This window comes from Polypterus senegalus, chromosome 12, assembly GCF_016835505.1.
Source record: "Polypterus senegalus isolate Bchr_013 chromosome 12, ASM1683550v1, whole genome shotgun sequence".
Lineage (NCBI taxonomy): Eukaryota > Metazoa > Chordata > Cladistia > Polypteriformes > Polypteridae > Polypterus > Polypterus senegalus.
Genome location: NC_053165.1, coordinates 161,509,232 through 161,581,320, shown reverse-complemented (window position 1 = coordinate 161,581,320; position 72,089 = coordinate 161,509,232). Strand labels below are relative to the sequence as shown.

The window sequence follows — 72,089 nt, the reverse complement described above, 5'->3', positions numbered from 1 at the left end:
AGAGAGAAGTCAGCGGCCGCCATCATTAACCAGAGCGCCCACTCCGTTCCCCCGTCTCTCTCGCACCCAGTCGCATGATGGCAGTCATTTAAAGCTGCAGATGGCCTCGTCGGTCAATCGGTGAAGGGCAGAAGACAATAACCGAGCAGGCAGATGCGGCGTCACCGCCTGGCCGTAAGGGGTTAAGCGGGGGCGGCTGCCCGGCAGGACTTGAACCCCGATCTGGTCCTCCGCCGCCTCGCTGCCGCTTGTTAACAAGTGTTTGTCCTGATCTCAGCAGCTGCTCGCCGGCACTGCACATTTGCACATTAAAGGCGAAGTCGCAAGGCAAACTTGCTCTCAATGTAAGCCGGCAGCTGCACATTTCCGAACAGGGGGCTGCCGGGGGATATAATTACACCATTTTGTTGGGCTTGTCAATATTGTCACGCAAACGCGCCCAAGGTGCCATCGACGCCTCGGCACAGGCACTCCTGTCTGGCCTGTTCTGCCACCTTCGTTCTCCATTGAATGGCGCGGGTGAAGCCCCCAGCTGACCCTTTGTCCGCCCCCTCCCCCACGCACCGATGCTTTCTAACGCGTCGACCCCTCGAAAAAAAAATTTGTTAATCTTAGTCTGCCACCTTGTGGCCATCGGAAGAACTGCCGTGTTCTGAATTGCAATTAACGGCATTCCGGTCAGGCGCTGCGCACTTGCGGCTTTTCACAGATCACAGCGCAGATTCCAGATGTGAGACAACGGAGGGATGAAGCAGGAAAATGTGCTGGCGGGAAGAGGACTGGGAGATGCGGCTGGCTGGCTAAAGAAATCCCAATCCTGCTGGCAATCCGTCCGTCGACTTGAATACCGATGGCTGGAGTGCATTATGCGGTCGGGCAGTAAGCGACATGGCGGAGCTGTTGATGCGTTGGGCTGGAAAGCTCAAACCCACCGGTTCAACTGCTACCAGCGACTGGGTATGTGACCCCGGTGTGTCACCGTTTGGGGAGCTGGAAGGCGAGCTGCCATCATTCTACAGTTGTACCAACGGCAGACTTGCTCAGAGTCACACCGATGATAAAGAGTGTGGCTTGAACCAGCAGCATTTTAATTTTATATAGCGCCTTGCTGATGTTCCTGACTGCTTTCTCCAAACACAAATTAAAACAGCTGGGCAGACACGATGTCCTCCTGGCACTGCCCCCAATTGCTGATTACCAGTCTGTTCAGGGTGAAGCTCTTAATTAACAAATGAAAGACGCGATCATCGTTGTTTTGATGTTCGATGGCCTGACGTCCTCTTCTTACCCCAAAGTCACCATAAAAGTCAGAAATGCGAATCTCGATCAGCTCGGCGTGGCGCCACTCGGCAGACTGTAGGGGTCCGACACTCCGCGGCATCGACCAGGGCTAAGCCCCCCAACCCTGCTGCTGACCGATTCCAGCCATTTTTGACTAACACACACTCCTTGTTGATCGTGACTCGTGTCGCTGATTCGTTTAGGGTGTTTGCAGGTTAATCTCAACGTTGATGGAAATGAGAAAATCATCCAAAGTGCCTTTTTTGGTAAAAACGTTACTGAATTTTGCAACTTGCTCTGCTGCTGGACAACTCAACTAATTATCAGGCGAGTGAGAAATGTCTGCCATTTATTGTGAGGGGTAGAACTTGAACTTTGGATAAAGGGTGGCGATGTTGGAATAGCAGAAAACAGACAAAGGAGAGAGGACAGAGGTTAGGAGCCCCTCACTGCACCCACCACATGACAGACCACCTCAGGATCCCTGATTGGGACCCGAGCGAATCCGCGCAGTGGGTGACACCTCAGCACCACACCAGTTTAGAAGGAATGGAACAGTGGGAGGCTGGAGTGCCAATTCTGCCACCGACCCCAAGTTTTCCCTGCAGCTTGGAGGGTCCACTTGCATGGCTGGATAAAGACGCATGCACTTTTATGTAACAATTACATTGAATCGCACAATAACCAAACATAGCGCCTTGCGAAAATTTTCTGTGTTTGCCCTCTTATGAATTATCATGGATTTTCATTTGGATTTCATGTAACGGGCTTAACAACGCCTGGCTTGGCATCTGCTGGCAAAGCGGCTGGCACTTTTACAGTTTCTCAAAACAGAGGACAGTCACCTCGGGGTCGGTGCACACGGGAAATAAAAGGGGTCTCTTCAGAGCATTCTGAGGTCTTTCAGCTTCACCAGAATAATGGACTTCACTCCTGTCCAGCGTGACGATCCCTTCAGAAAGGCGTCACTTGAAACGGTTAAGGCAGGCCACTCACTCTCCGCTCCTGGCTCAGTGGTCCAGGGCTTTGTGTGCAGCAGCAGCAACGCTCGCACCATCATACAATCATGGAGTGAAGGGCACCACGAGGAACAAGCTGGGCAACCTGGGGACTGATCAGGACAGGGCAGCCTGCCAAGCAGATTCCTAAGATGCCCAATCCGTCTAATAAAGAACTAGCCGTGCCACCCATTTAAGACGGGTTGAAATTCAAGTAATTGGCGCAGACCTCAACATTAATGTTTGCAGCGCACCATCTGTTGGAATATACAGTGGTGTGAAAACTATTTGCCCCCTTCCTGATTTCTTATTCTTTTGCATGTTTGTCACACACAATGTTTCTGATCATCAAACACATTTAACCATTAGTCAAATATAACACAAGTAAACACAAAATGCAGTTTTTAAATGATGGTTTTATTATTTAGGGAGAAAAAAATCCAAACCTACATGGCCCTGTGTGAAAAAGTAATTGCCCCCTGAACCTAATAACTGGTTGGGCCACCCTTAGCAGCAATAACTGCAATCAAGCGTTTGCGATAACTTGCAATGAGTCTCTTACAGCGCTCTGGAGGAATTTTGGCCCACTCATCTTTGCAGAATTGTTGTAATTCAGCTTTATTTGAGGGTTTTCTAGCATGAACCGCCTTTTTAAGGTCATGCCATAGCATCTCAATTGGATTCAGGTCAGGACTTTGACTAGGCCACTCCAAAGTCTTCATTTTGTTTTTCTTCAGCCATTCAGAGGTGGATTTGCTGGTGTGTTTTGGGTCATTGTCCTGTTGCAGCACCCAAGATCGCTTCAGCTTGAGTTGACGAACAGATGGCCGGACATTCTCCTTCAGGATTTTTTGGTAGACAGTAGAATTCATGGTTCCATCTATCACAGCAAGCCTTCCAGGTCCTGAAGCAGCAAAACAACCCCAGACCATCACACTACCACCACCATATTTTACTGTTGGTATGATGTTCTTTTTCTGAAATGCTGTGTTCCTTTTACGCCAGATGTAACGGGACATTTGCCTTCCAAAAAGTTCAACTTTTGTCTCATCAGTCCACAAGGTATTTTCCCAAAAGTCTTGGCAATCATTGAGATGTTTCTTAGCAAAATTGAGACGAGCCCTAATGTTCTTTTTGCTTAACAGTGGTTTGCGTCTTGGAAATCTGCCATGCAGGCCGTTTTTGCCCAGTCTCTTTCTTATGGTGGAGTCGTGAACACTGACCTTAATTGAGGCAAGTGAGGCCTGCAGTTCTTTAGACGTTGTCCTGGGGTCTTTTGTGACCTCTCGGATGAGTCGTCTCTGCGCTCTTGGGGTATTTTGGTCGGCCGGCCACTATTGGGAAGGTTCACCACTGTTCCATGTTTTTGCCATTTGTGGATAATGGCTCTCACTGTCGTTCACTGGAGTCCCATAGCTTTAGAAATGGCTTTATAACCTTTACCAGACTGATAGAGCTCAATTTCTTCTGTTCTCATTTGTTCCTGAATTTCTTTGGATCTTGGCATGATGTCTAGCTTTTGAGGTGCTTTTGGTCTACTTCTCTGTGTCAGGCAGCTCCTATTTAAGTGATTTCCTGATTGAAAAGGTGTGGCAGTAATCAGGAAATTGAACTCAGGTGTGATACACCACAGTTAGGTTCTTTTTTAACAAGAGGGCAATTACTTTTTCACACAGGGTCATGTAGGTTTCTCCCTAAATAATAAAAACCATCATTTAAAAACTGCATTTTGTGTTTACTTGTGTTATATTTGACTAATGGTTAAATGTGTTTGATGATCAGAAACATTTTGTGTGACAAACATGCAAATGAATAAGAAATCAGGAAGGGGGCAAATAGTTTTTCACACCACTGTGTATTGTAATGCTTGTAGTAATAAATGAATTTCATTTTTCATTCCAACAGATGGCACATGGCAAATCTTTGTTGTGATAAAATGCACTACTACAAATGTTTGTGATGCGCCACCTGTTGGAATGAGAAATGTGATGCAGATGGCCCTTTGGTAAGGGATTCCTAAAAGTCGTGCTGCTGTTTGTGATGCACCATCTGTTGAAATGACAAATGCAATTTGTATGCCATTTGATATGGGATTCATATAATCAACTTTGATATTTGTGGTGTGCCATCTGTTGGAATGACAAATGCAATGTGTATGCCATTTGATATGGGAAGCATAAAGGTCTCAAAAGCACTTCCAAAAATGTCCACTAGAGGGGGAAATCCCATCGAAACCTCAGGCTTGAAACAAAAAGAGCTGCGTGGAGTCTTTAGAAGATAAATTTCTGATCCTACAAATGCTCTGCGAGTTCATGAAGCTCCGTAGAGCACACAAGGCGAAAAGGAGAATGTCAGCAAATGACAAGACACAACTTGGGGGTCAAAAATATGCAGCGATATGAAGAAGCACAAGCCCAGCTAAACACGGGTAAACTCAGCCGCTCCCTAGAAGTTCATGATGGTGATTAGCAGGGAGCCCCCAGCTCTTGGGTGGCACACAAAACACATGGAATATACGACTGGCAAAAAATACTGCAGGTAATTAATAAAAGTAAAGTTAATATAAATAAAGAGCTCAGCAGAGAACAATAGGACAGAAAACATGGACTTGAACCCCCCTGGCTGAAGTATCACAGACACTCGGACACTTTGTATTGTTAAGGTGGATGTATGAGGGGCTCCGGAGAGACACCACCCAACAGAAGGCAGCACGGGGTCCCAAGTTCATTAAACTTGGCTTGAGTCGGCGCATTAAATGGACGCCAGTAGGTGGCGCTGCCCTTATAAGACGTGCGGTGCAGAAACTTTTGAAAGAGCGCAGCCCACTGGAGCGCCCCCTGGTGTCGCCCTAATGTCTGGACCTGCCTGTTTGTGTCGCACATGCGTAGACGGTGACGCCGTTCTGAGTAATTCCTTAACTTTGATTTGTAAAGGACCAGAATTTTTCATGGCTTTCCTCAAAGTCTTCACGGAAATTGTGCCCCCCGCTTTTTCCCTATCAACATATGAAGGGCTCATTCCGCCCCAATAGAAGTGTGTGCGACTCTCCTTGAAGAGCCCCGTGGTGTCTTCCTGCACGCCGCCGACGCGTCTGACGGCCTCGGAATGTCGGCGGAAATGACAGCCTTCCAAATGGACTCAGAAGACTTGATAAGCGGCCTTATCATCCCAGGCACAGAGACTTGTAAGAAAGTTTCCCCCTCAGAAACGGATCGAGCGGCTGTGCGCCGGGAAGAATGCAATCAAACGGATTGGGATTCAGGCAGATGAGTATCTTTATAGAAAAGAAAATCATCGTCGCTCTAAATTTAGTCCTAAAGAGACATCGCAGGTTTACTCTCCTCGAGCCCGTAGGGGGATGCAGTCATGTAAGAAGGGGGCTTCAGCGGGAGGATCGTTTCAAAGCCGCGATGGCTGACAGCCCGAGACGTCCAAACACAGGCGGCGCGTCTCAAATTCAAATGGGCTGCCGGGGGGCTCGCTGGAGACTTACAGAAACGCGCCACGGGGACCCACGTCTGGGGGCCGCCGGGTTACACACACCGATCAGCAGTCCCAAAAGTGTCCATGTCTTTGATGTGCTGAGGTCACACAGGGTGACGTGGACACAGGGAGAGTCCACACGGATTGGCACTGAGTTGGAGCTAAAGACACGTGGTGCCAGTCTGTGTCCATACTGACATACTGGGGGGGTCAGGAGGTCTTCAGACTTAATCACTTTGTCATATTTTGCGATGTCCCCATCTTCTGCTCAACACTTGATACCCCAAAATGACGGATTTGAGGAATTTTTGCAAATTGATTCAAAATAAATTAGTCGACCCCACACAGAAAAGATAAAGATGGGACCTGAGTCTTACCGAACCCACAGCCAGTGCTCGACTGCCCCAAGATGGTGGCCGAGCCGGTTTTAAAGGGGGTTGCAGGTGACCAAAAACAGAAGTGACATCAGATGTCATCGAGCCTTTGATCCGCAGAACAATGAAGAAGACAGGCTTTAGGTGGCAGTGCCAACCCTCGACTTGAGTGGGGGTGAAACTACCATTTGATGAGCCCTGAAGTTGCCCCTCAAGCTCACGTGGGTGACAGGACCTCACTGCAAACCCCCAAGTGGGCTTCCTTGAGGATTCCTTTCTGGCCCAAACTGGTGGGGTGTTGCATTGGTGGTTGTCCTTCTGGAAGGTTCTCCCATCTCCACACCACATTCTTGGAGCTCAGCCAGAGTTGACCATCAGGTTCTCGGTCACCTCTTACATAGACTTGCCTGGTGGTCACTTCTGGTGGTCACCTCTCTTTTCCAAGGACCTCCTGCACTAGTTACTTAGTTTGGTGTGGTGGGGGGTCAGCTCTAGGAAGGTCGCCGTTGTTCCAAATTTCTTCCATTTAAATATTATGGGGTGGGGGGCCACTGTGCTCTTAGGTGCCCTCAGTGCTTCAGTCTTCCTCTTCCTCAACCCCCTCTTCCTCCTCCACCCAGCTTGTCTGACTGTACATCTGGTGCTACTCTGGCCTACTGGGAAGAGCCCGGGTGGGGGGTCAGTACTGCTCCCACCAAGACTCCTTTCCAAATACTACATTTCCCAGGAGCCTCTGCCAGAACCGTAACTCCTTGTGTGCTGTGATGTTGCTGCCCACTAGTGGCGAGGGGAGTCACTGCACCCAAAGAGCTCCACTCCAGTTAAGGATCTGTTGTTGTAGCCCCCAAGTCGAGTGAGGGGGTCCTGTGCTGTTGTATATACCGCCTTGTAGGCCCCCCTGACGACTCAGGATCTGCAGGTAATCAGTCATTCGCTCCATTAGGCAGCCATTTCCGTGTATAAATAGCAGGCCTGATTGTGTGATTATCTCGGCCTTTATCACTTTGAATGATTTGGTTTAATTTCTCCTGACCTTCTGCTTCTTGGGATTCTTGGCGTCACAACAGCAGCCTGATGATATTAATAATCAGCAGATGTGACAGACGGCGTACTGAAGCACTGATTAAACCCACCTGGTGGACGCTGTTGGGCAAATCAGGTCATTCTGACATATCCAGATATGAGCGGAGAATATAGCGCCTTGCACGATCTTTAAGTGGCCTAAACACTTTAGAATACGACCGTGAAGCCGGCGAAGATTTGACGAGGAGCGCATTAAACGTAAAGACGATCACTGGGCAGCTGTCAGGATTAACGGAAGTCACCCGCATTGGTGGCACATGAATGTCACTTTATTGTGCCTCCTCCTAGCTGAGTGCCAGTCTCTTCCTTCCGTCCACTTTGTGTGTCTGCTTTTCCAACATTTTCAGCTGTAAGGTATGAGCAAAACCCAGCGTGGTGTGCCAGTCCATCGCTGGACCAAACAGCACATCAAGGGGCGGAAACTGAAGCCAGACATTCACCATCTAGTTTGGAATAAACAGAACATCTGGGGAAATGCGACACGGAGACCCGGATAACCTGCCAGTGCCATCCTAGTAGTGACTGGGCTGGAAAATCAGAACCTGAGTTCCTGGAGCCGAGAGGCAGCACAGTGTGCCCGTTGTGCCCAGTAGTAAACCGAGCAGCGCATCACCAAACTCCAGGAATCCCTGCAGGAAGTTTACAAGAACACGGGAGGCTGAATCCAAGTGCCACACATTGTGCCAGGGTGCTGACTCAAACCCTGTGCCAGGAGCTGAGATGTGGCAGCAGTAACTTCTGTCATTCAGCACAACACATTAAACATACCATATGCCTGCTGGTAAAGCTTGTTGTGCAGGATGGGGGTCTGCTTGAGACCTCAGGCACCCAACCCCCACCTTCTTTGGCAGCATCAGCACAATACCCGAGCATGGGGTCGCCAACTGCACCGGGTACAAGACAAGACATGAAGAAAGACCAGTCCATCACACACACACACACATCTTACTGCGCCAGTCTGAATCTCCAGTCAGTCTCAGCAGCTTGACGTGCTGCACGGGCACCGGGAGAACTTGCCAAGTGCTGTGTGGTTTGAACCCGGGGCCGTGAAGGTGTGCAGCAGCCCCAAATGCATGTGAGCTCAGTCTGACAAGCCAGAGGAATAAGAAACGGGGCCGAGACGTGGCGGTCCCGACGTCACCTGTTGATAGACGCAGGCTGGGGTCCTAACAGAGTCATGATGGGCGCAGCTGGCCTGTGACCTCTGAAGTGACCAAAAGGGAGCTGCCATGTCAGCAGTCAGATATAGCGCCTTTCACGCGTTGCTCAGTCGCTGTGTCACACAGGGTCTTTCTTTCTTGTCTGTGGGTCTGTTATAACGTGCCTTCCATGAGTAGCTGCCTGTTATATAGCGCCTTTCACTTTGTCTGTTACTTAATGCACTTCATACTTGACTATGATGCCTGTCAGCCTGCTATATAGCGCCTTTCAAGTCTGTGTCTTTGTTAACAACTGACGTACCTGTCTGTTGAGGGTCATTCAGATCTGTCCATCGGTCATCTAGAGCTCTTGATACACACACATGCAGTGGCCTCTTTATTAGGAACACCTCGATAGTCCCGGGTTGGACCCCCTTTTTCCTTCAGAACTGCCATAAACCTCAACAAGACGCTGGCCACATTGGCCTGATGGCATCACGCAGTTGCTGCTGATTTATCGGCTGCACATTCATGATGCGAGTCTCCCATCCCACCACATCCCAAAGGAGCTCCGCTGGATTGAGATCTGGTGGAAAGAAACTTTTGAGATGAGAATCTCATCGAGCAGATCATGGGAATGACGAGGACTGCGGGGAATTGGCTCTTTTTTTTTTTTGCGCTACAGCACCATCTGCTGGAATGTGGTGGGCATTGCCAGTCATGCCAGAAAAGCCACTGCAAAGTAGGAAGGCAGAAGCCAAGCAGGTTTGTGTGTGCCAGTCTATTGCAGGGCACTGTCACTGTTCTTTCATGTTTTATTTTTATTTTCTTCTTATTTGGTGGACACCTTTTATCCAAGGCGACTTACAACACTTGCTTCCAATTCTTTAATTTCTTTTCTTCAATTGTAGCGCATCAGGTGCCGGTGATTGGTCAGTTTGCTCTCTGATTTGTCAGTGTGGCTTTAATCTGATTGGCCATTTTGGTCTGGTGGGTCAGTGTGGCTTTAGTCTGATTGGTCAGCTTGGTCTGATTGGCTTTGATCTGATTGGTCAGTTTGGCTTTGCTCTGATTGGTCAGTGTGTTTTTTGTGAAGTGCAAGTGTGGGCCACACAAGGAGGAGTAAATGAGAAGGAGGCACGCTGAGAGTTGCCTTCAAAGATGGAGAGTATAGAAGTGGACAGGAGGCGAGTTGGCATGACACCACTAAAACGAAGGAGTCTGAGAGGGAGGCTTTATGGCAACACCCTCAGGACAGCGACCACCGGTCAGGAGAGGATCAGTCACATGTGAAGATACTGAGGAGAGGCGCTGAAGGCCCACAAAGGGTAAGAGATATCAAGTATTTGTGAATGAACTCAATGACCTGTCTGAGGCTGCCGTAGTGTTTAATGGAGGGTCAGTTGCAGGTATGAGTGTCTGAAGTGGGTCACCATGAGCTGACCAAACAATCGACGTCGCTCTGGTGATTGTCCCATGAGGGGGGAGGGGATCTATAAAGCATACTGGATAAATGCAGCTGGTGTGAGCGGGGAGTTGGTGTATACACAAGAGTGCCCTCTGAGGGATGGGCAACAACCAGGATGGGCTCCCATACCAACCAAAGAACAGGCATGGGCTCCCAGGGACTGGATATCTGGGCACACAGTGGATGCATTGGTTTTGTAAAGCCCCCTTTAGATGGCATGAAAGATGCAACACAAAGCCATGTGGCTTAGGCTGATTGGTTGGCATTAAATTGGTACCAGCATGACGAAGTGTTGGTATGCAGGTGAGTGTGTCCTCGTTCAGGTTTGGTTCTCACCATCCATCCAGTGCTGCCCAAGAGAGACCCCTTTGGCTCTAAACTGGGTAACTGGGTGGCAAAATCAATAGACAGAAGGATTTGTGAGTCAAACTGTAAGGCTGGTGGTTTTTACAGAAGGGTCAGTCCATCCATTCACCTTTGAAACCTGCCTGTCCAATGCCGGGGTCCGGCGAGGGTGAAGCCCGTCCATGCAAGATCTGGGTGCAAGGCAGGAACGAACCCAGGAGGGGTGCCAGTCCATTGTAGTTCTAGAAATGTTGCATAGAAAATGTGAAGGTCATCATGTGAAAGGTGCAGGTCAGGCTGATTGGTGGGCATTAAAGTGGGCCAGCGTGAGGGAGTGTTGGCATTCCACATTCAGGGTTGGTCATCACAATGCGTGCAGTGCTGCCCCAGATAGGCGCCGGACCCCTCTGACTCTAAACTGGGGGTTCAGAGGGTCACCTTTAGAGCTCATCAGAGGTGTGTAACACTCTGCCAGGGCAAGAGTGGGCGCTGCCACTAATGGTGTCATCTCATCTCCAATCCACAGTGCCCAGAAGACGCTCAGTGAGGGTAACTGACTCTTGGGGGTCTCAGAATGGAGCTCCAAAGCCAAGCCCCCCTCTGTGGAGCCCCTGATGTGGTGAAGCCATGAAGGCCGTATTCTTGAGTTTCAGTTGTGTGTCCTGTTTAGCGCCCTTTTGGATTAAATGGGGCGACCCGTCAGACACCCCGACGTTCCTTTGGACCCCCCCCCCGTGTCTTTGGGTGGAAAATGGATGTGCAGATTTGCAAAGCATCTTTATGGATGTTGGTTATTCCAGAAGGAGCCAAATCCATCACTGAAATCTGTCAATCCAGTGCAGGGGTCCGGGAGGGTGGCGGTGCCCATCCCGGTAAGATTCAAGCACAAGGCAGGAAGGATCCCGGGATGGCGCGCCGGCCCATTAGAGTCACAGAAAGGCTGACTGGCCACACTAAACTGTGTGTGTCGGTGACGGTGCCCTGCGACAGGCTTGGCATCCCACCTGCCATTGGTTTGCGTCATAGGCCCCGCCCCCTCATTACCCTAACCTGTATATGCAAATGAATACTCAAGTGTGGAGGAGCTGATCACAAAAATCAAAGGATCTTTGGTGGGAAGAAATGAGCTTTGTGTTCAACCAAACACTCCAGAAACTCCAAAGCCACGCTGTAAGAAATAAAACTTTTAATTTACTAAAAATAAAAAAATAGAAAATATTCAGACAGTCATCTTTAAAAGCACATCACACGGACAGGACAATGGCACATCTCTGATCTGAGGTGCGACTTTCAGCACAATTTCTTTTTTTTTTGTTTTATCATTCATTTTTTAGATCAAACAAAAAGGAAAACCTCGGTGGGTCGCAGGGTGGGGTCGGTTTTTGTTTTTTTTGTTGGGTTTAATCCCCCCGTTTGTTTTTGTCTTTACTTCGTAGTGATTGGTGTTGTGATTGGAGGGCCTGCTGATCCAAAGCTCAAGAAACCAAAGCGCTGGGCAAGTGAGAAGGAGGAGTGCCCACCTGACTTAACAAAGGGGCAGGTAGGAGGGGCACACGGGTGGAGGAGAGTGAAGGGCAGATCATGTGATCCAAACTGTGGAGGCGCATCTGTCCTGCCATGCACAGGCGGGTGGTGGCGGGCATCTGATTGTGGCAATCCGTCACACGAGTCGATCATTGCAGCATGCGGCCCACCGTAACCTCGCGTTAATCAAGCCTCCGCATAAAACTCGGGAGCGGCGCACCGGCGCGTAACTCCACTCCCTATTAGTTAGCCGGCAGTGGGTTGTCTTTATTCCACTTCTCTACTTTTGCTTCCACTAATCGATTTTTGCAACGAAAAACGGGTTGGGGGTTGGGTAGCAGCCCACCTTGGTGCCAGTCCTAAGCCCGGATAAACTGAGAAGGGTTAGCGTCAGAAAGGGCATCTGAAACCTTAATGATGGAATCAACCCGATCCAATCCAAGTCAGCCTGCAGGGGGAGCTACTGAAAGGAGTGCAGGAGTCGAAATATCTGAGAGACCCGGAGGTAAGGAGACAACCGACAGACAGAGTGCATTGTGGGTGCTGACAAATGAGCTCGCGCTTTTGTTTTCAGACGGCTAGATTAATAATAATAATTAATTCTTTGCATTTATATAGCGCTTTTCTCACTACTCGAAGCGCTCAGCGATTGCAGGTTAAGGGCCTCGCTCAAGGGCCCAACAGAGCAGAGTCCGTATTGGCATTTATGGGATTCGAACCGGCAACCTTCTGATTACCAGCACAGATCCCTAGCCTCAGAGCCACACTCCTCTCAGGACCACCCAAAAAAGACATCAATCAATTGCAACGAGTGCAGGATGGAGCTGCCAGAATCTTAACTGGGAAAAGAAAATCTGAGCACATCACACCAGTCTGAGCGTCACTACACTGGTTACCAGTGCCATTTAGAATTGACTTTCAAATCCTGCTGATGGTTTACAAAGCCTTCACTAATCTGCTCCTGTATCCTGTATCTCCGAATGTCTCTCACCTTACACTCCAAATCGGACCCTCAGATCTTCACATGAGGGTCTGCTTAGAATTCCAAGAGCGAAACTTAAAAGAAGTGGTGAGGCGGGCGCCCTTCTGCTGTTGTGCCCCTCAAATCTGGAATGTGAGTTTACTTTGTAATGCATTTCAAAATGGCACAAATGCGACGTGGCGTGGCGTGGCGTGTCGATCGATTTCTTAATTAATTATGACACAAACATAGAGTGCAAACATTAAATGCAGGAGACAAACATTCATTGCATTTCAGCGGATTTTACATGTCAGATTGCATTTAACTCTTTGTGGGTAATCCTCCATGCAAAATGGGGTTTTCTGACAACCAATAAAAAAACAAAAAACGAAATGTGATCAACTCGGTGATAAGCCGGTCAAACAAACCCACCGGGCAGGACGCACTTCTAAAAGTCCAGTGCTGCCCCGGCCTTGGTGCTCTTCATTCGAGTCAAAGCAGATGAGCCTTCCATTAGTTTGTTCCTCATCAGACTGCAGTTCCCAAACTCGGACACAAGGGTGCAGTGTTATCAAGAGCTCTGCTAGAAGGACAGCACATCCCGTTCAAGTGACACAAAGTGCTAAGTGACATTAAATGTGATCAGGAAGGGCCCACCAGACGGTGACTCCTTCTTCACCACATCCTGCACAAGGAGAAGCCCGCAGACCTTAGGGGTTTGGGCCAACAGGGAAGGGCACCGTCATGGCACACGGAGCAGTGCGTTCTCCTCTGACTCATCCTGAGTTGCCCCATTTCTTTCTTAAAGGCATAAGGAAAAACTGTCCTTATCCATGTGATTGGTCATCGAATATCTGACAAGTATGTCATCAAAAGCTATTCACCACAGAAGAATGACTTTGTCATCTAAGAATAGAGCCGTGTCCTCGGGTGAGCATGTGGAGTGCTGTAGTAAGTGACCCCCTGTTGGCGTTTCCACATGTTCTGCCCAGATGTCCATTATGGTCTAGTACAGGGGTGACTGCAAGAGGGAGGTATCCCAGCATACACACCGGGCTAATGTGACACCTTAATGGCACTTGTGCAGCACCCTTAAAGAAAGCACAGTCACAGCATCAAAGTACGTCGAGACCCAGTGGAGAAGAAACAGCATGGGGGTCCAGTTAAATCTTTCCCAGGTTAAGCGTGTGCCCACCACAAACATACACACCGCGCCACGTAACGCCTCATTTCATCAAGTCAGTGGCATTGAGAGTTCATCGAAGTCCTGCTGTTGTGATTACGACCGCTTTTCCATTTCCGACTCTGTGGAATCAACCAGACCCTCTTACAAAGACTCAAAGCCATCTGGTTAAGTCATCGGCAGCTCTGGAAATCCTGGGAATTCAATGCAGAAAGCCACAAAGTGGTCACGTCCAAGGATGGACCCCCACTCCTCTCTGATGGGAATCCATCGCACCTTCAGGATTTGTGGGTTCCAATTTTCGATAAGCTGAGTTGCAAAGAGGCACCTTTGGAATTAGCAGCCTGCGGGGTCACCGAAGGAGATCTCCATTAGCCCACTGGCCAAGAAAGTCCTGCTGTGTAATCTGGCGACCCTCCGGGAGGAAGGAACCCTCGGTCAGTCCGAGCCGAGACAACATGAAATGCCGCTGAAAGTTCAGCAATCCGTGCTCAGCATCGATCTTCCACGTTGGGGTTCTTTTCATCGGACCTCATTTTGTTGGAGAGGAAAAAGATGGGCTTGTTGGTGCACTCTTTGATCTGCAGACCCCGCAGACAGCTCCTACAGGACTTCTGGACAGCCGTGGAGGAGAAGTAAAAGATAATGGGGTCGAGGCAGGCGTTGAAGGTGCTGAGGAGCAAAGCGTCGCCTCTCCACGTGGGACTGCTGCCTTGGGCGTAGCCCACAAAATGGGAGACATTGTACGGCGTGAAGCAGATGAGGAAGACGGCGAGCGTGGCCAGGACCAGCCCGACGCACCTCTGCTTCTTCTCCTTGCAAATGTGTGGAGAGGACAGGATGATTCTGGTAAAGCTGCAGTAGCAGAAGGAGGTGATGAGGGACGGGATGCAGAAGAGCATGAGGCCGAGCTCCAGGCGCACAGGCAGGAGGAACGTCAGTTGCTTCTCGCTAAAATTGTCGTAGCAGATGAACTCGTTACTCAGAGTACTCCAGTTCCGATTCAGCTCCGTGACGTAGACCACGCTACAGTGGGCAAAAGCGCAAACCCACAGACAGAAACAGGCGACGAGGGCGTAGGAGCTCTTCCGATACATCTTGTACCACAGTGGGTAGGCCACTCCCAGGTAGCGGTCCACGCTTACCGCCGTCAAGAACAGGGTGCTGCTGTAGATGGTGCTGAAGTAGAAAAGGCCGCTCAGCGGACACAGGGAGCGCGGAAGGATCCAGATCATGTCCCCGGATGCCTCAATGGCCTTGATCGGAAGGAAAGTGAGAAAGGAGATGTCTGAGAGAGTCAGGTTGATCATGAAGATCACGCTGGGAGTGGCCTTGCGCCTCAGCTTCTTGTAGAAGGCGTACAGGGCGAGCAGGTTGGTCGGCCAGCCGGTCATTAAGGTGATGGTGTAGACGGTCAGGTAGAGAGGATTGGTCTTGTATGGAGGTGCCGACATCGTCGCAAAAGGGGCATTTCAGCACCTGAGGAGGAAGGGAATCAGAGAGAGAGAGAGAATTAGGAGGGCATCAGCAGTGTGGTGACTGGAGAGAAGCACACGGGAAAAAAAAAACACACATGGAAAAAAACGCACACGGGAAATAACCGCACACGGGGAAAAACTGCACGTGGGGAAAAACCGCACATGGGGAAAAACTGCACACGGGAAATAACTGCACACGAAAAATAAAACGCACACGGGAAATAACCACACATGGAAAAAACTGCACACGGGAAATAACCGCATGTGGCAAAGGTGTGTATGCAAAGAAGAAAAAAATGTTATACAGTAGAGTCTCGCTTATCCGACATAAACGGGCCGGCAGAACGTTGGATAAGTGAAAATGTTGGATAATGGAAGGTGTTAAGAAAAGCCTATTAAACGTCAAACCATGTTGTAATTTTACACATTATGAACCTAATACAGTGGCTCGGTTCACGAACGTCTCTAAACACGTACAAATCAGGTTATGACCTAAAAGTCTGCCAAACTCTTGCCTCTGTTCAGGACCACACAAACCGTATAGGAACGAGGCAGTTTCCCTTTCGGTTTGTGCGCGCCGATGATTTCCGCACGTGGTCAGTCTCTCCCTGTGCCGACGCACACGCACAAGCGCGCAAGAGAGACACACGCCAGATAGGCAGGCCACATAATCCACTGTAATCATGTTTTACAACAAAACAACTGAAAAATTTTACTGAAAAAATGAATTTAGCAACAAAAAACAGACTAAGCTCACGCTCGCAACTTGCAGTTCGTGTTGCTGATTGATGCGTTTTTGTGGTGGGACGTCGGATAATACAGAAGGTTGGATAAGCGAGACTCTCCTGTATTATACATCGCAATAAACAAAATGGTGTAATTGTTCACTAAACGTATTTATAAGTTTCTATGTTTTAATTTGTGCTAATTGGGGTTGTTGGATGGTCCATAAAATAAAATAGCCATGAATCTTTTATTACTGTCATTGTTGTGCCAAAATGACCATTTCTAGGAAATGATTATTCTTTACAATAGTTTTCAGAATTTATATTATACCTTCTTATTCCACAGGTACACAAATGAGGGTTTTATAGTTTTGATTACGGCCAGTAAGTAAAGGTGACAGAGACAACGAGCAGGCAAATCCTTTTTCTTGCCTTTGCGTCTTTTGTATTAATAAACTCTTCACCAATAAACTCCTCATCAAGTCCTTCCAGCTGAACCCTGCATACCATGAGGACTGACTGTCAGGTCATTTATGTCGGGTAGAATGCCTAGAGGGGGCTAGGGGGCTGGCTGGCTGGGTGGTCTTGTGGCCTCGGGACCCCTGCAGATTTTATTTTTTTTTCTCCAGCAGTCTGGAGTTTTCTTTTTTGTTTTTTCTGTCCTGCCTGGCCATCGGACCACCTTACTTTTATTCCATGTTAATTAGTGTTCCTTAACTTTTAATCTTATTTATTTTGTCTTTTATTTCTCTTTTCTTCATCATGTAAAGCACTTTGAGCTCAGCATTATTTGTATGAAAATGTGTGACAGAAATCAGTGTTGTACTTGTGCTTGTAGTTCACTTCTAAAGATGTACTGTGTTGGGGTCGACTCGACAAGCCAGAGGTTCACAGACCCCTTCTTCTCCCTGTTAAGAAGTTTTGGGAGTTTTATCACATTTTGTACTTTTAAAGGCAGTTGCCTACTTTTGGGACCTGTAGGCCGAAGCCTCTAGTTAGTATTTGGGGCCTGGTTTTGTGGGTCAGGTCATACCAGTAAAGGTCCTGGCCTGCTTTTAGGAACTTTTTACCACCTTCTGTTCTTTTGCCCCACTGACTGGCACAAGTGATGTGCACTTTGGTACAGAATTGCTCAAGTTGGAACCAATCCGTGCAGAATTGGGTACCTGGATGGGGTGTCACTTAGAATCGCCATTTAAGCTGACAAAGGACATCCTTGGACATGTGGGAGAAAACATGTGAGAACCTGAGAAACCTCCCTCAGGTATAAAACCATCAAGCCCAGTCGGTAATGGAGAGCTGATGGGGATTATGAGTGTGTCTTTGTTATAGTGTCCTGTGCAAATTAAAAGTGTCTGTCAGGCGGAGTGGTGGCTCGGAGGTTAGGGATCTGCACTGGCAATCGGAAGGTTGTTGGTTCTGTTGGGCCCTTGAGCAAGGCGGCCTTTAACCTGCAACTGTTGTGCGCTTTGAGTAGTGAAAAAATCGCAATATAAATGCAAAGAATTATTATTATTATTAACATGCAGACTCCACACAGGCATCGAGCAGGCACAGGACTTGAACCTGCAAATCCGACGTGGAGGAAAATTGGAGAATTCGGGGGGGAGGACGTGCAAGGGCGACGTGGGCAATGATTTGTACGCACGCTGCTGGATCCATGAGGCTCCGCCATGCAGCGCCCCGTCTTTAATGTTTGATGCAACTTCAATTTCACATCATTGTGTTCTCCAAGACAAGCCCAGAAATTAAAAATAAATCAAATGAAGTTTTGTTTACACTGCAGAGTAAATCCATAGTGCCTGAAAGTTCATTCACCCGAGATTCCACGAAAAATGTGTTTAACGTCTCCGTTTTCAAGAATGCGCTGTCATCTGCATGTTATGAATAACACATTTTATGTGGTGGTCAGTTTTGAAAACAGAAATGAAGAAAGTAACGAGACAAAGACGTCCCTGTGGCTGACTCCTCGTCTTCCATAGCTTCGATCCGCCTTTCGGTTATTAACTGGGCTATCTGTCATTTGTGCCATCATTGACAGCATGGCCAGTGTTTATTTTAGAAAGGAAAACGGGAGATTTGTATTCCCAGCTAGGCTTCCACTTCCAGTATCACACACCACGGCTGGCACTCTTTGTCCCAGGCTACACTGAGCTGTCCCCATCACAGCTGTCACCTACATTTGAAAGTCACTATGTACTCCGCACGTGGCTGAGGATGCCAGCCCAAGGACAATGGCCACCGTTGTAGTGACGTTTCTTACCCGACTGCCTGATAATAACATACAGAAGCGTCAGAAGTGGGCACTCACAAGCCATCATGTCAGCCTCAAGATGACTACGCTCCTTGTTTTCTGTGGGTGGAGCCGTAGGAGGCGGGGCCACAATGACATCACTGGGTGACCGCCCTCCACCTACATGGCACAGGTTGTCACTGAGTGTTGTTTGGAGTGTCAATAGCATTTGCATTTCTTTTCATATTCTCTTTATTGTGGATGGTTTGCTGCGGTGGGCTGGCACCCTGCCCTGCGGTGGTTTGTTTCCTGCCTTGCGCCCTGTGTTGGCTGGGATTGACTCCAGCAGACCCCCGTGACCCAATAGTTAGGATATAGCGGGTTGGATAATGGATGGATGGATGGTTTGAGTCAGATTCTGGCCTTTGATTTCTGGATTGCGTATTGGGACTTGTCATTTAGGCAAAGCCCCTTTTTCTTTTTGCCTTTTCTTCTTTTATATAAATAAAGTCTGCACTTTTAACAAGCCAGAGGTTCACAGATACCATCTCCCTTTTAAGGCATTTCGTACTTTTATAGCCAGCTGTCCTTTTTTGTGAACTGTAGGCCGAAGTCTGCAGGTCAGGGGTGTCCAGCTCCGGTCCTGGTGGGCCGTGGTGGCTGCAGGTTTTCATTCTCACCATCTTCTTAATCAGTGAACTGTCTTTGCTGCTGATTCACTTGTTTTGCCTTCGTTTTTAATTGACGTGACTCGGACCCCCTTAGTTGAGTCTTTTTCCTTAAACAATAATGAGACCCCAAACAAGCCGGCACATGACCAGCTCACCTGAAAATTAAGAAAGGTGAAGGTCTCGGTCATGTGGGGCTTCTCAGGTCACCCAAACATCTTGACGGTGGTCTTAGAAAAAACAGAAAATCGACAGGCTGCTGTGGCAGAACAAGTCCTGATATTCAATAACAGCGAGAATCGGCTTCTCATTAAGGAACTGGTTGGAGTGAAAACGGCTGGAGTTTGACGTTCATCTGTCGGCTCGTCTCACGTCTAGTGAGACAGTAAAGGTCCTGGCCTGCTTTTAGGAACTTTCAACTGTTTTTGTTTTCTTGTCTTCACTGACTGGCACAATCATTAATCAGTGTGATGGACGGCTGGCAGCTCATCACAGCGGACACATCCTGGCCGCTGGATGGCGTCTTCCCTGCAGCCTAGAGGTGCCCCGGATTCCCACAGGGCACAATGGGAGATGGAGTTGAGCTTCACAGCCCTGCTGGGTGCCATGGGTGCTGCCGTGTGACGCTGCAGGGAGACACGGGGATTTTTATTTGCTCATATAGCCCAGAAGTACTCCCAAGTCACAAGGACGGAAGAACAGAAGTACTTCCGGGCTGAAGAAAAAATATAAGTCTTCATGTGACCCGGAAGTGCTATGGAATCACATGGACAGAAGGACAGGAGCACTTCCGGGTCAAGGACTATATAAAGGACTAAGTGGAGACCCAGCAAGATGAGCCGGAGTTGGGTGGTAGAGTGAGGGAGCTGCTGGGAGAGGAGGATTGTGTTATTAGATTTTGATTACTGATTTATTTGTTTATGGTGGTGTTAGTGGTGTCTACTGTGGCACAATATCAAAAAGAAGAAATTAAAATATTTTTAAGTGCTTTTACTTGGTGTCTTGGACGTTTGTAGGCAGAGTTTGAGGAGCAACAGCGCCCCCTAGTGTCACAGGAATATCACAACCTGACTTTGAAACGTATATCTTCCTTTCCTGAAAACTCTCAGAACCCAGTTCAGGACGCCACCGAGATTACAAAGTGCCGGGGATTAACTCGGGCTGACCGGTCCACTTGCTCACACGTACAACAAACATTTGCTGCCCACCAGTCCCATCAAATATCAACATCAGGCTCGGCCTGATCTGCCTGTAGTGAGATTTTCATCCTGGGTCAGGAATCACATTCCGGTTCTTAGCAGGAATTACGTCTGGGGTTGTAAATGCTGTGGAGTTCCCGGGGGTCCTGTGCTTAGAGCTCCCTCTAGAGGCTCTGTATGCGCCTGCACTTCCCAGTCTCAAGCTCAGAAGCTCGCCTCCCTACGGCCCTCTCAGGATAAGGCGGGTTTGGCAAATGAATGAATGAACAAACGCACAATTAAAAAGGTGCAGTTGATCTGAGACAGCCCGGCCTCCATAAAAGCCTGCAGGAATCCATAAATAATATAAAGAATTCCAATGGTGCCCTCTAAAGGTTTGCCAACTCTCGAACATTTTAGCAGTTTTTCTCCACTACTGTGATGTCTTCATTACAGTACATTGCAAGGTCATGTGGTTGCCCAAGTGCGCCCTCTGCTGTTCAGCTCATATACTGCCAACCTGCTGCCCAATAGAAGATACAGTGCAGACGTGTGTGAAGAAACACGACCGGGGCTCCTTTACACACACAGTATGGCTGTACGCCTGCATGGTGCCTCGCTGCGACTGGGACTGCTCTGTTCAACTTTAGCCGAGTCTGAGGTGTTCTTTCTTTCTCAATATTTTTTGTGTGTATTTGTTTTTTTTTTTACAATATTTTTGTATTTACTAGGGGGCTTTGCTCACCAAACTCCAGGGGTGGGCACCAGGCACCAGCTATCTCGCGGCTAAGCCACTCGAAGGATGTTTGGGGCGCCCCTCTGTTAAGAGAAAGTGACTTTATTTAACTCTTTCGGGGCGGATGTCGACTTTTGTCAAAAGGAGGGGTAATCAACTGTAAATGGTGGCCGTTATGTTTTAGTTGGACTCTCTTTGCTAGAAGGAATGTTAAATTCGTTGGTTTGACCGAGTAGAAAGGAGCGAACAACGGCAAAAATGGCAGCGACATCTGGCGAGAGATCGAAGCAAATGAGGAAAGCAAAATACTCCGTGGACGATGTTTTGCACATTATTGCTGACTTGGACTCTGACTTTTCAGACTCCGATTCTGATTCACGTGATTGAAAATGAATGTGAGGTGCCCACATCAGCTAATCGTGGCGCTGAGCAGGTTTGTGTTGCTGACGTGTCTATGGGGACAGTGACAAGGGGTACAAACCAGATAACCGTGCACTACGACCACCACTGCTGCCCCCGTTCCCCGCCACGTGAAGACAGCCTGGGAGCCAACAGAGGTTTTTACGTTCATTTCTGTGTGAAACCATTGCTTTGTGTGCTTGTCAGAAAAGTACGTTTATAGGACAAACAATTCAAAGAGTTAAAGATGTGGGGTGTGGGAGGAAGTTACTTGAGCGCTTCAATACAACTGTCTACTTTAAATACCAATGAACAATAAAACGCAGGAACAAGTCAGTAAGACATTACATTACGTTACCGCCTCATGTTATGAATTACTTTATCCTCTAACTTACATTCTAGAAACGCTGCTTTTTGCATTTCTGTTCACATTTTGTTTTTCTCTTTCCCGTTTATTGGACGATTCTCTTTGTTCTTCATTTTTATTATATGTTTTGTTCATTTTCTTTTTTTTCAATGTTCATTATCAGCTCTTGCCTCTGTTTTTCTATACACAGATCTAAAATTCGTCATTCTTGCCCTGCCATTATAACCGACTGTGTGGAAGGCACTGAGAGTGGCACGGGGTGGGATGGAGAGAGGATGTGCGCAGCGGGGGTAATGATTGGGCGAGCGGTGTGGAGGGGTGTGGCCAAGGCTGAATAACATGAACATGATGGAAAACTTGGTGGTGGCTCTGAGGCTAGGGATCTGCACTGGTAACCGGAAGGTTGCTGGTTCGAAGTGACTTTACTTAACCTCCCACTGCTCCATCCTGGGCATGACGTTAATCTGCACCCAGCCCTGCATGTAGGCCCTCCAACCTGTAGGGAAAAACCTGGGGGCTGGTGGCAGAATTGGCACTCTGGGCACCATAATAAAACCTCCCGCTGTTCCATTCCGTCTGAACTGGTGTGGTGCTGAGGTGTCACCTGTCACAGGGCTGCACTCGAGTCCTAATCTGGGATCCTGAGTTGGTGCGGCATTGTGCTGTATCAGCGGGGGCTCCTAACCTCCTCCTCCTCCTCCTCCTCTCTTATTGTACAGTCAAAGTAAAAAGTATGTGAACCCCTAGGACTGATCTCTCTTTCTGTCTAATTCCTATATAAAACCTGGTCGGATTTCATGTCAGTCACCATAATGAACAAACACAGTCTCCTACAACTAAAGATACACAGATTTTCAGAGAATTTATCACCATATTGAATAAATCATTCAAGCTGTGAAACTGAAGGTTGGAAAAGTAAATGAACCCTAAGCTAATGACTTTTTACAAAGCTCATTGTGGTCCGAATTTAGCACACGTGGAGTCCATTTCATGAGACGAGTTCAGAGGTGCGGCCCAGTCCGACTTTGATTGGTCAAAAACACGATAAAGTTTGAGTTTGAGCTTCTGACAAGAAGCACATCCAGATGGGAATCACGCCTCGCACTAAAGAGCTGTCTGAAAAGCTACGATGGAGAATTGTTCATCTACATGAGGCTGGAAAGGGTTACAAAGTCACCTCAGAGATCTGAGATCCTCATCAGTCCACTGTTAGGCACATTGTCTACAAATGGAGACAGTTTGGTGTTGTGGCTTCTCTGCCTAGAAGTGGACGCCCTGCCAAGATGACCCCAAGAACACAACACAAAGTCAGCAGTGAGGTAAAGAAGAACCCCAGAGTGACAGCAAAGGACTTGAAGAAGACATCAGAACTGGCTAACATCTCAGTTCACGAGTCAAGTATATGCAAAACATTGAACAAGAAAGGAGTCCATGGCAGGAGACCAAGAAAAAAGCCACTGCTATCAAAAAAGGACATAACTGAACAAGCACATGGACACTCCAAACCGGGGCTGGGAAAATGTTTTGTGGAGTGATGAAACCAAAATTGAACCATTTGGGAGGAACAAGCAGAACTTCACTTGCCGTAAAAAGGGCACCGGAAACATCATCCCTACAGTAAAGTATGGTGAAGGGAACATCCGGATTTGGGCCTGCTTTGCTGCATCAGGGCCTGGACAGCTTGCCATCATTGAGGGGAAAATGAATTCTCAACAGATTCTCCAGGATAATGTGAGGGTGTCTGTCCATCAACTTGAGCTCAGAAGAGGCTGGGTGATGTAACAGGACAACGAGCCCAAACATCGCAGCAGATCTACAGCACAATGGCTTCAGAAGAACAAACTCGCCTTGTGGAGCGGCCCAGTCAGAGCCCAGACCTCAATCCTATTGAATGACTTGAAGAGAGAGAGCCACACACAGAAGACAACCAGAGAATATGGAGGAGTTAAGGCAGTTCTGCAGGGGCTCAAATCGCAGCACGATGTGCAGGTCTGATCTGAAGTTACAGGAAGCGCCTGGTTGAGGTCACTGCTGTCAAAGGAGGGTCAGCCGGTTATTAAATCCCAAGGTTCACTTACTTTTTCCACTACGACTGTGAACGTTGAATGCGTTTGTAAAATGAAGACATGAAAGAGTAGAATTGTTTGTGTGTCATTGGCTTCAGCTCATCGTGTCTATCAGGACCTGCGACTCAGAAGAAGATCACATCACTTTTAATGACCAATTCATGCAGTAAACCAGATCACTCCAAAGGGTTCACATACTTTTACTTTGACTGTATAGTGCCTTTCACATCTATCTATCTATCTATCTATCGATCTGCCTTTTCTATCAATCTCACGGTGCCTTTCACTATCTATCTCTCTGTCTATCCATCTTGCACATAAGGATGGCTCAGCGACTCACTGGTAAGGAGATCCAACCTCTCTGCTCCAGCTGACATATTCTGCACCGTAATCCAGTCACTATTATAAAAACTGCAAGAGTGTCAGTCCTTTAAAAAAGACCCATAAACCACATCAGGGTCTTCCCTAGCCTGCCCAGAAACAGGCTGCACCCCAGGTAGCCTGACCCCCAACTCTACTGGCAGGCTTTCTCCTGTCCAGGCCCCCAAAATGGGGAGAAGTTTTTTTTTTTTTTAAAGTTCAAAAAAGCCTTAAAGACCTCTGGGTTGACGGAAAAGTCCAATTACAAACGAAACGTTTATTTCAAAAGATCTAAAAGAGCAAGATCTACAACACGGAGACAAATAAGGGCTTGGCTAAAAAGGCAAACAAATTTCTCCTATGAAATCCAGAGCCAAGATAAGCAATTAATTCAGAAAAGTAGACAAACAATAGACGCTGTGACAAGCACGCCAGATGACCATCGATGCTCCTCATCCTCACAATACATGGACTGAGGGAGGCCCTTCAGCCATGAGAACAACTCACTACAGGCAGAGACTAAACAATCATTACACAGGGAAATGGTTAAAACAAACACATGAAAAATCAAACTTGAAACCAAACAAAGAAAAATAAACGTTAAGTCAGGGGAGAGTGAAACATGAGCGCCACTCCCTCTGCCCTCTTTCTGGCTTTTTCTCAGGGGTTGCCACTTTTCTCTCTCATCTTAAAGACGGGCAGTTCTTTCTGAAAGGCCCCACGGTGGGTAAGTTAGGAGGCTTATGGATGGGCGAGCCGTCCAGGGTTTGTCCCTCCTTGCCTTGTGCCCGGGTTTTAGTTCTCTGCCACAGTAAAGGCTCGAATAAGAGGGTTCTTAAAATGGATGTGCGTTTGAAGTGATATGGCAGAGGAGTGTACAGTTTGAATTTCCAATCATGTCACTGGAACGCCAAGGATGCTGAATCGCCCGAGTGACGTCGTTTTGCTAGATGCCATGACTGCACTTTCCTGTTAGGGCCTTCTGCTCTCCTGCCTCAATATTTAATAATGAAGAATGGAAGTTCACTTTCTGTTAGACAAGCTCTGAAGACAGAGCGCTCCTCGGTCGATTCCAGACCTTTCTGTTTATCTTTATTAAAGTCAACATCAAGGGGGCCAGTTTAAAAATACTTTTCTGACTAATCTGTACTGTCAAATTCAAACGTGTGGCTCAAACGCCGGGGCAATGTGTAACATTCAATAAACGCCACGGAGTCACGATGATCAGTGAAATGCAGACCTGCTTCGTAACGGGCTGCCTTGTTGTCTTCAAACCCGCTGCAACAACACGTGGCAGGGCTCACAGCTGGACGTTTATTAGGAGGGTGGCACAGTGGACAGCCCTGCTGGCTCCTGTGGTCAGGATGGACTTTTAATAGGTAGGGAGACACCATGTGCTTCCTTTCAACTAGCTCAAGTGTAACTGCAGCCTGCAATACCTATGAGGTCAGTCATGTAACGACCACAACACCAGTCACGAAACGCTCGTCGAACGCCTGGTTACACTGTGCTTAAGATCAGGCTTGTGAGAGGGCGCTCTGTGATGTCGTGAGGGTTATCTGATTCAGAGGGTGGGTGTTCCATGATGTCGTGATGTCGCGTTACGTGACCTGAGAGGGTTATCTGAGTTGCGTGACCTGAGAGGGTTATCTGACTCAGACGGCGCTCTGTGATGTCGTGAGCGTTGCGTGACCTGTGCCATACTTATTGCAGGCTACAGCTGGACCTGTCTGAGCCGAAGAGGTGCTGCACTGGGGCCCCCTACTGGACAGCCTCATTGACCGTAAACCACAAGGTTATCAGTGGAAGTCCATCCATCCATCCATTATCCAACCCGCTATATCCGAACTACAGGGTCACGGGGCTCTGCTGGAGCACAAGGCATGAAACAAACCCTGGGCAGGGCACACACCCCCACACACCAAGCACCCACTAGGGACAATTTAGGATTGCCAATGCACCCAACCTGGATGTCTTTGGACTGTGGGAGGAAACCCATGCAGACCCAGGGAGAACATGCAAACTCCACGCAGGGAGGACCCGGGAAGCGAACCTGGGTCTCCTAACTGCGAGGCAGCAGCGCAACCCACTGTGCCACCCAAATGTAACAATTTCCCACAAAAATAACAATCTGTTTAAATTGTACATCCGCTACCCCATACACGAGTGGCAGAGCCGCAAAGAGGCTAGAGTGTAGCGCCCACCCAGGTGTTGGCGAACGAAGCGAGAAGGGGGCAGAGCCCCCTATTATATACAGTATATATATAAATAAAATGTGGGATGGCATTTGATAAGGGCCATATAAAAAATAAAAAGACTGGCAATTCAATCCCCAGCATGGAATCAGCTTTGCCATTTTGAGCATGGCATTTTACCAGTCAGTCGTTCAATTGTGAAAAAGCTTTCTGTAACAGGATGGCATTCACTATGAAAAGGCACAATTTTAAAAAGAACAGGCCGACAGTTCAATTCCCAGCACTGAACCATTTTTATTACTTAAATTATATTACTTCACCTGCCAATGCTTCATTTATATGTCTGTTATAAAATGTCTGTAACATAGGATGGGATTTGCTATGGAATGGAGCTACATAAAAACAAAAGACCACCAGTTCAATCCCCAGCATGAAGTCAATGTTATTTTGTCACATCATGTCACCAGTCAGTTGTTCAAATGTGAAACACTGTTCTGCACCTGTAACGTGGGATGGCGTTCACTATGAAAAGGTAGAATATTAAAAAGAGCAGGCTGACAGTTCAATCCGCAGCACTGAACCAACTCTATCACTTCAATCATTGATTAAATAGTAAGTAATGTAAGCAAGTGCTTAGGGCATCAAGGGAGGGGTGGGGTGTTGTGGGGGGCACATTGCCAGAGATATCCAGGACCATATGGTGCAAAACTACAAATACTGCAGCCGAGCCAGGTTCTACAAAAGGGGGATCCCACATTAAATACATACATATATACAATCAAGGATCTTCAAGGTTGGGGGCATCCACTGCCACAGTGCATTGCTGCACCCACCACACGACAAACCACCTCAGGATCTCAAATTAGGACCCGAGTGCAGCTGTGCAACGGGTGCCATCTCAGCACCACGCGAATTTAAAAGGAATGGAACAGTGTGAGGTCTTTTTTTTTTTACAGTGGCTGCAGTGCCAATGCTACCACCAACCCTTGAGTTTTAATAATAATAATACAATAATATTAATAGAGGTTCACGATATATATATATATATATATATATATATATATATATATATATATATATGTTAATCTTGGGAATAGAACAAAGTTATAATCTGGTATCTGCCACACGGTCCATTGAGGCTCATGTGATTGCTCTTGTCTTGGGCATGGTGGTGGAGAGTGAGTGCAGTTCACATATATGGGGGCACCAAAATCTTTCAAGTGCTTAGAGCCCCTAAAGATGTTAATGTGGCCCTGCAAATGTGAAAAAAAGTTTCAATGATTGTGTAAGGAGGGACACGCTTGAGTGTGTGAGTTGCCCCAGCGCTGGGCTTGCAGTATCCCGCCTTGAGCCTGGTGCTGTCAGAATTGGCACCACCTCCCTGCCTGCCCCCAAGCAGCACCCTGAATTGGACTGACCAGGTTTTTGAATGAGACGACATGAGTTATTTTACACTATGCTATATTTCCTGTGATGGACTGATGCTTTGTCCACTGCTGGTCCATTACATCCTGCACCATTCATACCCTCTGACTTTCCCCAGAGATAGGCTGATGTCTTCTACTGTTTATATGCTGCTAATGTAAAGGATAACAAATAAAACAATCCCTCCATCCTTTAACCTGATAAATCATTCAAAGTCTACTCCAGCAGCCCTGGACCCCGGAACAGGTGGGCAGCTCATCACAGGGCACAGCTAACCTTACCTGCACTTTGTGATATGGAAGGAACATTCTCGCAGAAATGGAAGAGCGTGCAGAGTTCGCTTTGGTACTTGAAGACACTTTTCATTGCGCAGAGCCGAGCACATAGCAACCCGCCTGTTCCAGGACTACAGAAGTAATAATTCGAATGTTTCGGATATTAATGTTTATTTTATATTATCACTTCTTAATGACAGACTTCAGGCAGCTTAACCGCGTCTTCCGGCTTAGATCACGAAGGCGGCAAAAAACTAGAAAGCGAGTCTCGCGAGACCGTGGAAGCCGCGTCATTTCACGTGAGAAGATTAAAAAAGCTCCCGCGCACCTTCGAGAAGGAGCATGCAGTGCCGGTGCTGGAGGTCGCATTTGGAAGTGATAAACGAGGATGTGAAATGTTAAAAATGCAACCCTCTTGTGAAATGTAAATCATAAGACGCAACAAGTGGCCCGAGGATCCAGTCTGAGGAGTCTTTGGCATTCGCCCTAAACGTCCCTTGGCGCACTCGGCACTCGGCAGACGTTAGGAAGCCTTCTTTCCGTCATCCATCAAATCCGTGCTTGGCTGTGAAATGTTTTGTCTCCGATTCAAGGCAAGTTTTGCTGTATCAGTTTCACAAACATTTTAAGATAACTGTGTCACATTAATTAAGAATTATAGAAATTGCATTTTTGTTTGTGTGGGTCTCGCTGAAGCGGTGAATGAATTTAAAAATATGAAATTCGTCTCAAATAGAATCGAAATTCCAAAGAATGCGAGGCTGCGGCGTGGCGTACTCGTTTGTGTCTTTGCCTGCCCTGCTGCTCCAAAGTCCTGGTTTCAAGCCTCGGACTACAGTCGTGGCCAAAGGTTTTGAGAATGACATAAGTATTGGTTTTCACAAGGTTTGCTGCTTCAGTGCGTTCAGATCTTCTTGTCCGATGGTTCTCTGGTATACTGAAGTAGAATTACAAGCATTTAAGAAGTTTCAAAGGCGTTTATTGACAATTCCATTAAGTTTATGTAAAGAGTCCATACTTGCAGTGTTGGACCTTCTTTTTCAAGACCTTTGCAGTTGCCTTGGCAATCAACTTCTGGGCCCAATCCTGCCTGATGGCAGCTGCCCATTCTTGCAGAATCAATGCTTGGAGTTTATTTGAATTTGGGGGTTTTTGTTTGCCCACCTGCCTCTTAACCACAAGTTCTCAATGGGATTAAGGTCTGGGGAGTTTCCTAGCCATGGACCCAATAGTTTGATGTTTTGTTCCCCGAGCCACTTAGTTCTCACTTTTGCCTTCTGGCCCGGTGCTCCATCATGTTGGTCACCAGACTGTTCTTGGATGGTTGGGAGAAGTTGCTCTCGGAGGAGGTTTTGGTCCCATGGTATACTACGCCTAAGCCTGCTTCTTAGATTGTCATTATTTTCAAGGCCACCTTTCTCACCTCCTTGTCGGCTTATATACTTTTGAAGGTGACTGACTCTCTGTGTGCTTCCTATGGCTTTCCTCTTCTCTTATCTCACACTTCCTCTTTTGATTGTCGGGCAGACCAATTGCTGTAAGTGGCAGGAGACACAAACCAACCCTAGTGTTTTTATTGTGTAGTGGATAAGCTTGAAGAACACAATTATTAAAGACTAAAAAATGAACAAACAAAAAATATATATATTTGTGAAGGGGTTGAATTTAAAACTGGGTGGGGTTTTAATCTAAAGACCACCTCCTCTGCGGTTGAACCACCTTAATCCAGTTTGGAACCTTGTTTTTGCTGGAATGGTCTCTGATTCTCCAACACAAACTAACCTGGTGTCTGTCCATCACAGTTGACAATCACTCATTTAGAGTCATTTAGACAGAAGTCTATGGTGGGGACCCTAGCTTAACTATGACCACATCGATACTGAGGATCACGTTGTGAGCGAAGAGTGCAGTTAAGAGATTAAAAGTTAAAGAAAAGCGAGGTGGAAGTCGGCCTCGTATTAGTGCGTGTCTGAGATGCTTCAACAAGCAGAAGGTCATTTCACCAGTGCCGCTTCACAAATTGCCAATGAAAAACTTGGAAGCACTGCAGCCATGGCTTAACGGCAAAGTAATAAAGGCAGATACGGGTCTTCGGGTCAAAAGCTCCATCTCTGTGGAATGCAATTCTTGGTCGTGTATGAGAGTGTTTGTCAGAAATCTTTTGTTTAAAAATATTTTATCCAAAATAATGTAAGTGGATACCAGATGCTTTGAGACAATTTATGATTTTTGTTTATGTACATTTTGATATTGTTTGCAGCTCGAGCTGGATATTGAAGTGCGATTTTTCTTCAAGAAAACATGAAATTTAAAGTTTGTTTTTTGGCTTTCACTACAAACAATACTTTAACTAACAGGTTAAAAAATTACTATTTTTGAATGGAGTATGCAATTTTAAATAGGTTCCACTTTAATAAATTTAACTTAAGCTTTTGAGCACTGGTAAATTAAGAATGGTAATATCACTGGGGGTCTTCTCCCTTTCCTGTCAGATGTGTGGAGCTGTCGGCTGTTTTGGTCGAAATGTCTTGGCAGGCAGTGTACTCTGTTGGCTAAGAGACTGCACTTTAAAGCACAAAGGTTCTGATTCTTCAGCTCTCGCTTCCATTGTGACCCTTGGCATTAGTGCTGGGCAGTATGACCAAAATTCTATATCACGGTATTTTTCAAAATTATATTGGTTTCACGATATTCAACAGTATTTGTTTCGCATGCATGAGTGGATGTTAACCACATTTTTCCACTGCAGTAGACTGGCTAAGAATAACCTATTCCACTGTCATGAGAATTGAACATCTCGATCCACCGCTTGCTTTTTTTGTCATAGGCAGTACTTCTAGCATATGCATCTACAAGTGACGTCTGACTCGAGTGTCCTCTTGCTTTTTCAGTTTTACCTGTGGACGTGGAGGGTGCCAATCTTAGTTCCATACATTCACGGTACTCCAAAGCATGTTTTGCGGCTAAGGTGGTGCAGCAAATTGCTCGTGTTGCTGCTCCAGCGACAACTTTAGCTTGACAGCATTTGCAGTAAATAGTTGTTTGGTCCACACCCGACCTTTTAAAACAATCTTCAGACAACAGACACGGCTTCCTTTTTCGGCAAAAGTTCTTCTGTGTCATCATGTTCAACTTTATCGTCTGCTACAGCTTCAGTTTCGGAGTGTTCTCTGCCCATTTTCACTGTGCAATACCTGTCCACTAACTGTCCATTAACACATGTACTCCGTTGCAAGCGTGTTTAGTGGTGTGGCAGTGATAAAGGTCTCCCCTTAAACAGTTTCCCGCTGCGCCCCGTTCCGAACATTGTTTAGGCTATTTAAACCGGTATTGCAGTATAAGAACAATCCAAATCCTAACAAAAACAAACGGTTTTCGGTATGACACGGTATACCTCCCAGCACTACTTGGCATGTCACCTGCCTGTACTGAAGATTAAAAAGGTGTACAGTAAGTAAAGTAAAGTAAAAAGCACCTTGGGATGGTGATTCACTACAGGAAGGTGTTATAAATTAAAGTTTGCTTGGTTGTCTTGAAGAGCACTTGGACATTTTCAGCTTTTGTTCAGGCTTGGCTCATTTTTGATCTTATGAAGGGTTTGAGTTTAAAACTGGGTGGGGCTTTAGTCTACTGAGACCACCTCCTCTGTGGTTGAACCACCTTAATCCAGTTTGGGACCTTAAGAACCAGCAAAAAGCAATACAAACTAACCTGATGTCAGTCCCTCACAGTCACTCCTACTGGGCCACTTTAGTGGTGCCCGTCAACACCGTCCTGTTTGGAATATGTGATGAAAACGGGAGAAGAGCTCAGATAGACACGACGAGAAGAATGAGTAAACTTCACTCTGACCGTGCCGGAGTTGGGTTTTGCTCCCTGTCCTTCACAAATCTACCTTATTTTTCCTGAACATTTCTCTTTTTGGCACAGCAGCTCGCACTTTAATATCTCTGCTTCAGTATCCTGGGATCAAAACCTTGTTTGTGTTCCCCCTGTCTCTGTGTGCGTTTTTCTTCAGTTATCCCAATTTTCTTTTCTGTTCTCCAAAACGTGCAGGTTGATTTCACTGGTGATTTTAAACTGGCCCAGTGTTGCGTACAGTATATGTGTGTGTGTGATGGATTTGAGCCCAGTCTGGGTTTCCTATGTTGCACATAATACTGTCATGATAGGCCAAGTCACCTTAAATTAGATTGAACAAGTTTGTAACGGTTGGATGAGTGGATTGTCCATTATTTCCATCACTTTGATTTTCCCACCATTCTGCTAATCTTCCATTTGCGTGTATTGAGGGTGGATGCAGGATTTGTGGTATGACATGACTTTGTGCACCTGCGCTCGGGTGTCTGTCTGCTCTACTTCTCATTAAGAAATTTATTTTTCAACCTTCACAGCATAACTGAGTAATAGCCAGAAGTAAGGTGCCTTTTTGACTGTCACATGGTATCCAATGGTAATGTGATGGTGGCTATAAAATTAGTGTGTATGTGTGTATATTCACTGAGCACATTTTTAGAAACGCCTGTATCCCTGCTTAGCCATGCGATTTATATAATCGGCCAATCATGTGGCAGCAGCACAATGCATAAAATCATACAGGTGTACGTCAGGGGCTTCAGTTAATTTTCAGAATTGTAAAAATGTGATCAGGGTTATTTCAACACTGGCATGATTCTTGGTGGCAGACGGATTGGTTTGAGTATTTCTGTAACTGCTGATCTTTTGAGGATTTTCATACACGGCAGTCTCTAGAGTTTACTCTGAAAGGTACGAAAAGAGAAAAACCGGCCAGAGAGCAGGAGTTTTGCAAATGGAAATACCTTGTTGATGTGAGACATCAAAAGAGAATGGTCAGACTGGTTCAAGCTGACATAATGAGTAGGGTACATCGGGTAACCACTGTGAACAACTGTGGTGGGTAGAAACAGCGTCTCAGAATGCACAACAAATCAAACTTGTGGGCTACAACAACAGATGACCATGTCGGGTTCCACTGCTGTCAGCCAAGAATAGAAAGATGAGGTTGTGGTGGGCATAGACTCACCAAAACTGAAAAATGGTAGCCTGGTCTGAAAAAAAACTCAGTTTCTGCTCACAGGCACATGGGTGGAAAGGTCAGAATTTGACTCCAGCAGCGTGAATCCATGTACCCAACAGGTTGGTATAATGGTTTGGGGAATGTTTTCTTGGTACACTTTAGGCCCATTAATGCCAATCAAGTCATCACTTGAATGCCATGGTCAATTTGAGTATTGATGCTGAATGTGTTCATCATCCCATCCCTTCATGGTCACAATATACCCATTTTATAATGGCTGCTTCCAGCATGACAATGCACCATGTCATAAAGCGAACTGGTTTCATAAACAATATGAGTTCAGTATTCTTCAGAGGTCTTCCCAGTCACTGGAACTGAATCCAGTAGAACAAGAGATTAGCAGCATGGATGTGCAGCTGACAAATAAGCAGAAACTGCAGGATGCAATCGTGACCGTATGGAACTGAATCTCAAGGGAATCTTCCCAACATTTTGGAGAATCTGTGCCACGAAGAACTGAGGCTGTTTGGAGAGCAAATGGAGTCTTAACCAAGTGTAAGGACTGTGGTCCTAAAGAATTTGCATAGTGGAGTGTATGTTGTTGGACACCCACGAGTACGGAGCATCATCTTCAAGGCTCGTACGTAGATTGCAGTTCACGTCCTGAGCATAGGTTGCTGATCTGGTGAACTCTTTCCATTTGCCCTTAAAACAGAAGGTAGCTGGTTGCCAGGACAGTAAGGTCTCAGAATTTCCACCAGGCGTTGGCGTTCAGTTAAGATTCTGTATCTGGGAGTAAAGGACTCTTACACCAGGAGCGACTAATCTTTGATCTTATTGATTCACGAGACTGCATGTCTCTTTGTTCTTTTCTTTTTGTTTTCATGTAATAGGTATACAGGTTTATCGCACTGGTGCCCCAATCCTTTTTCTTGATCAGCCCTGCTCTCTTACAATATATAACACACATACATATATGAGCTCACCTGACAAAAGTTAGTCCCCGCCTCTGTAAGAGGTGCTGCATAGTCCAGACACCAACAGAGGGCACCCCAGTATGAATACCACCCTACAAATGCAGGTGCCATGTGCTCCTGGGTTTGTAGAGTGACGAGGAGTAGTGGTGTGCCTCGCGTTTTTTGTTGTTGCACAACAAACATGAATTATTGGCATAAACACATTATTGCATGTGGCCATGCCAAAGGGCTTGGTGACTTTGAGGGCGTGTCACAGCATACAGTCCAATGGGTCTTCTGTCAGAGGCATACGTTGGACTTCCCTGGTAATCCTCACCAGAACTGCTGTCTAAAGACGCTGCTCATGGGTAGGGACCATTGCTGCGTTTCATGCATTATGACCACAAACTGCTTTGCCACCAGGCAAGAATTGATGCACACAGTCGATTGACAAGCTGACAACAATCCATTTCCAGATGCATGCTCAGAAGGCAACTGTATGTCATGGATCTCTGAGCTCTGTGGAAGAGGACCTTGCTAACATACTAGCTGTTCACATAGCTGCACCAATACAGTGGGCAGAGTGCAACAAACACTGGACTTGTTGATATCTGGAAACAAGTTATCTGGTCTTGTACTTGAATGAAGTGATGCACAACCATATGGAGCCTTCCATGGGAACTGTGTACAAGGTGCTCTTCAAGAGGGAGGTGGCTCTCTGATGTTCTGGTGATGTTTCAGTTGTGAGGAAATGGGACCTTTTGGTTTGGGTGACAACACACTTGAACCAAGAGGATTGCATTGGACTACTGGATGACCATGTGTTGCCTCTTGATTGAGCACAGAATGGCCTTCACATTCTGAAACATTCTCACACCTTAACTGGCTCGCTTAATCCCCAGATTTAAAATCCCATAGAAAATCTGTGGGACTATTTTGAAACAGATAGTGAAACGCCGGCAGAGCCATCTGACCAATCCAGCTAAACTGTGGGATTCCAGGTGTTGGAAGAGTGGGTGAAAATTGATGTCACCTTTGTCCGCAAATGAGTGGCATCAATACCTGACAGAATTGTGGCTTTTCTTTTGTCTCCCCAAGGAGTTATGCACGATTAGATCAGATTTAGCCTGAGGTGACTGTTTTGTCCGGTAATCTTGTATTATGTATACACACAGATAGACAGACAGACAGAGACGTCTATTTATATCTATCTTGGAATAAACATATATCAAAATTACTTTTTATTTTGATAAACAACCTGGTCAATTTAAGACCTTACACTTAGGAGAAGGAAAAAATCCTAAAGCTAATTATTACTTATTATAAAAGGATTATTAGTCAATTTATTCCGACACTGATTAAAATGTGTCCTGATTAGCATAGCAGAGAAACGAGCCGCAATCTCGGCAAGGCTGAGTCTCATACTGACTGGAATGAATGATATTACCATTATGTTATTAACTATAAAATAAGCACTAGTAAATTTATTTACAGAACAACATTAACCATTGGCAGTCGGCCAAATTAACATTTGAAGATGCTTGGATATGCATTTCAGATTGTCTGAAGTTCTTTTTATTAGATTAACAAAATAGCTCTAAGTGTTAGAGCTAAACATCTGTAAACCATGAACGTCCTCTAACGTTTAAGGGGAGACCAAGAGACTGAACTCCGTGAAGAGTGAATGGAGCAGATTTAAGAGAAAATCTGAGCCAGAAGTCCATAGATCTAGAAGAGCACCCCGTGAAGTTCACAGTACTCGATGTATTCATAACTGTTTAATTACAGGCACATACTAATTACTTGCCTGACAGGAAAAGATGAACAATAAACAATTGAATTGACCTCCCTGTCCCTGATGGGGAGGATGCGGTAGCAGAGGATTTGGTTTTCGAGCTTCAGGGCTGCTGTTTCAATCCCAGCCTTTGACTTCTTTGGTTGAATTTGAACAAGTCACTTAACCTGGCATTGGTTCCGTTCAGTGTTGCCAGGTCCCCAGTTTTATCGCCAAAATGGGCTTTTTTTGATCTCCATCTGTGGTTTGGGGAATAGGCTTTCATAGGTTGAGGTTTGATTTGGGCTACTTTTTTAAAAACTATACACTAGCTTGGGCTGTTTTTCAACCCCTGCAACCACATTGTTACAATATTTTAAATTTTTTTTTTCGTCCATCTGGTACCCCTTCCACTGCTATTTACACTTGAATATTTCTTTACAGTGGTAAACTTTGTTTTTTGTGATGGTATATATCAGTTCCATCAGTCTGAAATGTCTCTTAGGGGACACTAAAGGGGCATTGATGGTATGTACTTAACCCTATAGCTCTGACAACACCAAACCCCTGCTTTCCAGTGTGTTATTTTGCTTACCTCAGTTATTGGGCTATTTGTGGTGTTTTTTTTTTTTTTTTGTTTGGTTTTTTTTTGGGTGGTCAAATGCGTTATTTTTAAGCTGCCCTTGAACTTTAAATTTAAGGACCTGGAAATACTGGTTCAGATCCTGGTAACTTCTTGAAATGGTGTCTGCCTGTAGGAAGCCTCCCTTTAAATTGAATGCTCTTGGTGTTTAGTTAGAGGCTAAATAAATTTGGTCAGAGTGATGGACGTGGTCATTTATGGGGGTGGACATTCTTTTGCTCTTCCTATTTAGAGCTCCGGAGAGCCACACTGTCTTGGTCTATTTCCTGTTTTTTGACAGTGAACTTCTCTAAAGGAGTCTCCTGATTGCACTTGGAGCCTTTGCAGCTGCCATTCAAACAAAGCTTCTCAGGAGATGAATGTTTCTTAGATTATTTTTTGATTGTGTTGGGAACATGCTGTGCAATAGTCATGTCATTTTGTAACCTGCTTACTCCATACCAGGGTTGAATTTGGGATGGGTCTGGAGGCTAGCACAGGGCGCAAGGGCAGGAACAAACCCTGGACAGGATGCCAATGCATTGCAGGGCAACCACACACACACACACACATACACACACGCACACGCAGTGTGGCCAGTTTAGCATCACTAATTCACCTAACCCATGCAGGTAAGGGGAGAACATGCAAACTGCATTTGTGAAGCCCGGTCTCCTTATTGTGAGGCAGCAACATTTCCATTGAGCCACCGTGCCCTGTTCTGTGTAATAGTGCAGTAACAGAATGAGCATCCCTTATTTATTTGTTTCTAAAATACACAGTGGCAGAGAGAAAGCTGTTAATGTGTTTATTCTTTCCTCTGAATGAAATACACAAGCGGTGCAGGGTTGCAGCAAAACAAAAAAATAAAGTGCTGCCCAACTTTGAATCTTTGCAATGTAAAAAGGAAGGGAAAAAAAAAAACAGAGTTTTGATCTCTTTATACTGTAGTTGAGTCTAAAAGAGATGGCTCATTCACTTATCGGCTAAGAATTCTAAAAAGGCTGACTGACGCTGCAGCGTGCTTTGTTTTATGTTTGAGGAATGGCTGGAGTGGCTCACCCCATTTTTGTCTTGAATCCAGAAGAAAGATGTGAATTTTTCCATTTGTCCAAGGACTAATAAGTATACAGATAACATGACAAGTTCCAATCGCCGGTGCCTTCTTGCAGCTCTGTTTGGATCTCTTGAAAGAAATAAATTGGCTTTGTCTTTTTCCTTGCCAAAGTGCCTGATATGCATTTTGTGTACCAGCTGCCAAGAGCAGCAGTAAAAGACGTGAACTGGAGCTTTTGTTTAAAGTGTTATTGAAGCTGCACAGACACTAATTCTGACAGTAACCCAGTTGCCTACACATTCAACCTTACGCATAAGTCTCGGGGGATGTGAGACAACAATGCCAATGGGGCACAGAGAGCACATGCCAATGGGGCACAGAAAGTGGCTTCGCGTGGGATTCAAACTTGGGATGTTGAACCTGTAAGGCAGTACTAAGCACTACGCCACCATAATGCCTGCCCAATCCTGTAGTCTTTTTAAAATACATTAGCTGTCCCTGCAGCTCCACACACGTACTAGTGAAACGGGACAAACTTCAAAAATCACAAAAAATATATTTTGGCCAAGCGGAAGGTAGGTACTCTCCAACATCAAACGTTGGCACTGTATCTGATCACGTTCAGCTCTCCCCTGTGTGGGGAGAAAAGCTTGTGGCCGAGATATCTCTGCTAATCAGCAGGTACCCTCTAAAACATCTCTGTGTCTCTCTCTCAACATCATCAAATGTTACTCCTTAATAATCTGTAGATCAAAATGTCTGCTGAGCAAATGGGTATCACTAGCTAAACAAAGGCAAGGTGCGCTCCATCACGTGGCGAGAGGTAGACCGAATTGAGAGGAGGCTGGCGCAGGAGTGAGGAGGGTCACGCTTCCCCCTCCCCTCAGCCCGCAGTCTCTCTCTTGGATTTGTGCGAATAAATCGGCACCACAAGCAAACTGATACTGAGTGTGATGAGAGAAGTTGCAAAATCAACCTTAATGTTCAAGCAAATTACAGAAAAAAACCTGATCAAAATCCGCTAAGTAGTTCTCTCGTGAAAAGCAGACAGATGTTGGATTTTTTTAATGTATATAATAGAGAGAGAGATTTATAATTTCTTTATAATAGCACACTGAAGACAAATCTAATTAAATATTTAATGTTTTACTTATTGCACAATCGGTTTACTCTACTGGCAGTGAGCTGCTAATTGTGCGCAGAAGTACATTTTATTAGCAATGGAATCTTGTGAGTATTCTTACTTAAAGCAAGTTCATTTCTTTAACATTTTAAGTATTAAATCGTGAAATCTGATTATAGTGTGACAATAATGATGCTTTTAATGTATGTGATACATAAAACTAAAGCTATTCACCAAGGTCACGATCTTGTGATTCTTGTGCTTAGTGGTGGTTTATGTGGGGATGCTCAGCCTGTGAGCAGATTGAGGGAGTTCAGTGTTTTAATGTCACGGTGAGGGTCTTTCTCCAAATGATCCCCCTCCAGTGAACCTTCTTTAAAGTTGTGCTCTGTCGTGCCTACAGGTGTTCTGAGAATGTTTGTCACTCCTTCTGCTTCTACACTATGTGGCCAAAAGTATGTGGACCTCCGTCCAAATGACTGCCACAGCCATTGTTACCTGCTGCATTAACTCAAACACCTAGCCTTGCAGTCTCCTTGGACAAACGTTGGCTGTTGAATGAGTCGTACTGAAGGGCTCAGTGACTTTAAATGGGCCACTATCGAAGGAAGCCACTTTTGTCACAAGTCAGTACATGAAGGTTGTGCTGTGCTAGATCTGCCCTGGTCAACTTGTGTAAGTACTGTCATTGTGAAATGGAATCCTCGAGAAGCCACAAAGTAGAAGACCATGCAAACTGACAGAGTGGAGCTGCACTGTGCATAAAAATGGCCTCTCCTCTGTTGTATCACTCACAACAGAGGTCTAAATTGTCTCTGGAAGCAACATCAGCACAAGAGCTGTGCACTGGAAGGTCCATGAAAAGGATTTCTGTGGCTGAGCAGCTCCACATCAGCTAAAATTGTACAATGCCAAACATAAGCTGGTGTGATGTAAAGCAACGCCTCCATGTGACTGTGGGGCTGTATAAACGTATTCTCTGTAGCGATGCTTCACTATGTCAGTCTTATGGACGTCTCTGTCTTTGGCAGATTCCAATGGAGCGTTACCTTCTGGACTGCCTAGTGCCCATTATAAAGTTTAGTGCAGGAATGATAATGGCAGGCTTTTCTTGGTTCCAGTGAAGGGTACTGTTATGCTCCAAAGCCATCTTGCACAATTGCACACTGCAGTTTGGGGAAGGCCCTTTTGTGTGACTGTGTACAAAAAGACGTGGAGGTACTCTAGTCTGCCCAGGGCCCTGACCTCAACCCTAGTGAACACCTTTTGAGATGAATTGGAACGCCGATTGCCAGCCAGGTCGTCTTGTCCAACATCGGTTTCTGACTTCATAAATGCTCCTTGGGCTGATTGAGCACAAATTCCCAGTGGCACACTCCATAATCTTATGGAAGGAAGAGAGGAGACTCATATTGGGGTCAGCTCCATATTACCCATGGGATGCCCAGCACACTCGTATACAAAGGATAGCTTTGCTTTGCTTTCTGTGTTCTGAGCATGGCTCAGTGGGGGTCTTGTTAAACCATTGAGGCAGAGGCAAAGTGGTGTTAATACTTCTAAAACTCTCCAAAATAACCCAGAAAAGTCTTTACACTATGCTTTTTATTAAATGTACTTTTCAATTCCATTTCAATGCCTGCTTTTTGCTGTTACATTTGCACAGCTCACATACATCTTGTATTTGGAGATAAAGATCAATGTTTCATTGAATTACAGGGAAATTGAATCTAAATGAATATTGCTTCCCATGTGCTCCTATAATTGCATGAACATGTTTACTTGAGCGTTTTCTTCCAGCTGCAAAAAACTTAATTGGATTGGGCTTTTGCTGTGAATTGCAGGCTGCTGTTAATCTGTTGAGAAGACCTCTTGTATATGTATGTTGTTTAGACGGCCTTGCATTATTTACAGTATTCTGCTTGTGTTTTTATTCAAAGTGATGTTTAGGATTAAATAGCCTGTCATTCTGTATAGCTGAGCGAGTCTGAAATGACTGTATAATCGCCTTTTAAGTTTATAACATTGATGGAATGGGCTGCTTTTTTAATGAAAGTTAAATTTGGCTGCCTGAAGATATACAAACATTTTAAGTACTTGAGGTAAAGCTGAAACTTGCAGATCACCCCGGACTTATTCACAAATATGGTTGAAAAAATTAGACAGGTCCCATCCATCCATCTATTCACTTTTTTTCATCAATCTAGTTTTAGGGCTGCCAGATGGCTGGATCTGAGGAAACCCAACTTTGGGGGAGACTTTGGATCTTGAATTGTTATCAACAGCAATCCTCTAACATGGCAGTGCAAGAGAGTGTGGAAGAATAATTTTAGGGTAGCATACCATTCATTTATTTAAGAAATAGCATGAAGGGTTAATACATGTCAGAAACGAGATAAAGGTCAAGTGAACAACAAAATGTGGACTGAAATATTAGAATTGGTTTAGGAAAAATACTGAGATGGTCAAGTAAATAAAGAATGGCTGATGTAATACACAATGTACAGACAGATGACTAAGAGATGGCTAAGAAATCGGCAGACTAGAATGGACACCGTGTGTTATGCAGGTGGTTCTTATACCGTTTGAGATGAGCCACCACCTACCTCAAGAAGCACCAGAATATAATATAATAGACTTTATATAAATCATTTGGGTGTGAACCAATGGACCAACCAGAGTAAAATGTGTGCATTGATTGACACTGTATGTAAATTGAAGTCTATAAAATGAACGTCTATTCTTTGTTTCTCTGACCAGCCGGTAACAGACTTGCTTTTTGATGAATGCTCCCTACAAGGCATTTTGCTGAGGTGTAATTAAAAGACACAGTGACCAGCTTTTCTCCTGCCTGATTACTGAGTTGTCCTGTTACTGGATGTCTCTTTCTTTAGTAAGATGTTAAATTTCGACTGCAAGAGAAAGCAGCCAAATTTCCAAAGCTTACTTTTCAGGTCAGATCCTATGTCTGTCCTTGCTATGTCCATGCCCCCAATGAGAGAGGAGATATTGATGCTGCTGAGAGGTCTCGACTTCATACATAGTGTCGATTTTATTGTAATTTTTCTTAAAAGGAAATATAACAAAAGTTTGTAATAGATTTAGTCTGGACTAGCCTGGGTAAAAATATCGATTTTTTTTTTTTTTTCCCAATTGATCATTATTTTTCATTTAAAAAATTTGATACAATTCTTCAAATCTCAAGATTGGCCTTGTGAATCTCTATCCTGCTCAATTACTATATGCAGATTTTTGGCATCCAGTCCAGTAGGTGTTGCTAATGCGTCCGTTAAGGCGTTCTGCTGAAAAAGCACTTTACTACTTTGCATAAAATGGTGTGTTCTCTTTAACTGAACTCCACATTTTAGACACTTAAATATGTGGACGTACTACAGGTACCCATAGGGTGTAAGCTGTGTAACTCGGACATTAATTATTGTTATAACACAACAAATTTGAGGAATCGTTTACCCTGACGTCGCCCAAAAACGTAATCTCAGTCAACATCCAAACCATTAGAACCTAAACAATCCACTCTGAATACGGCGGTAGCTCCAAGCTCCCATTTAATTTGCCACGTGCCCAAAAAAAAAAAAATCTGTAGCAGCTTCTGTCTGTAAAGATACGAGACCCTACTACACTGTTGTTGAAAATGAGAGCGTTCGACAAATGATAAAGGTTTTTGAACTGCAGTATGCTATACCAACCAGGAAGAAATTAAGTGAAGTTATTGTACCGAGGCTTTAGCAAGATCTCAAGAAAAGAATCGTGACGTGTCTCAGGACAGCGTAGAGTAGCCGTAACTTGTGACAGCTGAACATCCAGGGCAGTAGATTCCTACGTGACAATCGCACATTAAAAACAAAGCTGCTAATATGACTCGCTGTTGCCCTAAAAACCTTTCTAACATTTCTAATGCCTTCTTCCATTGCATGACTGAATCGATCACAAGTCTGTGTATTGCCAAGTCCAGTAAGCGTCGCTCCTCTTTAAGCACATTTCTAGCAATACTGCTATGGTAGAAAAAGTTTACGACGTGCTTCACCTGATTAAAGCAAGTGGGCAAATGTGCATGCAATACAAAAGAGAGCCTGTGCAGAAAGCCACCGACTTGAAGTAGCTCCCTAATAGCAGTGTTATCAGTAATGATGGCCTGTTCATTTTCTTTTATGTTCCATTCATTCAATGTCGCTGTCAACAAGCGTCAGCTCTAAATCCTCATTTTCAAATACTTCCTTTTTGCCAGGGGAATGGCAGGACACATTTGGAGTCTGATTAACATGACTGCAACAAGTGAGGACCTGAAGATATGTGCAACTTGTAGAATTATAGAAAGACATATCTGTATCTTTTAATTTCAACTAATTCATGATCATTTTAAATGTCTGAAAGGGGAATAAATTTGGCTATCAGTTTAGTTGAAAGGTGTCTACTTGTAGAATCATAATACACAAATGGGTTCTTGAATAACGTTATTTTAGAAGCAATATTTAATCATTTTATGTTATCTGAAAGATGATATAGACGTTTTATAAAGTAGATGCCATTGCATTGTATTAAAACATACACACACACACACACACACACACTCACTCATAGATGTATAGATAATATCAGCATAGACTTCAGCATTAATGTCTGCATGTAATTTATATGTCTCTGTTATATGCCATTTGGTTTGGGATTTGTAAAAGCAGGGGTAATTTCTGATGTGCCATCTGTTGGAATGAGAGTTATAATGGGATGGACACACAGACAGACTCCGTCACTTGTCCTTTTATTAAGGGAAATTCTAGTCAAGTGTATGGAGTTCAGTGCAGTTCTTAATTGTGTGTGCTAATCTAGTTTGTATATCCTATCTAATATATAGTGCCTCTCATCCATCCATCCATCCATCTGCCCACAAATGCTATGGCTGTAAAGTATAATGGAATATCATTAACTGAAAAAGGAAGCATCTAAAATAACATCGCCTACACAACCCAGTGCAAGTTACTCCATTTGTTTGGTCTTCCATTATAGGAATTTGGAAACCCATTTCCTTTGTGTCTTAGAGTGATGTTCACCATGAAAAAGGCAGCAAGTAACCCTAACCCTAATTTCTTAGAACATGAAAAGTGATGTAGCCCGTCTGTGCTTGTGTTGTGGAAGTTTTTTGGTTTGGATGAAGGTGTCGGCAAAATGAAATGTAATAGAAATTGCTTTTGAATTGGGAGCAGTGTGGGAAAGCCATGTTTAGTACTGATGTCTCATGGATTGAACATTCTGGATTTGAAACCCCAACCTTGTCATTGTTTGTGTAGTGTTGGTATATCGTCCCACTGTTTTCATGGGTTTCCTGTTGGTTCCTCTCAAATCAGCAAATTGGGTTAACCGGCAACTCTGAATTGGCCTGGTGCGAGTGTGACTGTCGGTGTGTGTATGTGTGTGCTCTGTGATGGACTGGCGCCCTCTCAAGGACTGTTTCCTGCCTTGCACTTGGTACTGTCAGAATAAACTTCAGCCCCCCAGGACCCTGAATTGGATCAAGTGAATTTGAGCTTCTGTGTGTGTGTGTGTGTGTGTGTGTGTGTGTGTGTGTGTGTGTGTTTGGACTGACAACTCATTCAAGCTTACTTCCTATTTTTTACCTGATGCTATCAGTTTAAGCTTTGGTTTGCAAAGTCCCTGTAATGAAGAAAGCAGGTTTGCAAACTAAATGGATGAACCGATGAACTGTTTCTGGCAGCTGTTCACTGAATCAGTGCACATTGTAAACTAAAAAGATATCCAATAATCAATTAAGTTTTTAATTACTCTTTTAAATTTATCTCTTACATTGAAGACCTTCCAAAGATCCTATGGAAACACATAATGCACCGTAAAGCAAGAAGCTGACAGAGTGTGAAACAAGATCATTGAAGCAAGTGATGAGTCAAAAGGGAAACGTTCAAAATTTGAACCAATGACCGACTTTGAATCACACAGACAAGAAGAGTGACTAGAATTTATGCTGGAGCAGAGTGACAGTAAGAGGTGATAAATGGCAGAGCAGAGAAGGCATCAGAATGAAAGCTGTGGTAGAAGGTAAGAGAAATGCTGCTGTAGTCCGTGTAACATACAAGAGATCTCAGGAGGCAGTTAGCTGCTCACACTGAAGGAGCATAATGGACACGTCTCAGGGAAACAGAACTTTATAAGACTGAAAACAATTTCCAAAAACTGAAATTCTTAGTGTAAATACACAGTGTCATAATGGAGTTCACGTTAAGTCATTAAAGGAGGACCTTGTTGGCACTGAATGAAAAGGCAGCAGTGTGCTCATCATGTGTCACATCTGTTTCTTTTATGCAGCACAGATGACCTGACAAGAATGTGTTCATCATAATATTTTTATGCCCATGACTCAGAACTGGATAAGCTGTTTAGAAGATGGATAGATGGATAATGTAATTAATATGATTAGGGGGTGGCGTAGTGACTGAGAGCTTAGTGTTGCTACTTCACATGACTGTTTTTGGTGCAGAATCTGACAAGAGTATCCACGTGGGTTTCCTTCCAAATCCATGAAATGGGACTTTGGACTATTTGTGTAATACTGTATGTGTGTGTGTATGTATATGTGTGTGTGTGTATGTATATGTGTGTGTGTGTATATGTATATATGTGTGTGTATATATATGTATATATAGTGTATGTAATTAAGATGGTGCCTTACAAACATTAAGTATTAAAATGAATTGCATTTGTCATTCCAACAGATGGTGATACATATGTAAACTAGATTAGCACATAAAATAAAGAATTGCACTAAACTCCATACACTTGACAATAATCCATCTTAATGAAATGTCTGTGTGTCAGTCCGGTTGCTATGTCTCTGTCATTTCAAAAGACGGGGCATCACAATCCTTAATACTGCTTTTGTGAATCCCATACCAAATGGCATATAACAACAGAGACATATGCATTGCATGGTTCACTATGAACGTTCTCGCTGAGTTCTACATTAATTATTTAGATTTCAATGTGTCTAAGAATGGGTAGCACAGCTAGTGTTTGTGTGTGAATAGAATACATATTACACTGTAGATTCAGACCCCTTAATATTTTACAGACAGTATTTGTTTTTATGTACTGTATGGTTAAAGTTTCTGTGAATAATGAAGTGAGTAGAAGATAAAATCTCCATTAAAGTTAATAATGAAACCTATTTTTCAGAGTTTTATACGTGATTAGTGTATTTTTGTTTTGTACAAATGTAGAAAAAAACACCATGCAAAGAGTTGGGCACCTGTGGAGATTAGAGGTCTCAGGTGACTTTTACCAAGGTGTCGGAACTTCATCAGCTCATTAGGTCTATGGCTTATTCGCAGTTATTGTTGGGAAAGACCAGGGGCCTCATTTATAAATGGTGCACACACACAAGAATGTTGCATACGCCAGTTTCCACGCTTACATCGCAATGTATAAAAACTAAACTTGCCGTAGAGCCACATACATTCTCACAGCAGCCCAATGCGTACCCACTTTCCTGTTCAGTTTTGCAAACTGGCAGCACCTAACGTCAAAGCAGTGCTGCTGTGTTTTTTTTTTTTTCCCCCCAGAATCTCATCAGTGAATCAGAATTTATCAAATTCCAAAATTCACTGCATATTGTTTACAAATTTAATTCACTTGATTGTAATCATTCTGTAACAATATAATGGTGCACAGAATGAATAAACTATTCTAAATACCACATCCGCTTGAGCGTTGTTACCCTTAGTGCACCTCTGAGAGTTTTTTAACCCATTGTGCGTGTGTGTGTGTGTGTGTGTGTGTGTGTGTGTGGTATCATAGCTGCACCATAGCTGATCGGAAACCTGTACTGCGCATTGTGTTGAGAGTGCAGAGGATTATCGGGATACAACTTCCAGCCCTGGAGGACATTTCTAGCACACGCTCCTTAAAGAGAGCCACCAGCATCTGCTTGGATTCCACTCAGCCGTGCTACAGTCTATTTGAACTTCTCCAATCTGGCAAACCTATCCGAGCCTTTCCTGCATGGACCTCGAGGCTCAAACTGTTTCATCCCAATAGCTGTAAAGACAATTGGTCAGTCCATCAGGTGCTCCAGTAGAACTGTTTGTACTTAGAACTCCAATCACCTCACTGTAAGACTGCACCACCTGAGACACTTTATGAACCATTTGCACTATCTATACCATATGCACATGTTTGTTGTACTTTATACTTTCATATTGTATATTTTCATTATTTTTATCATCATATTGTTGTCATTTTATAGGAAAGTATGTTTATGGAGGATTTATATATTTAATCTCCTTCTACCATACACTGACAATAAAGGAAATCAGTTAAATTCAATAGAAGAGAGCGCATATTTATAGATGATGATGATTGGCTTCTAAGTTGATTATAGATTTCCAAGAGCTATCCTTTTGAAACTGTGTACTGTTAGAATACTAGGATGTATACTTGATATTTTCATGATGAAATCCATCAATGCATGAATTTTACAGATAAATTAACTTCATTTAAATAATGTATACTGCTGATAGTTAAACATGTGTGAGATCTGTGTCACACCGGTAGTGATGAGCTGGTGCCCCATCCAGGGATTGTTCCTGCCTCGTGCTTGATGCTTTTTGGGACTGGTGTGACCTGGAGGGATTGAAACATCTTCATTATACATGTTTAATTATTCCATGGTCCATAAACGTTTTGAAGAATCTGCGTTCTAAGCTTACAGCTGGTTTTGCATTTTATTACAGAGCTAATTGTGTGGTGATTGGTTACGTGGAGAAAGAAAACGGAAGGATTGGAGGTTGCTACATTTGACAGAGACCGTACTGCTATATTTAATTATTTCTGTCTCCCGCAAGATGCTTGCTGGGACATGCGTGACCCTGGATGGAACAATCCCTGGACAGGGCGCCAGCTCATCGCTACCAGGGCGCCCCCACGTGTTTAATACTCGCTTTATTGCATTTCTTCATGAAAATTATATCAGGTATACATCTTAGTATTCTAAAATGTTCAGAGAGCTGTAATTTCATGAATGTAATGTATTCTTTGTGGTAGTCTTTGCCTGCACGCTCCTGTCTGTGAAAGATGAAGCACGTAGTGATTCAAACACCCAGAATATGAAGCATGTAACGTGCTACTTCAGTTATGATGGGATAAGAAACTCTTGTAATGATAAAATTAATCTCAATTTCCACATTAATCCTATTTTATTTCTTTTCTCTTTCCCTAATATGCTTCTGCATGACACTCAGGCGATAGGGGTTTGACTCTCATTTTCATGTCGATTTCGGAGCAATTCTTTTCTTTTCTTTTTTTTTTTTTTTAAATTTTGGGCACTTTGACTTTCTGAACTTGAACTTTTGAGTGTCATTCCATCAAATTCCATCTGTTGCCCATACCACTGCCTAAGCCACCAAAATGTATGTTTTTTCCTTGCCTCCACTTCACTGAGTTAGGACCTCCTCTTCGCATTTGGTGAAATTCTTTGTTTTTATACGTTCTTTTGCCATTGGCTTTTAATAAAACACTCCACTGAAACGGATATTTTATATTCATTTACATATTAAAATATGCAAAATTCTGGGAGGAGGTGGAGTGGGGAGGCAGGTGTGTGCATGTGCATTACATTTTACGCTGACCAGGATTTATGGAGTGGAAGTGCGTGGATGTTGGCTTACGCAGGGTTTTGTGCATCTGAATTTTTTTGTGCGTATGCACATTTCCACTTTTGTCCGTACGCCATGTTTTAGTGTGAATTCTACACCACATTATTCATAAGGCCCCAGGTGATTTAAATTTCAAAACCACATACGTACACTGATTTTCTCACATTTTGTCCTAACGATTCACGGTGTTGGGCTCTTCTAAACAGCTGCCTAACACTCCGATGCTGACAAAACAGGCGAAGGTTAGAAGAAAATGACAGTTTTTTTTCACTTAGCTGTTTTCTCAGTTCGTAACGTAATTAAGAAATGGCAGTTAACAGGAACAGTGGAGGCGGTCAAGTTGAAACCAAGAAAACTTTCCTCAAACTACTTGAAGAGATGCTAGAAAGGCAAATTAAAACCCCTGTCTGACCATAAAAGACCTTCAGGATAATTTAACAGACTCTGGAGTGGTGCAGAGACACCTGTGCAAATAGGAGGTCATCAGAAGAAAACTTTCTGTGCCTTCACTATAACATTTAATGTCCGATGTTTGCCATTGATCCTCTAAATAGGCCCGATGTATTTTGGAAGCAAGTCCAGTGGACTATTGAAATCAAATGACAACTTTGTGGCCAAAATGTGCAAACACAAGTTAGGCGATAAAAGGGCACAGAATTCCATGAAAAACACATCTCTAAAACGGTTAAGCATGAGGGTGGATCGATCGTGCTTTGGGTGGCAAGGAGAACATTTCACTGTTGGAGGGAAGAATGGATTCAGTTAAATACCAGCAAATTCTGGAAGGAAACATCACACTGTTTAAAAAAGCCGAGGACGAAAAGAGGATGGCTTCTACAGAAAGGTAATGATGTGAAACACACCTGAAAATCCTCACTGGACTACCAGTTTTGACACGGCCCTCCCAGTCCAAAATATGTGGGTAAACCTTTAAGAGAAATGCATGCAAGACGGCCCAAGCATCTCACAGAACTGAAAGCCTTTTGCAAGGATGAATGGGTAAGATTACCTCAAATAAGAAATGACATGAAGCTGCGATGCTCGCCAAAGGGAGTCGTACTAAGTACTGACCATGCAGGGAGCCTAAAGTTGTGCTTCGGGTCTTTTCTTTTTGCAATTTTGAAACTGTAGATGATGCTTAAAATGTTAAAGAATTGAGTCATCTCTAACTTTGTGCCTTTTTTAAAAATCTGATTTTCTTGTACTTGCTTAGCTATTCACAGTAACAGAAATTTTTGACCAGGGGTGCTCAAACATTTGCATGACACTGTGTGTGTGTGTGTGTGTATATATACATGGTATATAATATTGGAAATAGAATGGGATGGCATCAGTGCAAAACAAAAGTGAGAAAATCCATACAAATTCAAAACAGCAGTTCAGTCTTCATATTCACTAAAGTGCCAAAATGTTGCTTCTAAAATCTACTGATCATACCAGCCAATTTGGTTATGTAATTGTTATTTATTTTTCAGTTAACATTTATTGCATTATGTTATAAATGTGTCACACACATTTGTGAATTATTTAGTCTACTATATATCTTTTTTTTTTTGTGCAACTTATTTTCCAAGTTGCTATGTTTGGCAGCCTGTTTATAATGTCACTATATTTTATAGCTATTATCATGCTTCAAGCGTTTTAAAATGTAGTTATCATGCTTTCTCATTTTTACAACAGTTCTTAGCATGCTACAATATTTTTACAATTTATTTGCCATGCTCTTATTCTTTACCTTTATATTTTTAATGTTCTTTGGACTTTTTTTTTTTTTTTCCCCCTCAATCTGTCCAGTCACACATTTTTACACTCTATAAACATATTCTTGAGTGTATCACCATAGTATTAAGAGATTCTATTTTTATCTTTTTTGTCTTATTGACAAATAAAACACCCAGTACAGCTGTGTGCCGGAAGAATCAGGTACCCCATCCAGTTCTGAGTGATTTGCAGATACAGTATGTGAGTGACAGCGCCCTCTGATGGACTGGCCGGTTACTGCTGCTGAGATAGCTTCTGGCCCTTCTGATTCTGAATTCGGCATGGTGGGCACTTAGCGCAATGGGTGAAGAGTTAGTTGTTAATGCCCCATCCAGGGTTGGCTCTGATGACCCTAACCCTGAGTGGAGCACAGCAGTTGCACCCAGTGGATAGTTGAACGATGACATTCTGTTCAGGATTGGTTCCCTTTGCTGTTAGGACAGTCTTTTCGGCTCTACATGATGGGTAAAGCAGAGTGTGTAAACAGAGAGCTGGACTCGTGGATGTTGCATTGTGTCAAAAGAGTTTAACAGCTCCTGTATTGGTTTTTAGATTTACCAGAAGTGTTATTTTAAAAAATGAACTCTGTAATAAGCGTACACAACATATGTTTCACCTTAAATGAATGTGAAATTCTGATCTTCACCCTCAAGTAAGCTAACCAGCCACCATGGCGCAACATCCGAGGCTTCACCTCTGGCGCTGACATCCAAGGTTCGATCCCCAAAAGGGAAAGCAAAAGTGCGTCCACCTGACGAGTGCCAATTAGGGTGAAACGCATGTTGTGTACTCTTTGTGTTATTTGGCAGATATTGACTCGCATATCTGTGATCTGCTTCTCACAACTGAGAGGACATGGCGGATGTTTGCCCCCTGGCCGACCAACCACAAACGTTACCTGGTAGTTAACGATCCAGATAATCAGATGGCAGTTCAGATAACTTTGTGAGTGTATCTGTATGTAGATATTAATAATAGAAGCATGGCCCAAAAATAATGAATTTTTTTTTTTTCTTTTTCTGGAGGGGCGTTGGGTGCGTGTACTTGACTGCCCTCTGCATCATTTGGCCAAGCGCCGTCCTTTAATTGCTTAAGCGATTGTGTGATTCAGTGCAGAGAAAACAACCCAAATTGTGGCAATCGGGCAAGTGGGTTATAATAATAATATTATTTGTTGCTAAGCCTTCTTAAACCAATGTGCTGTCGGTGCTTATCCAGGCAGCATTGGGTGAAAGGCAAGAACCAGCTCTGGACAAAGGGCACCAGTTCATCACTTGGCACACTCGGACATGAAGTAATAATTTAGAGTTACATGTCAACTTAACTCGCATGTCTCCTTTTTGGAATGAAACCCAGAATCCCTTAGTTGAAAAAGCCATGCAGACACGCAAGGAATGTGTGGACTTCACAGAGGCACTGATGAGCTTTATATCACAAGTCTAAGACTTTTCTTGTATTTACTATTCATTAAGTCAAATGTTCATAAAAAGTGATTTTTAAATCCCAGCCATAGTTCAGTCATTTTAGTAAAGGCGCAGAGATTTCAAAGTGCTGCTTTTCTTGGAATTTTGAAATGTGTCAAAGGTCTCTCCATTGATTGTTGAATCACACAGTGGTATTGCTAGACTGTTCACTAGGGGGCTCTGTCCTCTCTATATGGAGTTTGGGGGCTATGAGCCCTCCAGTTTTTTCATTTATTTAGTGAACTTTGGCTTTAAATGGTTTTTCCTTGGAATAAAGTTGAAAGAAAACTCCCAGCGGTTGGTTTCCCACCCGGATCTTACTCTATAGCACCACTCTGTAAAGCGGTAATGGAAAGCTGCAGGACGTCTGTCCTCCTTCAGCTTAATTCTTGGGAAAGTGACACACACACACACACACACACACTCACACACTATTTTTAAAGAAAAAGGTTAGGAAAAAATGTTTCCTCTAAGAATGATGAAGGTGATCTAACAGCTGGCAGACTGGATGAAACACTGTGGCAGGAGATCAGTTTCTTTAATAATTATTTTAAATAAGGTGCAGTTAGAGAGGGAGAGAAAGCAACACCACATGTAAGTAAGCCCACGCACTGAAACACATCGACACAGTGTGAACTGTGCAGAGCAGCACGGTGGCACAATGGTTAGAGCCTGTGCCTCATGGATCCAGCGTCTTACATTTGAATCCTGCCCTCTGTTGTCGTCAGTAAGGCGTCTGCGTGTGTTTTGTTTTTCCTTAGTCTGCGTGACTTTTTCCTCCTGATGTTCTGGTAGTGTGCCCACCTTTTCAAAGCTGTGCATGTTCGGTTAGGTGTGTTAGGTTAGTTGGTAATTTCATTTTGTTCCTGTGTAGTTAGGTGCGTGATAAAGCCATGCTATAGGTGTATAGAAAGCCAAGCCATGCTTGTATATGCTATAGACGGGTTTCTTGTAGAGCGGTGGCCTGTGCCTTAAGTCTGCTGCCAGGTTAAGTTTCAGCTGCCAAGACTCTGAATATGATTAAGTAGGCCTGAAATTGATGACATTGCATTCAAATTTTGTTTTCATGTCCTTTTCAACTAATATTTGGCCCTACATGCGTTCCTTATGTAAGTAGTCAAATTTTGTATTTGCATCTACCTATGAGCTTCACCTTTACTCTGAGTGGAGCACTATATAAAATTAAACTCTGTTGAATTGATTTATTATTAACTACTAGTGGAGCATGTGGACCTCCAGTCCTCAAATACAAGGGCCAAGTCCAGTAATATAATGACGAACATAAGTTTGAATTTAGAACATGTAGGCACCATGTATTAGGAGATAATCAACAAAGGAGCCCATAGATGGCCAAGATAAAGGATTTGTTGACGCTGTGTGTGTGTGTGTGTGTGTGACCGACCCTCAATAAAGTCCAAGGCGCGGTGTTTTGTGGAAGTCCAAAATGAAGGACGCGTGTTATAGAAAACACAAAGCAGCAGCAACAGACAAATATGATGAAACACTAAGCCAAAATCCTGAAGTGCTTACTGTGTGTTAGAATGGCGGTGGTCTTGAGGAAAAGCAACGAGGAACTAACAGGTTTAACTTGTGGAAGGTGCATGACATCCATGTCTGCTGCTTTTTATTTTGTTTGTTTTTAATCTTACTTTCTTTTATTTGGCTGAAACCCCCTTTTTTATCATCCTAACAAATTTTACTTGTGTATCTTTATACTTATGTTACATTGTGCACAGTGGAGCACAGGCAGGTTAAGTGGCTTGTTCAGGGTCACATCGTATTGCAGACACAGGATTTTACTAGCAATCATATGGATTAAATTTCGTTAGCTTTGCCACAGTACCACGCTGCATTTTTACTGCGCACACTTCATGGAATTACTAAAATGCCAAGAGTGGAACCTGCTTCCTTGAGGTCTGCAGTCCAGCACTTAAACCTATAAACCACAAACCAGTCTTCCTAACCCACTTCTCCACGGCGGGGTTGCAGAGCCACTGGAGGCTACCCAGGCAATCTTAAGGTGCAACGCAGGTACACCACCCAGGCACCAGTCTGTCACAGGGTGAACTGCCCCAACACACACACACACACACACACACACAGGGGTCCATTTTAGCACTGCCGGTTCATCTAACCTGCGTGTCTTTCCTGCAGTACATAAATAATTCAGTTACAATTAAAACATACTTCATTTGGGTATTGGTGTTAGAACTAAGAACAAAACCCTTACAACAAGTAAAGGAAGGTGGGGAAGATAGTGGCGCAGTGCTTAGTGCTCCTGCCGCCTTGAATCTCCAGGAACTTGGTCTCACACCTCTGCTTGATTCAATTCTTTTGTTCAAATTCTCTTTAGTTTTGCGTGGGTTTTCTCCCACAGTTACATGGTGTTTGTCAACTGCTGACTAGGAGTTGACCAGCTGTGGGTGAAAGTTGATGTCTTCCTAGCGCCTCATCCAGGGAGCTGCCTACATTACGACCCCGCAATGTAAAAAAAGGAGGAAATAATAGAAACTTGCGATTGGTAACTGAGCTCCTCTTGTTGTTCTTGTCACTCCTGCCTCCCAGCCCACTTGCAGCCATATTACACTGACAAACTTTTTTTTTTTTTCCTCTTTACATTTTTCCTCAAATTAAAACCTCCTTTTAAGTAGAAAATGATGATAAATGAGTCTGGAACCTGATAAAGTACCAATATAGTAATTCATACTAGGTATTTAAACTGAATTGATTTTTAATAAGAAGAGATCGGCTATTCTAGGTAAAGCATTTCTCAGCAATCAATTAACTTGTTTTTAGGATCAGATTATCTTTATTCGGTTTAATAATGATAAATGTAGGAAATTAGACTCCAATGCTTTCAGATATGTGCTGCAATTCAGGCAATAAAAATAAAAAACAAAAAATTATCACACACAGACTGAAGACTTAAACTTGCTTACCTCACAATGAGTGGACAGCAAATGTTTAACTGCACGATGCAAGCTGCTGCTCCCACAGTGGTCTTCCTGTCACCAAGCCCTGCACTCTCAGCTTAAATCCATGACACTCCACTTACTGTCCCAACTTTGGTTGTGCCTGTGAGAAGAAGGAGCCAAAAACCTTACGGCGTCGGACCCACATGTGACTTGACGGCAGGTCCCTTTACTTCTGTCATTTAGTGAATGGAGAGAGAGAGAGAGAGAGAGAGAGAGGGGTGGGTGGGGTCGAGGAACACTCATCTGTTAACTCCTTCTGTTCCTAATCAGAGTGTGGCAGGCAAGTGGCAAACAGTTGGAGTTCCTCATTTTTGTAGTTTCTATTCCAGTAAGAGAATCTGAAGAAAAGAAGATGGGGTCAACTGCACTTCTGTCCATCACTCCGTCCATTTTCCCAGCCTTCTTTTTCTGTTACTTGGTTGCATCAGACACAAGGCGGGATCTAACTCTACCCTACAAAAAACGGTTTTAAAATGTCTGCTTATCAGTCTTGTAATGAAAAAGGAAGTTGAAAAAATTAAATGAATTTGGGAAGCAAAAAAGAACCAAATAGATACTTTATTAATCCCAAGGGGAATATTTGTGAATTTAATAGGAATACAAAATTAATTTGCAAAACTGCTTATTTCAATTCCAAATTGTAAGGAGTTGGTGCTAATCTCCGCTTCACTAGGGACAAGGTGGGAACCAACTGTTGATATGGTGCATCTCCCCCAAAATGTACAGTTTTATAACATCCATTTATCCATGAAGTCCTTCCTTTTACAACATAGAACTAAAAATAGAAAAGGATGACATGTCCAAATATTACAATAAGGTGCATTCCACAAAGGAAGAAATGGCATATACAGAGAACCACGTATCTGTGGAGGAAGTGACAAAGCAGTGCAGCCTGTAGCAGTTCTAAATGGCGACATAAACAAATTACAGTAAGTACGTATTCAACATTTAAATATATAGTATATAAAATACATACAGCACTCCTCCAAAAATAACCCTACATACAGATGTTGAATACTTTATCAGATTTAGTGACCACTGGTCATTTTAATACATACATACATCTGATTTTCACAAGTTTGTTGAAATCAGAGTTAAGTGAAGAGGATGCTGGGAGGATTGTGTTTCAGTTTGCTGATGGCTGCCTCGTCTAGAATATAGACAAATATGTGTTTATTGCACACGACAAACTGTTCTTTCTTATTTTATCGAGCAGCCATACCGCATCCACTTCAGAGCAGTCCACCTGAAGCTAAGCATGTTTGGGCCTGGAAGACCAACTAGGAATTGCTTGTGATGCTTGAGATGTGTTGGTGAGGCAAGCAGGGGGTGCTCACCTTGTGGTCTGAATTTGCTGTAAAAATAGCGCTATCCTTTAAAACCGAGGTTCTGACTCTCTGTGTGGTCATAAAAGATCAGTGGGCATCCCTCAGTTTATCCCGATGTCCCACCACGGCCTGGTCATTCTGGCCCCCCTCTCTCTCTCTCTCTCTCTCACCAATTCACTACCTAATAGCTCCAGTGTGATTAGGAATATGGCTACCGTCTCACCATCCAGGTGGAGGATGAAGTGGCTCCCCACTCACTATGTAAAGCACTTTGAGGGGTGAGAAAAGTGCTATGGAAATGTAAAGATTTTTTAATATTGTCATTGTATTTCACAGTACAGTGTGGATGAGATAATGTCTCGAGCGCCTGTTGGCTTGCGAAGCCTTAAGGTTTTCATGCTTTGTTTCCCAGTATTTTTATACTTGAAGACTTTATGATCTGGTTTGGTGGTAACACAATGGCCACTGTTTGCCACACCGTATGGTAAAAGAAAATTAATCTTTTGGACGATCTGAGTTGTACATTCTGTTAGCATTCCAGTTTGGTTCAGGTTTTTGGGATTAACCATTGAGAGGCTGATACGCAATTTGAAGAGTTCAGAGTAGGTGTTGCTATGGGATATTTGAGGGACTTGTCCATGTTTGTTGGCTCGCTCTTAATGAAGCTTGCTGTGTTTAGCCTTGGTTAAGTGGTTTCAGTTCCCCAGTATGCAGGATCATGTCTGTTTGACTGGGGGCTGAAAAAAAAAACCCTGAAATTAGTAGCCCTATAAAACCTTTAAACTATGGCTGATTGATTTATTTTGTAGGTTAAGCTAACGACCCATATTTGGGATGCAACCCCCAGGTTGAGAACGCTGCCCTAAAATGCAGTTCTAAGAATAAAAAATGACTTGGTGGGCTGAATGTGGTTGGGTGGATTACTCCATTAAAGTACTTCTATGTGAGTATAAAAGTTTAAACGGGAACTTGTGAGCTCACAGTAGCCGATGTGGGTGTAACTCGTAAATCGCCCAGTCTTCTGCCCCTGCGTGACTCAGGCTGATGAGTTTGACTAATACTGCAGTTTACTCAAATGTGTTTGTGAAAGGCCATAAAATAAGGGATTGCAGTAATTACTCCTAGTAGTGATAAAGCACATACAGTATTAGGCTTTAAAATCATGGTGCTGTAGCTTTCTTCAGTAGTATTGATGGCCTTGAAAGGGCAAGGTGGCATCAAAGTAACATCCAGATAGCCTGAGAGGCCTGGGATAGGGGAGAGAATTGATGATGCACAGTGGCCATGGTGATGTTGAGAGCTCTCTTATTACCCTTAGTAATAACAAATAGTATTCTCGATCCTCTGTAATCAAATTCAAAATGGAACCTTTCAGGTACAATTGGGTGCATGGTAGGATTTCAGTGGATAATATACTGACTCAGGCTTTTAATGATAAGGATCCAGAGATGAAACATAATCAGGGAATGAGCCGAAATCAGAACCAAGAGTCTAGCCAATAAGTCGTCAGGTTTTAACTGCTAATCAGAAATCGAGGAACCAAAAACAAGAGGAGAGATCTAAAGCCAACCAAAGAATTACAGGCTAACTCAGGGTTTATCTACAGACTTTGAGGAAGCCAAACTTTTAATCTGCCGTGTTGATGATACTAGATGTTGTAACCACCACAACCACACCTCCCAACAACTGGGAGCTGAGTTGTGACAACAGGGCTCAGAAAATGGTGGCACACATATGCAAAACAAGATGGCATTGTAGCATAATACTGTAAAATGTCACAGTCCTGGGTTAATAGACAAACGCAGACTGAACAAATTATTAAGAACGCCTGCTGATCATAACCGCGAAGACGCCAGGGGTCAATTAAAAGTAACCAATTAATGTGCATGTGTTTGGGATGCGGGAGAAAGACCCCAACAGACGTCAGCAGCAACTCCATAAGGACAGCTGTTGGGGCATCAGATTTCAACCTGAGGCTTTCCACTATGCCACCATACTTCCCATTTTCAACTCCTTCTAACAAATTATCTTTATCATCACCCTATAGGCAGCTTTGCAGCATCTAGATCTCCACATCATGTTGCCACTATTTATTTATTTATTTATTTATTTATTTATTTATTTATTTTTAATTGATTCATCTTGTGTGTAAGTAGTAGAAATTTCCTCCATCTTTCTTCTGGCCCCTAAAGCTGATTCTCCAGGCTGATTAGAAGACACTGAAATATTGCTTTCATTAAAATGTTCCCAAACTTTTATGCAAATGTATCTTTTAATTCAGTATACGGTGTCCTCAAGAAGTACCGTGATATCTGCTCTTCTAACAAGTGGGACGGTGGCTGGTTGGCTTCAGGCATATTTCACACTGCGGCTAAATGCGACCCTATTCCAAGTTTTGGCTCATATCCATAATTTTTGTTCTCCGACTGCTGAGTTTAATGTTTGCAAGCACTCCAAATTCAAATGATGTTACGAACTAGAGAGTTCCCAAACATAGTCTCAAAAGTACTCAAAATGCCCACTAGAGGGACCCAGTCTAATTAAAGAGGGCAACAAAGAACCTCATAAATAACGAAACTTAGTTATTCAAAAAAAAATCTCTTACAGCATAAAGCTCTGAAGACGCACAGCATGGGTTGCCTGACGTTGTAAAGGAAATCCAAGACAAACGAGTCCCAAATCGCAATCCATAAGGCGAAGTTGAAAAACAGGGCAAAGGTTCAAAATATCGAGGAAGTCGCAAAAAGCACATTCAGAATAATCACAAGAGAACACCGGCATAGCCAGAAATTAGAAAGTGCAGTGGGGTAGTTCTTGGAAATATCTGGGTGAGCCACCCATTAGCTGATTTTCAAATCGGAGAGGCGCAATTCATTGATGATCAATCACATGTCCTTGTATCCCTTTGAAGTTTACATTGGCTCAATTCATTGCTGACTTGTCTGAGGTCCCGGGGGGTACAGTGCATAATTCAGTACATTTGGGGGGATGTAATAAGTGTATATGGTTAATATATCACTTTGCTCTGTACAGAAATATTTTATAAATTTACTTTCTACTCGCATGCACAGTGGACACAGATTTAGCACAGGGGCTCATCATTTAGAACTGCTAGGCAAGCATTTTAAGACCAGACAAGTTAAGGACAACTGTGAAATGGGCATCATCCCGCTAGAGAACCTGCAGCATAAGTGCATTCAGTGATCTGCAAGGAGTTTTCTTCATCTTTTATATAGAGCTGAGGGCAGGCCCTTGTGGTGCTAGACAGGTGACCATGCCTCTCGAAGATCCACTCGCAAAACACAAGGAGTATAACAGAATACACACTGACATAAACTAAATAATCAACACTGTTAATGTATGAACAAAATAAAATAAAAACGGCAGTGGAACCCTGGATGAAACATAACAGATATCTACAGTATAGACTATAATCCTGAATGAGACCCATATATGGACAATTAAATAAAAACAAAAAATGTCAGATGGCCGTGAACAAATAAAATGCCATCTTTGAATTTGCCAGCCTATGAAGACAATGAAAAGAAATCAAAAATGAAAGATCATTGCTGTTGTGTTGTGCAAAATTGTCATCCCTGTCTGTGTGTGGAAACCTAAGAGAGGAGCCAAGGCTGATGGGAGTGAGGTTTGGGGGATTTTGACTAAAACACGGGGCTTTGACAAGCTTCTAGTTTCGAGGAGCACGTTCAGGTCTGTTTCAGCTTTGTTTCTAGAGAATAGTGACTTTGTTTCATATTTTGCTTTGGGACTGCGTTTGCCTTGCCTTTAGAAAATTCCATTTGTGCTCCATGGAGCTTCTTTGGCTACTGAGCAATTTTTTTTTTTTTAAGATTCTTTAAGGCCCTTATTGTTTCTAATCAGGGTTTTAATGGTAGTCCCCTCTAGTGGGCAATTTTGGAAGTGTTTATGGGATTTGTGTGCTCAGTGACTCAACTAGCCTGGCGTGAGTGTGCCACATAGGTGGTGGGCACTATAGCTCTTAGACATTGGTTTTAAATTCCAAAACTGCTTGTTCTCCCTGTGCTTTTGTGGGTTGTCTTGGGGGTATTCCAGATTCCTCCATTATCTGCTTAATGTGCTGCGTCTAATGTTAAATCTAACAAGTGTGAGTGAGTGTTGCTTGTTGCCTGATTTGCATGTGCGTCTGGGGCTTTTCTCACCGTGTACTGCAGTTTGCTCCCGCGTCCCAGAGATGTTTAGGTGGTTAGGTTATGTGGACATTCTTGATTTCAAACCGGGTTAATTCCTGAGATTTGCCTGCTGCTGCTTGGATTGGCTCTAGCCTCCTCTGACCCTATATTAGAATAAGCATGTTCAAAAATGAAAGGATTGTCTTTCAAAGAGCATGCCATTGAAATTACTGAGACCGTCAAACCAAGACTTGAGCCACACTAGGGGGGCCATAATGCCTACCAGCATAAGAGAAGACAAATTAAAGAAACCCTACATTTAAATACTAAGTCAGCCAACAGATTAAAGAAACAATTAGAAAAAGACTTGGTGGAGATGTGAATGTGGCAGCTTCATTTATTGTCAGAGTTTTGTTAAAATGAAGTATACAACTGTATAAGAAGAGGTGGGTGAGAACGAGCAGCCAGTGGCACCTTGTCATTAAATTAATGTCCGAGTTCTTGCAGTGATTTCCAAGGAAAACCACAACGTATGTTATGGAAGTAAAATGCAATAGGCTGCCATGTCAAGCAGCGCTGTTTCCAACATATCTGTTGGAAGAACACTGGGATGACGACTGAGTAATGGCTGACATTAAACATGGGGACAGTTCATAGATTCAGGCTTTAGGCTATTCTTGCTTTTGAAAGTGAAATTTCTCTTTAAAAATCAGACTGACCTCATGATACTCTGGAAGCATCAGGTGTTTGGGGTGACAGGTGTGACAGATAGGAGGCACCAGTGAGCCCCAAACCTGGACACAACCAGCACAAATACAGTCATGGGTTCAAAATAGAGGTCGGTCTATCTATCTATCTATCCTCATATTAAATTCTATCTATCTATCTATCTATCTATCTATCTATCTATCTATCTATCTATCTATCTATCTATCTATCTATCTATCTATCTATCTATCTATCTATCTATCTATCTATCTATCTATCTATCTATCTATCTATCTATCTATCTATCTATCTATCTATCTATCTATCTATCTATCTATCTATCCACATTTGCAAAATTATAATCTACAACATAAAAACACAACAAGCCACAGGAAAAGGGCATAAATATACTGTACTGTACACAAACGTAGTAACAGAAAAAATGAGTGTAAAAAAAAAAAACTTTATTCCTTTTCGCATCTCAGTTTTTTAAAGTTTTTATGGGAGTGAGCGTTGTAAAGTCGAAACATATGTCAAGATGATGTAACCCGAGGACCCCGTATGCAGTATACGACATTAGTTCCCCACTGACTTAACAGAGGTGGGCTGGGATTCTTCCAGTTGAGCAAAACCAGTCTGCATGCTAATAGTGAAGTAAAGGCAATGACACTTTGTTTGTCCTTCTCCACTGTAAGCCCCTCTGTGAGCCCACCAGACACAGCTGTTAGTGGATTAGGAGGGATTAGGACAGCAAGGCTGGCATTTCAAGATTTTGGTCCAGATTGTTGTTAATTTGGTGCAGGCCCAAAACCTGTGGCCTAGTGAGGCTGGAGCTCTAATGCAACGTTTGCAGGTTGGATGGATCTCGCCTTGGAAACATTTTGGACAATTTTAAATGAGAGAGTTGTGCTTGATTACAGATGTGAAGTTGAATAATTTGTATGCTTTGCATATATGAAGCTCAAGTGAATTCTGTGCATTGCTACCTTTCACTCCTTTTCTGAAATGTTGAGTAAGAGATCCTTTTCCCACTGTACTCTGGGATCTTTGAAAGGAAGGGACTTTGAAAGTGTTTTATATATTATAGAAATGCTGTCCTCCTCCTCCTCATCTTCTCCTCTCTTTCCACCTCCCTACAGTTTTTGCTTGCCTGCCTTCCTTCTTCCTGAGTTTGACTTGGCTGAAGCATGCTGGATGGCTTCCTTTTATGTCGGACCTGGGAGTACATCTGGTGCCAGGGCACAGCCCAATGGAAGCACTTCTGGGTCAAACACATGTCCCGAGAAACGGGGATCTTAAATCCCTGCAGCACCCATGGGACCTAGCAGGGTTAGCCCATGGCACTATAACTCCCATCTTGCTCTGCAGGTGTCCATATGGTTACTGAGATCCTGGGATGCTTCCTTGTACCCGATGGGGAATAAACATGTTCTGAAATATGAGCCTTTCCCCACTGCTCCTTTGTTTTGCTCTTCTGCCTGGGTAAGGGTCCCATACACATCTTGGATGGGATTCCAGTCCATCATTGACTTTCCATTCTGGCTTTTCTTCTCGGCAAAGGCCCCCCTTTTCTCCCGTGTGCTTACACAGATAATATTTATATACACACACACACACCTCCAATTTTTTTCTTTTTTTAATTCACTCAGATGGGTATCTTGGAACAATTTAAACAGATGAGCAAAAACAAAATGCTAATGATTTTTTCCTTTATTTATTATCTGTATAGGTTTGCCTAATTTAAGGGAGCATCAAGCACAGTGCAGTAACTAAACCTTCATGGGGTGCTAGTGCATTGTAGGGGCTCGCTCACTCCTGCTAGGCTAACTCCGTCATCAGTTAAATGGAAATGCAGGACTTTTAGGATGAGAAAGGATAGTGGAGGTCACAGAGAAACCGGTTTGCAAGTGGACATGGGAAATGTCTGCAGACACGTGTGCTCCGATCTGAACCCAGGACTTTAAAGCTGTGCCAGTGTGTTAGCTATCCTGCAGCCATGTTTTTAATAGAAGTGAGTTTCCATAATCATTTCAGTTCTAAAAGGTTGTAATGAGAAAGGACAAGAGGAAGACAAAGTGTTGGGTACCCTGTTCAATATGAACTAAAGATTGGGAAAAGAAAGCAAAAGTTCCAGATGAATTCAAGCAGACCTTGCGTATCCTTAGGAGATTCTCTTCTCAGATTGTACAGGTGCTTCTTTTCTCGCAGAGTCCAGGTCTTTGTCCTCCAGTTCACATCGATCACTGACGTACAGCTACACGGTTATTTAAATAGCCCGCCAGGCAGAAATGGTGTAACCTTCAGGGACAGGTCGAAAGTGACGTGAGTGGGCATCGTCCTCCGGGCTGCAGGTAAAAGGAGAGAGAAGCTGTTAGTGATTGTGATTCTCTACAATGACACGAGGATGTTCCCAAGTCCCAAGCTGCATAAATGAGTTTTGAGCAGTAAAGGTGAGCTTTTTTTTTTTTTATAATTGGGAAGTCCTGTTTTTATCTGTGTGGTAATAACAAGAAATATTTCACCTTCGCCGTATTTGTTGTTTTAGTTTAAAGTGGAAACTGCAGTGGGTGGGTGACCTCATAAGAATAATTGTCAGTTTTTTTTTTTTCCCCCTTCAGATGTTTTAAGATTTCACCCTGTAACTCTCCTCTTCACCTCTCTCCTACACTACTGGTCAAAAGTTTTAGAACTGCTCTGTTTTTCTTCAAATTTTAATCAGTTGAAATGTAATGAATAGCCTAAAATGTTGAAAAGGTAATTGGTAAGCCGTCAGATGTTTAAATATAAAGTTTAGGTTAGCAAAAACTAAAAAAAGATGCATCAGTGTTTCAAATGGGCCTTCTTCAGGGAACAACTAATAGGTTACAACATACAGATTTTCTGCAGCAGTTCAAGTAAATGAAGTCTTGCAAGTTGAAGCAAATTTGCACTGGTGTCCCAACTTCGGCTGATTACTTAAAAGCCCCTCTATCTGTCTTAAAGCAGAGTTGAAACTGACTGTGTTAATACACACTCTGAAGAACTACTTGGACAATATTCTTGTGATAATGCCAAGAAAATGGCAATGAACAAATGAAATGAGGCAGCGTTATTGCCCTTGAATGTGTAGGCCTTTCATTTAGAGGAACTGCAAATAAAATCCAAGTGTCGCCAAGTACAGTGGTGTCCTACACAATCCAAAGCCAACTGGAAACTGGATGACAAAGTAGAACATCGTAAAGAATTCCAAAACGTTGGAGCGGTACACATGCAGAGCAGGTTAGAGATAATGGAAGTACAAAAACTCGAAAGTCTCAAACTGATAGTAAAGATCGCATTAGCGCAAACAAACTGAAATGATTACTCGGTGAAATAACGGAACAGTGAAAAGAGATCGAATATATTGTTGGGCTTTAAACTTTAAGTCGGAGACTTGTAGATCGTCTAATTCATGTTGCCATCAGGGAAAAGTCGTGCTGCTTCAGATGAAGAGGCGTATCTGCGAGAAATAAAAGATTTATTTGGTGAAAGTGAAATCCACCTACGTGAGTGGCAGAGACTGGACCTGTCTGTCTGTCTGTCTGTCTAGTTAGTAAATCTTGGCTCTGCTGTCGCACTCACACTGGAATCTTGTATTCCCAAACTGCTGACTCGGTAAGATGCACACAACTTTCAGGTATTTTTATATATACAGTACTGTACATCTTACTGGTTCAGCAGTCCGGGCATACAAGATTCCAGTGTGAGTGGGACAGCAGAGCCAACATTTACCATTGGGTTCAAAAGATATTGCCAGCTACAAATAAAAGCTATAGCTTGGTGCCAAAGCCATCATCGGACATTGCTTGGTGTGGAACAAAATTGAGTAGTGTTACTGCCACTTCATATTAAGCTTGGTTTATTGAAGTAGTTTGTCAAGACCCTGTCAAAAGATGGTCTGTTTTATGGATTTGCAGCAAACGTTTCCGGGTTTGTCTGAAGCTATATTGAAGGAGAGCATTTTTGCTGGACCTGATAAAAGAAAAGTGACTTCTAATGCAGAATCTGATGGTGCAATGACCAATCTGGAAATGAGAGCTTTGGGCATTATTTAAAGAAGTCTTTTCTAAGTTTTTAAGTAACAAAGTTCCAAATTATGAAGAAGTTGTGAGAAGTTGTTATTGAAGTTTAAGGAACGGGGTTTTACAGCATACAGTAAGTCTCAATGTTCACTTTGCTTTTGGAGATTTTCCCTGAAAATCTTGGCCTGTTTAAGAACAAGGTGAAACGTTCCATTAAGTTATGAAGGACACGGAAAGAACGGACCAGGGGGACGTGGGGATGTCGGTATGATGGTAGGTGGACTACTGCTGGATGATTCATGGGGGGACACCAGAAAAAAGAGGGCAAACGACAGGCCACCAGGAAAAGTTTTAGATTCGAAAATGGTGACAAAAGCTAAAGAAGTTATATGTAAGTCCATGAATACATATTTTCTGTACATGCATGTTTAAAAATACTGCATTGACTAAACATTTTCATGGTAAATTTGATTTAGAACAATATATAGCAGTATACAAGAATACATTGTGTCATTTGTTAAATTTCAATTTTTCAGTTTTCTACTTAAATGTAACACAATGAAAACATTCTACTTATTGTGTGTGTGTTCATGAATGAAAATAAAAATAACTGTTCATATAAAACATTTTTTATGAATTTAATTTTGCAGACTTGTATACTAGATACAATATTAGGATAGGAGTTTCTTTGCCCTGAAGGCCTTAAAATGAATGGGTGGATTATATTAATACATGTATTAGTAATATGTTGTGCTTTCAAGAACGTAATTAAAGGCTAAATCTAGAATTCCAGTGAATATATTAAATGTTGCTTTATTTTACTGTTTTATTTTGTGAATGGACTCCCAACACACTATATTTGTTAACAGAAGTTCACGTAAATCTGATTTGATTTGGACTGATGATTTGTTGTCTCTTTGCCAGTTCAGTGCGAGTGAGACTGGGTGGGGGGTCTTGAAATGGACTTGTGTCTCTCCAAAATTTGGGTTTCTTTTTTTTTTTTTTATTATTAATTTTATTGCAATCCATACAAATCGATCAAGTTTTTACAAAAAGAAAAATTGAGTTAAGGACAAATCGATCCCCACCCCTGAGAGAGAGAGCAAGGCAAACGGCGTGAAATGTAAGGCTTGTAAACATACTTAAATTAATAAATTCTCTGTGCTTTATGAGCTTATTCTAAAATATTACTGATTAGATCCTGCCATGTTTTGAAAAAAGTCTGTATGGATCCTCTGAGTATTTGATTTTTTTTCCAATTTAAAATAGTATAACACATCGGTTTCCCACTCACATTTAAAAGAGGAGAGTTTGGGTTCTTCCAGTTTATCAGAATAAGTCTGCGTGCCAAAAGTGTAGTGAATGCAATCACAATTAGTTTGTTTCTTTCTCCACTTTAAACCCATCTGGAAGACCACCAAACACAGCTGTTAATGGGTTAGGAGGGATTGTGAGACCCAGGCTGTCTGAAAAGTAATTAAAAATTTTGGTCCAATGTTAATTTGGGGCAGGCCCAGAACATGTGACCCAGTGAGGCTGGGATTTGGTTGCAGCGTTCACAGGTTGGATCTCGCCCTGGAAACATTTTGGAGAGTTTTAGTCGAGACAGATGTGCTCGATAGATAATTTTAAGTTGTATAATTGTATGCTTGGCGCATATGGAGCTCGAGTGAATTCTCTGCAATGCTACTTTCCACTCCTTTTCCGATATATTAATTGAGAGGTCTTTTTCCCAGTGTCCTCTTGGATCTTTGAAAGGGAGGGATTGTAAAATGATTTTATATATTGTAGAAATGGTATCTAAGTCCTTGAGATTGAGCAATATTTTTTCCAGCATGGATGAGGGTGCAAGATGAGGAAAATCGGGAAGGTTCTGTTTAACAAAGTTCCTGATTTGAAGATAGTGAAAGAAATGTGTAGCTGGAATGTTAAATTTGGAATGTAATTGTTCATAGGATGCAAAGACGTTGTCTATATAAAGATCTCTAAGCAAGTTAATTCCAAATTTTTTCCAGATGTTAAAAACTGCATATATTTGCGAAGGTTGAAAGAGATGGTTCTCTTGCAGGGGTGCCACAGATAGATAGATACTTTATTAATCCCAAGGGGAAATTCACATAATCCAGCATCAGCATACTGATACAAAAAAACAATTTTAAATGAAATAGTAATAAAAATGAAAAAAATTAAAATAAAATGTTAGCATTTACTCCCCCGGGTGGAATTGAAGAGTCGCATAGTGTGGGGAGGAACGATCTCCTCAGTCTGTCAGTGGAGCAGGACGGTGACAAAAGTGTCACTGAAGCTGCTCCTCTGTCTGGAGATGACACTGTTAAGGGGATGCAGTGGATTATTCATGATTGACAGGAGTTGGTGCCCGTCGCTCTGCCATTCCGTTCTACATTGGTTCCATATTCTGAGTGAAGCACAATTGGGTTATTAGTGTATTGCCGATAACGTGTGTTTATTGGAGCGCAGAGCAGGGAATACAAAGAAGTACTGCAGGATTTTCCTTCTATTGTGGACCAAGCCTGTGTATGTTCTTCTATTTGAGTCCAGGTTCTTATCGCCTGTATATTTGCTGCCCAGTTAGGTAGAGCCATGCCACCTTCTGCCTTTTCTCTCTGTAGGGTTGCTCTTTGATAAAGTTGGTTTCTGCCTTGCACCCCCGACATTCAGTCAACTGGAATCCCTCAAACAAGATTGAATAAAGAAAGTGAATGAATGGATTGATTGGATTTGTGTCTAATTTCTCCAGATGTATTTATGAAGAAGTCCAAGCGTCTGCTGCATATATAAATGAAAATGTGCTGCATTAAAATAAAAAAGAATAGGATTTGAATTAAATTAGAATTAAAATCTGAAATGAGTTGAGCTGAAAGACATGAAGGGTAGGTTGACTGTCCAGGGGTGTCTGACTGGTGTCACATTCAGGGCGGTGTTCTGCTTCCAGCGTAATTTTAGCAACTGTTTGACTGAAAGAATGTGTTTGTAAAATAGACTTGGCTGTGAATTTTTATTTGTTCATCTTGAATTTCTTTAGTATGGTGTGCATTTGGAATCTACTCGGACTGGAAGATGTGTTGGTGAAGCCAACAGGGGGCACATACCCTGTTATCTGTATGTGGATCCCAATGGCCCAGGGCAATAACAGGGACATTTATGCTGTATGTATGTTGCTGTCCTTGAAATGAGATGTAAAGCCCAAGGTTTCTAACTCTGCATGGTCATTAAAGATCCCTGGGCATCTTTCAAAAAGTGTAAGGTGTATCCTGATGTCCTGGCTAAATTGCCCATCATGGCCTCCTCTATCCTGACTTCCAAATCATCCTCTGTCTCTAACTGGCTAACTGTCTCTCACCACTTCATAGCTAACAGCTAATGTGTGGTGAGCGTACTGGCGCCATAATGGCTGCTGTTGCATCATCCAGGTGGTGGTTGAAGTGGCTCCCCATTCTTCATGAAGAGTGCTTTGAGCAGTGAGATAAGCGCTAGATAAATGTTATTATTATTATTATTACTACAGGCATTTTCATTTGGTACAGGAGATGAGATGTCCTAATGATTACGTTTATGGCAATCGCCATAAAGGTACCTGTGACAGGGAGGCCAGACATGGTGTTAATTTACAGCAGGCGTGCAAGAGGTGGTTTGTTGTGGTAACTTTGAAGGTTTTAGTGAAGAACGCACCCCACCTGTTAAACAGCAATACAAGTGCAACCCAAAAACACCCACTGGTTCAGGCAGCCCTGCCTTTCTTCAGTTGCGTTTCACCCTTTTGACTTTACGTATTTGTACTACTTGGCCTCCATGCTGTTATTTGGGGTTCAGTGTTGGCTGAAGAGTGCCGTGTTTTTCCACAGTTAGAATCTTTTTCCACAAGGTCAAACTTGCTTATAGCTTGATAGTTTTATTTATCATCTTTTCTAATACAAAACAACTTGCATCTATACTAATAAAAGGCAAAGCCCTCACTCACTCACTGACTGACTCATCACTAATTCTCCAACTTCCCGTGTAGGTAGAAGGCTGAAATTTGGCAGGCTCATTCCTTACAGCTTACTTACAAAAAGATGGCCCCATCTTCACGAAATTTGGTAGGTGGCTTCCCTTAGCTAACCGAAACCAATGTACGTGCTTATTTCGGTGGTATGACGCCACTGTCGGCCGCCATATTGAATTTTTCAACGTCACCAATTCTCCAACTTCCCGTATAGGTAGAAGGCTGAAATTTGCAAGGCTCATTCCTTACAGCTTACTTACAAAAGTTAAGCAGGTTTCATTTCGAAATTCTACGCGTAATGGTCATAACGGTCAACAACGTCCGCCATGTTGAACTTTCTTATTTATGGCCCCATCTTCTCGAAATTTGGTAGGCGGCTTCCCTCCACTAACTAAAACCAATGTATGTACTTATTTCGGTAGTATGATGCCACTGTCGGCCTCCATATTGAACTTTTCAACAGTCTTTGTTACTTATGGGCCCATCTTCAAGAAATTCTATCGATCAAAGAACTGTCACTTACCGAGTGGTTTCCATGCCCGAGATGGCACCTGCCTTTTCCATTCTCTTTGTTACATATTGCACGGCCATATCAGGCTCACTCTTGATATCCATTGTGTCTTATGTATTGAATGACTGGCACAGGTTCAAGGTGTGGACTGATGACGGTACAGGAGATAATTAGACTACACAGGAGCACTAGAAGAGTGAAATGCTTAAGCCCTTCACCTGTGGATCTGCATGTGAGTTGATGGCTGCCGCTGATTTGTTTGGTTGTCGCTTTCAAGTGTACCGAAATGGCCAAATATTTTACACCTTTGGAGAACCGGTAATGCCTCTTAAACATTTTAGATTGACAGGTGACGATTTCAGTAGTGGACACTTTGATGTTTATGAATGTTTAAACTCTCAAAAGCTGGATGTGATTTTATCGATGAAACTGTTTGTATGCTTACAACGCTTGACAGATGCCGAATGTCACTTCAACACAAGTCCTACAAATACTGTCGTAACTGAAACAAACCATGAAACTCAAACCGATTATGACAGCAGCAATCCAAGCTGTGAGATTTGAAACAAGATTACTGTTCACATGGCCGACTGTACGTTACATGCTCAAGAGTAAGCTCAGCGCACAGCTTGGTCAGATTACAACCGGAGGGCCGAACTGACAATGTGGTATACAAAGAGATCCTTAACAAATAATTATTGGCATATTGTCCCACAGTTTATAAAGGTTTAATTTTCTTCTTAATAAAAATTTGAATGCAGTACTTCACCGCTGCGAAGCGCAGGTTTGAATTACTGTAAGTGACTCGAGCAAACTGAAAATCAATCCTTTAGTCAGTGATAATTAATTTTCCTTTTTATAGTGCCTTTGCTAAACCAGACTTGCATACTATAAATTCAACATGATCTACATGTAAAACTATGTGAAAAAAACAAAGTAAAACATACAACCATATTAGTATGAGTCTCTATTCTAAAGTATACAGTAATTAATGAAGGATTCATACACTGTGTTTAAATGGCTCCCAAATGTGCTATTCAAGAAATATGAATTTAGCAGATGAAGGGAAGTCCATCCATGTTTGTTTAAACTTGCCTAATGCTGGATGGGGTGCCAGTCCAATCCATGGTACACTAGCCCATAATGAGCTGTGGCTGATTAAATTAACATGCATGTCTGTTTGGTCAAAAACAAACCCACATAGACTCAGAAAGAAGGTGCCAACTCCACAAAGGCAGCAGGGCTAGCTACTGCGCCACCTGATGATATTTTATCTGCTTGAAAAGCCATTAAATTGGCCCATGATGGATCTCCCTGCAGTAAATGTGATCTGGAGCTGTGATGCAAACCATTGTGCCACTGTGAAAATAAATAAATACATAAATGAAATTATAATAACATAACTGTCATAGCATTTCCCTTTGGAGACTTCAGATTTTTTTCCCCCTGTGATGTCTAATTGGCCCTGAACTTTGGCCTGCATGCTTATCTTGTTTATGACCATTTACAGTACGTATCTTAGTCATCACCATTTTAAAAGTCTGACACACATTAGATCTGCGCAAATAAATAAATAAATTGGTGCTATTAACCTGATTAGAATTATTTTTTATTTCTTAAAGTACAGTGATTCAACACTATTTATAATTTGCCATTGACTTGGGCCTTAAGGCAGTTATTGATCAAAGGGCATAGTTAGCTATAAATCTTTATTAATTCGGCCACAGAGAGGTGCCAAGAATAACAAGTTCAAGAAATACATATAGTCTGAATGTAGCACTAAAATTGAATTTCCTTGTCTTGCACTATCAAATGGAGCCAAACACAGCTGTTGCACTTAGAAATATGACAACTCAACGCATTCTCAGTATCTGAAAAATATTTGTTAAGTTCCGGTGAATGACATCTGTCTACTTGATAAAGTGTCCATTGGGAAAGTCCATTCTGAGTTGGGCTCACATGTGGGCCTTTTGTCATGTGCTCTTTCTACTAAATTGGGGGGTAAATCAGGATCTGAGCTTTAGACAACAATGAGAGATCATAGGACCATTTGGAGGCCGAGTCTGTACCACCCCAGAAGTAGGGTGCCAGATAAAGGCGGCTAAGAAAATCTCTACAGGTTTTGTCAAAGAATTAGAGCTCGGGTTACTGTACTTTGTGATTTGTGATGGCCAGGCAAGGAAATGCAATCCTGACATGAGGATGGACTTTGAAACTATTTGTTTTGCGATTTGCTTTTATATTTTACATGTATTTTTTAAAAGATGTGTATCTAGTGATGCGTTTGATGGGCTTTCTTCAATCTTCATCTATCCTGCGATTTAATATAAAGTAAGCTTTAAAAAACTTTTTTATGTTACACATAAAGAAACTTATAAGGAGTTTGTATTTGGTTTCATCTTATCCTTAATTTGGCACATTTTGTACACTATCAAGAAATAAAATTGAATCCACGGTGCTACGGTCCATTTAGTTGAGTGTTAATTCTATAACATGACCTGCTGTGCTGAAATTGTGTTCTCTAATAGCACTTGTTGCGGGAATTCAAAGAATTGCTTTTGCCATTTTGTGAAGGTGAGGGGAAAATTGTTTGCTGATATTCCTAAAAAGCAAGAGGGTTGTCTTCCACACAGTCCTCAAGGAACAGGCTACACTACTGTCGGTCTACTTAATGTTTCAATTTTTCTTTGTTTCTTTTAGCCCTATCAACCCACACTGAACTGACCCAGTTGAAAATCTCTAGTTTGACCTGAATACGCCATTCCGTGTTTGAGTCAACCCATGCACCACTACATGTATTTATAAAAATTAGTCGGACGAAATGTCTTTCCTGTAACCTTCCACGTACCAGAGAATAGATAAGATCTTGTAGGCCTGTTCTACTCGTAAAACACCAGGTCAGATTCCGCATTAATTAAGAACTCCAGGCCTCGATGTGCATATTAATCACAGGCTGTGAGT

General features: G+C 43.2%; 1 protein-coding gene across 2 annotated transcripts; it reads right to left on the bottom strand.

The window, feature by feature from the left end:
• Positions 1-12,589: 12,589 nt before the first annotated feature.
• On the bottom strand, positions 12,590-54,531 carry LOC120540089 (free fatty acid receptor 3-like). Of its 2 annotated transcripts, none has more exons than XM_039770574.1 (2): positions 54,352-54,531; positions 12,590-15,318 (listed from the first exon to the last, which is right to left on the bottom strand). In XM_039770574.1, exon 2 carries the CDS (start codon positions 15,291-15,293, stop codon positions 14,331-14,333), a length of 963 nt encoding a protein of 320 aa, XP_039626508.1. In that variant the 5' UTR covers positions 15,294-15,318; positions 54,352-54,531; the 3' UTR covers positions 12,590-14,330. The 2 variants fall into 2 exon arrangements, with proteins under 2 accessions (XP_039626508.1, XP_039626509.1); XM_039770575.1 differs by lacking the exon at positions 54,352-54,531 and adding an exon at positions 27,951-27,983.
• Positions 54,532-72,089: the final 17,558 nt, after the last annotated feature.

Excerpts from the sequence above, each read along its gene's own strand:
- LOC120540089 (XM_039770574.1), bottom strand. The coding sequence starts at position 15,293 with ATGTCGGCACCTCCATACAAGACCAATCCTCTCTACCTGACCGTCTAC.